Genomic DNA, 72,089 nt, shown 5'->3' on the forward strand with positions numbered 1-72,089 from the left:
TCCCAATAATAATATAAAAGTGTAAAATAAAGCCCATTAACATTCAAACAGATAATATAATAGCATGGAACAATCAAAAATTATAGATACGTTGGACATGTATCAAGACCCAGTCGTATGGATCGAGGATTTTCTTCTCCATGTTCATATGGCTCGAGGAGACGATCTCCATGCCATAAAATACCTACCACTTAAGCTCAAAGGACAAGCCAGGCATTCGCTCAACAGCCTCCCTGAAAACTCCATAGGGAGCTTTGAAGAGCTCGAGGAAGCTTTCTGAGCTTACTTTCAAGGCACTTATGTCTGGCCTCCAGATGCGATGCCCTGAGCCATGTGGTCCAACAGCCCGGTGAATCAGCCCGGCAGTCTTGGAATCGGTTTTTGACCAAAAAGAACCAAATCGTCGACTTCCCGGATGCCGAAGCTATAGCCGCATCCAAGCATAGTATCTGGGATGAATGGCTAGCACGCCATCTCGGCCAAGATAAGCCTATGACGAAGTTGGCACTTACCTCTCTCATGACCCACTTTTGTGCTGGAGAAGATAGGTGGCTAGCTCGTAGAAGCACCAACCTTGAAGACCCTGGCACCTCAGAACACCGAGGGCCAGAAACAATTCCCTCCTTAGGTAAATACGGTGAATATGATCTACGCCACCCATATACCCAAGAAGGAGAGAAAACATGCACTTCGGGATGTCTATGCCGTACAGCCTATAGCCCCGAAATTTAACCCATGGTCGGCATGCCCGATCACCTTCGACCACAGGGACCATCCGACCAGTATCTGTCATGGAGGGTCGGCGGCCCTGGTTCTTGACCCCATTATCGATGGGTACCACCTCACTAGAGTCCTCATGGACGGAGGCAGTGGCCTCGATGTAATTTACTCAGACACAGTAAGGAAAATGGGTATCTATCCATCAAGGATCAAACCCAGCAATACCACATTTAAAGGGGTAATCCCAAGCATGGAGGCCTGTTTCTCGGGCACCCTGACGTTGGAAGTGGTATTTGATACGTCTCCAACGTATCTATAATTTTTTATTGTTCCATGCTATTATATTATCTGTTTTGGATGTTTAATATGCATTAATATGCTATTTTATATGATTTTTGGGACAAACCTATTAACCTAGAGCCAAGTGCCAGTTCATGTTTTTTTCCTTATTTTAGAGTTTCGCAGAAAAGGAATACCAAACGGAGTGCAAACGGAATGAAACTTTCGCGATGATTTTTCTTGGACCAGAAGACATCCAGAGGGCTTGGAGTGCACGTCAGGAAAGCCACGAGGAGGCCACAAGGTCGGGAGGCACGCCCAGGGGGTAGGGCGCGCCCCCACCCTTGTGGGCCCCTCGTGACTCCACCGACCTATTTCTTCCACCTATATATTCTCAAATATCCAAAAACCTTCGAGGAGAGCCATGAAACCACTTTTCCACCGCCGCAACCTTCTGTACCCGTTAGATCCCATCTAGGGGCCTCTTCCAGCGTCCTGCCGGAGGGGGATTCGATCACGGAGTGCTTCTACATCAACACCATTGCCTCTCCATGAAGCGTGAGTAGTTTACCTTTGACCTACGGGTCCATAGCTAGTAGATAGATGGCTTTTTCTCTCTCTTTGATTCTCAATACCATGTTCTCCTCGATGTTCTTGGAGATCTGTTCGATGTAATACTCTTGCGGTGTGTTTGCTGAGATCCGATGAATTGTGGATTTATGATCAGCTTATCTATGAATATTATTTGAATCTCCTTTGAATTCTTATATGCATGATTTGATATCTTCGCAAGTCTCTTCGAACTATCAATTTGGTTAGGCCAACTAGATTGGTTTTTCTTGCAATGGGGGAAGTGCTTAGCGGTTCAATCTTGCGGTGCTCGATCCTAGTGACAGAAGGGGAACTAACATGTATTGTATTGTTGCCATCGAGGATAACCATATGGGGTTTTCATCATATTGCTTGAGTTTATCCCTCTACATCATATCATCTTACTTAATGCATTACTATGTTCTTCGTGAACTTAATACTCTAGATGCAGGCAGGAGTCAGTCGATGTGTGGAGTAGTAGTAGTAGTAGATGCAGGCATGAGTCGGTCTACTTGGTATGGACGTGATGCCTATATTCATGTTGCCTTAGATATCGTCATAACTTTGCGCTTTGCTATTAATTGCTCTGCAGTAATTTGTTCACCCACCGTAATATTTTCTATCTTGAGAGAAGTCTCAAGTGAAACCTATGGCCCCCAGGTCTACTTCCCATCATACAAGTTTCCAATCTACAATTTTAGTTTCCTATTTACTTTCTTTGCAATCTTTTACTTTCCGTTCCATAAACCGAAAATACCAAAAATATTACTTTACCATTTATCAATTTATATCAGATCTCACTTTGCAAATAATCGTAAAGGGATTGACAACCCCTTTATCGTGTTGGGTGCAAATTGGTGTTTGTTTGTGTAGGTATTCGGTGGCTTGTGCATTATCTCCTACTGGATTGATACCTTGGTTCTCAAAAGCTGAGGGAAATACGTACTCTACTTTGCTGCATCACCCTTTCCTGTTCAAGGGAAAAACCAATGCAAGCTCAAGAGGTAGCAGGATGAATTTCTGGCGCCATTGCCGGGGAGATCTATGCCAAGCCGAGACATACCAAGTACCCATCATAAACTCTCATCCCTCGCATTACATTATTTGCCATTCGCCTCTCGTTTTCCTCTCCCCCACTTCTAAAATGATTTTCAAAAAGATTTGCCTTTTCTTCGCCCCTCTTCCGTCCTTCTTCTCCGCTAGATTTTGTGTGCTTGTTTGTTGGATTGCTTGCTTTGCCAGGATGGCTCAAGATAATACCAAATTGTGTGAATTCTCCAATACCAACAACAATGATTTTATTAGTACTTCAATTGTTCCCGCTACTAATGTGGAATCTTGTGAAATCAATATCGCTTTGGTGAATCTTGTTATGAAAGATCAATTTTCCGTCCTTCCCAATGAAGATGCCGCATCCCATCTTAATAATTTCGTTGATTTTTGTGATATGTAGAAGAAAAAAGATGTGGATAATGATATTGTTAAATTGAAGCTATTTCCGTTCACACTTCGGGGTCGTGCTAAAACTTGATTTTCATCTTTGCCTAAAAATAGTATTGATTCATGGAATAAGTGCAAAGATGCTTTTCTTTCCAAGTATTTCCCTCCCGCTAAGATCATCTCCCTTAGGAACGATATTATGAATTTTAAGAAACTTGATCATGAACATGTTGCACAATCTTGGGAGTGGATGAAATTGATGATACGAAATTGCCCCACTCATGGTTTGAATTTATGGATGATCATACAATTTTTTTATGCTGGCTTGAATTTTGCTTCTAGAAATCTTCTAGATTTGGCTGGGGAAGTACTTTTATGGAAATTACTTTAGGAGAAGATACTAAACTCCTAGATAATATTATGGTTAATTATTCTCAATGGCATACCGAAAGATCTTCCACTAGTAAAAAAGTGCATGCAATTGAAGAGATTAATGTTTTGAGTGGAAAGATGGACGCGCTTATGAAATTATTTGCTAGCAAGAGTGCTCCTACTGATCCTAATGATATGTCTTTGTCTACTTTGATTGAGAATAATAATGATTCTATGGATGTAAATTTTGTTGGTAGGAACAATTTTGGTAATGATGCGTATAGAGGTAATTTTAATCCTAGGACCTTTCGTAGTAATTCCTCTAATAATTATGGTAATTCCTATAACAATTCTTATGGAAATTATAATAAGACGCCCTCTGAATTTGAGAATAGTGTTAAAGAATTATAAGTTCGCAAAAGAATTCCAATGCTTTGATTGAAGAAAATTTGCTTAAGATTGATGATTTGGCTAGGAACGTGGATAGAATTTCTCTTGATGTTGATTCTTTAAAACTGAGATCTATTCTACCTAAGCATGATATCAATGAGTCTCTCAAAGCCATGAGAATTTCCATTGATGAGTGCAAAGAAATAACCGCTAAGGTGCGTGCTAAAATGATTGGTTTATAAAAGCGTGTTCTTCTAGTTTTCGTGAAAATAATGATGAAGATTTCAAGTTATTGATGTGACTACTATTGAATCTTTGTTTTCCAATATAAATCTTGATAAATATGGGACTGGAAATGAGTCAACTTTAGTTAGAAGGCGTCCCAATGATTCAGAGTTTTTAGATCTTTATGCAAAAATTAATAAAAATGGGATTGGAGAGGTCAAAACTTTAAGTAGCAATGAACCCACTCTTTTGGATTTCAAGGAATTTAATTATGATAATTGTTCTTTAATAGATTGTATTTCCTTGTTGCAATCCATGTTGAATTCCCCTCATGCTTATAATCAAAACAAAGCTTTTACTAAACATATCGTTGATGCTATGATGCAATCTTTTCAAGAAAAGCTTGAATTGGAAGTTTCTATCCCTAGAAAACTCATGATGAGTGGGAACCTACTATTAAAATTAAGATTAAATATTATGAATGTCGTTGTCGGTGTCAAAACCGGCGGATCTCGGGTAGGGGGTCCCGAACTGTGCGTATAAGGCAGATGGTAACAGGAGGCAGGGGACACGATGTTTTACCCAGGTTCAGGCCCTCTTGATGGAGGTAAAACCCTACGTCCTGCTTGATTATTCTTGATAATATGAGTAGTACAAGAGTTGATCTACCATGAGATCAGGGAGGCTATACCCTAAAAGCTAGCCTATGGTAAGATTGTATGTTTTCCTATGGACTAGAACCCTCCGGTGTATATAGACACCAGAGGGGGCTAGGGTTACACAAGGTCGGTTACAAAGGAGGAGATATACATATCCATATTGCCTAGCTTGCCTTCCACGCCAAGTAGAGTCCCATCTGGACACGAGATGAAGTCTTCAATCATGTATCTTCATAGTCCAACAGTCCGGCCAAAGGATATAGTCCGGCTATCCGGAGACCCCCTAATCCAGGACTCCCTCAGTAGCCCCTGAACCAGGCTTCAATGACGATGAGTCTGGCGCGCATTGTTGTCTTCGGCATTGCAAGGCGGGTTCCTCCTCCGAATACACCACAGAAGAGTTTGAATACAAGGATAGTGTCCGACCCTGCAATTCCTCCTCCGAATACACCACAGAAGAGTTTGAATACAAGGATAGTGTCTGACCCTGCAAAATAAGTTCCACATACCACCGTAGAGAGAATAATATTTCCACAAATCCAATCTGCTGACACGTTTTGGCAACATGACATCATGCCATGGTCCGGTACTTATTCGAACCGTTTTTCCTTAACCAGCCCCGTACATAACGCGAGGCGGTTTCTTGACACGTCTTGTCAAAGCAGAAATCGTGTTCCCCTTATTACGGGATCCTCATTAATACGGACGTGGGTAACCCAATCGTGCCTAGGACTCCTAGATTTTAGGCAAGTCCCAAACGGCCACGAGGAGGACGCTTGATATTCACCCTCTTTATAAAGGGACAAGGCTTTTACTTCTTCCCTCCTGTGCTCAATCGAACCCTTCCCCCGCCTTGAGTTCTAACACCCAAAGCCCAGGTCAGGTGCTTCGGACCTTCAATCATGTCCTGATCCAGCCTTCAAGGCCGGTGGATGCCTTCCTCCATCATGGAGGAGGATATCAAGAAGTTAAGGGAGGCCAGATACCTGACCACCGAAATTTCGCATAGGCTGCCCGCTAGAGGGCAGGTCATCCCTACTCCCGAACCCAACGAGAGCGTTGTGTTCGTCTCCCACTTCCTCTGAGGACTAGGCCTCGCTCTGGATCCTTTTGTTAGGGGTCTTACGTTTTATTACGGGCTGGATTTTCACGACCTAGCCCCGGATTCCCTCCTTCACATCTCGTCATTTATTGTCGTGTGTGAGGCCTTCCTCCGCATTACCCCTCACTTCGGCCTGTAGCTCAAGACCTTTGATGTGAAGCCGAAGATGGTCAAGGGGTAGTACGCAGCGTGCGGAGGTGCTCTAATAAGCAAAATTGCTGGCGCTCCATGGCCGAAGGGCTCCTTTCTAGAGGTGTCTGGATTGTGGCAACGGGAGTGGTTTTACGTCATAGCTCCTCGAAGTGTCAAGTGGGTAGCCGCCCCTACCTTCCGCTCGGGCCCTCCACCCCAACTGATGTCATGGATCAGCAAGGGGCTGAGCTGGGGCCCGACCAAGGACGTGCCCATACTGCACAGTCGCATCCAAGATCTCTTCAAGGGAGATTTCAGTCTGGTTATGGTAATGCAAGTCATGCTGGTTCGTCAAGTCCAGCCTTGCAAACGCCGGCCCCTCCGCATGTGGGAATTCAACCCGGAAGGACCGCACACTATTCAGAATTTCCTCGGCCTGACGCACAAGGAGATGTATAAATCGTTCTTCGGCCCCCAAATAGAGTGTCCGGACACTACCGAGGATGTGGGCCTGAGTAGCAACCGTACCACGGCCCAAGTAAGTGATCCCATGGCCAAACACACTATCCTTTTTTTATCATGACATTATTCTGAAGAATCTCACTTTGACCAGGATTGGATAACAAAGGCGAAGATGATCCGGTGTTCGGCCCCCCTTCTTGAAGGCTTGGACAATCCGGTGCTAGAAAAGATGCTCGAGCCAACACCTTGCCTGGTGCCCTCAAAGAAAGATGAAGGGGGGAATAAAGAGGGCGAAAGCGGGCCTCCACCGCTACCTATTCCAACCGAGGGAATGAGCGTCTCCGTGAGGGAGGACAACCCAGGGGAAGAATCTGACATTCTCTCGCCCCGGGGAAGGAAGAGGACTGAGGGAGTCCTGGATTAGGGGGTCTCCGGACATCTGGACTATCTCCATTGGCCGGATCGTTAGACTATGAAGATACAAGATTGAAGACTTTGTCTCATGTCCGGGTGGGACTCTACTTGGCGTGGAAAGCAAGCTAGGCAATACGTATATGGATATCTCCTCCTTTGTAACCGACCTTGTGTAACCCTAACCCTCTTCGGTGTCTATATGAACCGAAGGGTTTTAGTCCGTAGGACAACAATCACAACATACAATCATACCACAGGCTAGCTTCTTGGGTTTAGCCTCTCTGATCTCGTGGTAGATCTACTCTTGTAACACCCATATCATCAATATTAATCAAGCAGGACGTAGGGTTTTACCTCCATCAAGAGGGCCCGAACCTGGGTAAAACTTCGTGTCCCTTGCCTCCTGTTACCATCCGGCCTAGACGCACAGTTCGGGACCCCCCACCCGAGATCCGCCGGTTTTGACACCGACAATGGTTCTTTCATTGAGAGTTCCGATGTGCCGTCGCCGCCAGGAAGGATGTCTCATCCCGTCTTTAAAGACGGCACTATCGCCGAGGGAGCTCTGGCTATCGGCCAAACTCTCCGGCTAGGTGGTTTTCTTATGACCGCCTATTCGGCCGCTGCGCCGACGATGACTTCTCGGGTCATCGAAAGCAATCTTCACGTCAACTCGGAACTCGCCGAGGAGTTAGATCCAATGGAGCTCTCTTCCCTGAACGAGCTCTTGGATCGCATCGCCGCCCTAGGAGTCGCTACAGACTATGATCAGATTGGGCCTAAACCCGATCTGAGAGAAATTAACTCTCCCCAGGTCACCCATCACGTTATAGTGGTGGAAGAACAATGCGGCAACCCTTCCTCTATCTTAAGGACTAGCTATGTCCGGATTCCCGATCCCTCCAAGCCAGATACCCGCGGAGGGGAGGATGTCACTCAAAGCCTGAACCTAGAATCAGGCAGCGGGCTAGATTTATCATAAAACATCCAAAAGTCCAAACTTTCGAGTTCAGAAACTCCTCGGCCCCTGAGCCTCAGATTGGGTGAGAATTCGGATTCAATTCCACCCACCCACCCAAACATACGCGATCTATCCCAAATCAGGCAAGAGCTCGAAGAAACAGTACACCATTACTGGGCCAGATTCCTCCTGGTCATGAATAGGATAAAGGACCGCCGCGAGGAAGACGCAATTTCATTGTTCTGCAATAATTCCACGGACAAGGGAATCCTCAACGCCATAAGACATCGCTAAGTTACATGCTTTTCCGACTTGGTGTCCATAGTACGAAAGTACTGTGCGAAGGAAAGCGCTTGGAAAACCAAAATAAAATTTTGGGATAATCCGGCCCTGAATAAAACCCAGTCCGAAATAAAAGGGTGCATTATCACAATACACCTAGGTTAACTACCAAAAAGAAAAAGCCCTCTACGGGGCAAGGAACCGTACTGGAGGGATGGCTCAACGGACCCTACAAAATTCATAGTCCAGCAGATACAATACCAACGCACAACCTTAGAGCATGCTGGATACTCCGGCAGGTGGCCAAAAGTGGTGAGGATCTGCTCCTCCCAAAAACCATAGAGCACCATCCCGTGGACAACAATACGGTGTTAACGGTCTTTGAGACCTTCGCGTCAAATAATAGACGCAAGCAAACACTCCGCAACATGGCCGAAATCTGCCACATAGCAGAAATAAACCCTTGGAGTGACATGGCTATTACTAGGGGTGGGCGTTCGGTATAAACCAAAAATTCGGTTTCTACCATTCAGTTAATTTTGAATTTCGGTTACCAAAACTAGAAACCGAAATTAGCTACTCCAAATAGCTAACCGAAGTTTCGGTTAACCGATAATTTCGGTACGGTCTTCGGTTTATACCGAATGATCCTTTCATTGACCGATTGCTGAAAGTACAGCAGCAGCACCATCTTATATAGCCAAAAATCTCTGCCTTTTCTCCTTAGCGATTCGAGGTGGGACTAAAGTTTCGCTGGCCGACTTCTCACGCACTCGCACACTAGAGCTAACTTCCATGTATGCAGGCCCATGGTCCACATAAGTGACGTCTTGCACATGGGCCAGTGGGCTGTCTACCTTGGTAGCCTGGAAAATTTAACATGGGAGGTAGTTCCACGTGGGAGCTCTGGGAAAAAGCGTGGGAGAGCTGAAAAACTGGAGAGCGCTATTCGTTTAACCTGCGAGCGAGTTCCAGGTCATTCTGCTATGTATAGTTCGGTAGTATTACGGTTAACCGAAGTAAAAACCGAACTGACCGAACTTAGTTCGGTTATTAGAAGTAAAAACCGAATTTCTTTGTATCAATGAAATAAACCGAAATTTCGGTTTCTTCGGTTTCGGCTTCGGTTCGGTGTTCGGTTCCTCGGTTTTTATGCCCACCCCTAGCTATTACCTTTAATGCCAGTGACAAACCTAAATTCCAAACAGCCCGAGTACCAGCCCACTGGTCCTCAGTCCAATCGTGGACGGCTTTTGACTCACCAAGGTACTCATGGACGGCGGCAGCGGATTAAACCTCATCTATGAGGAAACTCTTCAAATGATGGAAATAGACTGGAGCTGCATTGAGCAAAGCAGCACAACCTTTAGAGGAATCATCCCAAGCCGGGAAGCACGCTGCGCTGGAAAAATCACACTAGACGTGGTATTCGGCACGCCGGATAATTACAGGTCCGAAGAAATTACATTCCAAGTGGCCCCATTCAGCAGCGGCTACCACGCTCTATTAGGGCGGGAGGCGTTTACAATCTTCCAAGCCATACCCCATTAAGGGTACATGAAGCTCAAAATGCCCGGGCCCAACAGAATCATCACTCTTGTTAGTGATCCGGACATAGCACTCCGCGCAAAAAATAAGACAGCTGCACTGGCCCTTGAGGCACTATCCGAAGCCCTAGCGGCGAAGAACTAACTGCGCTGCGCTCCATGGTGAACAGGGACGATGTGATACTCAATAAAAGATCCAAGTCCACCTCCTTTAAGCCGGTGGACGAAATAGTCAAATTCCAAGTCCATCCAATGGACCCTACAAAAACAGCTTCCATCGGGGCACAATTAAACCCTGATGTCGACACCGCACTGCGAGAGTTCCTACGCGAGAACTGGGACATTTTTGCCTGGCACCCTTCAGACATGCAGGAATACCACGCAGGCTGGCCGAACATGGCCTAAATATCCTAAAAGGATTCAAGCTAGTCAAGCAGGCTCTTCGACGTTTCTCCGAGCCTAAAAGACAAGCCATGGGAGAGGAACTAGCCAAGTTATTGGAGGCCGGATTCATCAGAGACATAAAACATCCAGACTGGCTAGCAAACCTGGTGATGGTACCAAAGAAGGACAAATCCTGGCGCTTGTGCATCGATTTTAAGGACCTTAACAAGGCCTTCCCAAAGGATCCCTTCCCCCTCCCCCGCATCGATCAAATCATCGATGCTACCGCAGGACACGATTCACTGTGTTTCCTTGACGCATACTCCGGCTACCATCAAATCAAAATGGCAGAGCCAGACCAAGCCGCAACGACATTCATCACACCATACGGCCCATTCTGCTTCAACACAATGCCCTTCGGGCTCAAAAATGCCGGCGCAACATATCAGCGCATGATTCAGACATGTCTGACAAACCAGATCGGCAAAACAGTGGAGGCATACGTGGACGACGTGGTTGTTAAAACCAAGCATGTCGAAACTCTAGTAGACGACTTGAGGCTCACATTCGACAACCTCCGAACATATGACATCAAGCTCAATCCGGAAAAATGCATTTTCTGCGTACCAGCCGGAAAGCTCCTAGGATTCATTGTCTCCGGTAGAGGTATTGAAGCTAATCCGGCCAAAATACCCGAAACCGAACCCTCTAACACAATCGGAGGCTCCGCCGCCAAAATAACACAATCAGCCCACGAAATAATGGCCATTGTTGCCCCGTGGATAGAACCATTCCTGGCCTACTTAACTAGACAGGAACTTCCGGAGGACCAAAATGAGGCATGCTGCATAGTGCGGCGATCCAAGGCCTACAGGGTCCACGAGGGAGAATTGTACAAAAAAGCGCTACCGGAGTCCTTCAATGGTGCATCTCCGAAGAGGAAGGACGGAACCTTTTGGCAGAAATTCATGCCGGACTCGGCGGTCATCACACTGCAGCCCGGGCTCTTGTAAGCAAGGCCTTCCGTACACGATTCTATTGGACAACGGCCCGGGCAGATGCACAAGACTTGGTCCAACGTTGCGCCGGTTGCCAGCTCTTTGCAAATCAAAGCCACATGCCACCCACCGCCCTCCGAACAATCCCCATTACATGGCCCTTCGCGGTCTGGGGGCTTGACATGGTTGGACCCCTTAAAGGGGGAACCCATAAGAAAAAATACTTATTGGTCATGGTGGATAAATTCACCAAATGGATAGAGGCCAAACCGGTTAAAACAGCTGAATCCGGACCGGTGATAGATTTCATATCCGAGGTGGTACACCGCTACGGCGTCCCCCACAGCATCATCACTGATAATGGCACAAACTTCACGGCCGGCGAGGTAAAACTCTGGTGCAGCAAAATGGGCATCAAGCTCGACTATGCTTTAGTCTATCACCCACAAACCAACAGTCAAGTCGAACGAGCAAATGGTCTTATAATGAGCGGCATTAAACCCAGATTAGTGCACTCCTTAACGGAGTCTGACACACACTGGGTAGAGGAGCTCGACTCCATACTCTGGGGGCTGCGGACCACGCCGAATCGTAGTACCGGATACACGTCCTTTTTTATGGTGTACGGCGCAGAGGCAGTCCTGCCTTGTGACATAATTCATGACTCACCTCGCGTGCGCATGTACGAAGAAAGAGAAGCCGAGCTCGGTCGGAAGGACAGTTTGGACACCTTGGAGGAAGAGCGCGACGTAGCCAAAGCCCGTTCCGCATTTTACCAGCAACAGGCTCGCAGATACCAAAGCAGAGAAGTACGAGCCAAAACTTATAACGTTGGCGAACTAGTTCTCTTACTGCCGGATAAGAAAAGAACAAGCTAGAGCCCAAATGGGAAGGTCCCTTCATCATCGACCAAGTTCTGACCGGCGGAGCGTACCGACTGCGGGATGCATCGACTAGTCGACTCGAGCCGAACCCATGGAACGCAGCCAGGCTCCAAAGATTCTACGCCTAGCACCGGACTTTATGTTAGTCCCCTCCCTTTGTCCATTTTCTGCATATGCGTCACCTGTCTTGTTTCCCTTTCTTTCTTTTATTTCTCTAGGCCTTCAAGGGTCACTTTGTGCCTCACTTGTACATTACAGATGTGCTAGCCGCACTCTCTACACCTGGGGGCTTCCTTCATAGAAGCTTAAATTATTTACCTGGGCATCACGCCCAACACATGCGTTATACTTTCGCATGTACCTTTTTTCACCATTATATGCATCAATATGACTTAAGTTTTGGCCAAGCTGGGTTGCCTGGCTCTTGTATTTATGCCCTACGTTCGTGTTAATTCGGCTAGGGCATAAGGGGAGCACCTCTGCGATTGTTACCGCCGGGTCAGCCGGACGTGTACCTCAGACTGGGTGAAGCCGAAAGCTAGCGTTCTTAAGAGAATATTCGATCGGTGAACAAAAGATGACTTTTATTTATTATCCATATTTGCCCCCAGATGTTTTTTCTGCACTTCTTGTCATAGTCCGGACATGCACTTTAGGGCATGCCTACCCAGGGAAAGGAACCCTTAACGGAACTATTCTCTCTGGAAGATGTTTCTTACTACCCATGTAATATAACATAACTAGTTGGGCACTTGTCTGATAAAGCACTAATGACCCCTACGCCTGGTCTCCACGCATGCCCCGGTTCTTACATAACCGAGAGGGTATTCGGATACATCCGAACTGTCAGGTCCCGAGGTTGAAGCGAAAAGGTCCGCCACGACCAACGATCTACAATCCGGCTAGAAGGCATCATACATGTCACTTTAAAATTACATAGTCAATTTGACTGGTTGAATTCCTCTTCAATGCCATCCAATAGGATGTCTAGTCCACAGTCCTGTTGGGAATACTTTGTGGCCAATTCTACTTGGTCGTACACTAAACTCATAGGGATCTCCTTGCCATCAGGCCCCATAGGTCCGACTTCGGCCATGTGGTTCGGGTCAGCCTTCGTGTACCGTGTCTTCACCATTTCCCAGGCTTCCCAGGCACCCTGACGGTAGGCCGATATCTTCCATAATCGGAAGCACCGCCGTGCTCCCTTCAGCTTTTGTACAAGCTCTCCAAGGCCTTCGGGTATGGAGACGGATGGCCACAAGGCCTGGGCGACGCCTTGAATCACCTGCCGAACTCGTTCATGCAACTGTGCGATCTCGGGAAAAAGATCACCCATTGAACCAGGCATCTCCTCGACAGGACGACCTGTTAGCATACCTGCAGACATAACTCTGTCAGTCAGCTTCCTCGCCGAACTCTTTTTCAAAGTTTATTCAAGCACTTACTAAATATGCCGCGTCGAAGCCGCCGATTCTCCTTAACAGAATCCGACAGTTGGACGCGAACATCTTTTAGTTCCACGCCCAGCTTGGTGTTGGCATCTTAGAGATCATTCTTCTCCTGCCTCACCCTCGTAAGCACGCTCTCACCAGCCTTTAGCTGGCGTATGAGCTGTTTCTTATCCAGATTTACTCCAGCGTCATCTGCAATTTTATCGTCAGATCGGCATATACGGCGCATTCTAATATGATACTTATCATTCGAAGGATATGTTACCAGAGGGGGTCTCTTTGGGCTCCCCTGCTGCGGCCAGTGCGGCCTGAAGTTGGGCTTTGCACTCTTCCAGATCCTGGGACAGCTGAGTATTCTTTTCTGTAAGAACCTGCATAACAAATGATCCTTAAATCAGTTATCCTAACTGTTTCAAGTCTCAGGGGCTACTGACATATATAATCATCAAATTTTCTCACCCGTATGTCTTTTACATACTGCTCCGTGGCTCTGGCTAGACCATTTTGAGCGGCACGGAGGTGCGCGTCTCCCGAGTTGAAGGCATCGAATGCCTCTTGGGAGAAACAAGCGTCACGAAGAACAGTCCGGCGACGCCTGTGGTTCATGGCACTTTCCACCTTGGAATGGGTGGCAGACAATTTATCCGCATCATCTGTCGGAGGAGCACCCAACGCACGCCTTGTATTCGTTCCCGCCTCTGAATTCGGCCTTGGAGCCTGGCTTGTGGAGGCGTGATTGGTAGCCTCTCCGGGTATAGTCCGGCGAGCTCTCTTTTTCCTGAAAAAAGGGCATGGGCGTTAATATGCCTCTGCGAATAATGTCTTGCAATAAAGGCGGCGCGCCGTACCACTGCACCGGTGCCTCAATCCAGACTGCAGATCTTTTCAGCCTGCTTGGCCTTGCGGCCCCTTGTTGGCTAGTTGCCGCAGGCTCGACCTTCTGCCCCGAGGACCTCCCCTGCAAAACACGGCTGTTATACGACAATCAAAAAGCGCAAGGACGGATCCCTTTTTACGTGTTGGGACTTCGGTCTCAGTCACCTGTGAGGCTGGAACTAGCCCAGGGTAATCGGCCGTAATGGCCACCAAGGCGTTGTCATTACTCCATTGGTAAAATACCTCGTCGATCAGCTCCACAGATATGTCCGGATCCTCCTGGGAGGCCGGGTCAAGGGACCGCCCGGGGTCCTCGGGTTGCGGAGGAGGGTTGTTTATCTCCTTTACTGCCTGGCGCAGCTCCTGCGATAAAATCGCTAGAATAAATACTTAACTACGGGAATACGAAATGGATGGGCAATAAAAAGTCTCTGCTTACCCAGCCTGGAGGATTGTACATAGAAAATCCGCCCTGCAGGTTGACACGAAGGAATTCCTCATCTTCTCCCTTGTACAAAGTGGATAAGATCTTTATTAGATCGGTAGCTGATCCCGGCCCCTTGCGGCCGTGGCGGGTTGCATCGTCCTCCTCGTTGAAATCCCACATGGGGTGGCCTCTATACTGAAGCGGCTGCACCTCCCGCATGATGCATATGGCCATGACCTCGATCATGGTCAATCCGGATCGAGCTAAAAAACTTATCCGGATCATCAGGTAAAGAATGTCCCTGTCATCTTCCTCCAGGGAGCTCCGTGGACGCCATCTACGGCGCTTCTTCAAAGGGGCGTTGTCGAACTCTAGAAGGTCGATCCGAATAGGGTCCGGAAGGGGGACATCTTCTATATAAAACCATTCTGAAGGCCAGTCTTCGGACGTCTTCTTCGGGGTCCCGGGCAGGTATCTAGTCCCGACAATATGCCACACTTTGGCTCCGCCCACTTGATATGTTGATCCCTTCTTAGAACGGGGCACAAGGTAGAACAGCTTCTTCCACAGAGCAAAATGAGCCTCATAGCCCAAAAATAACTCGCAGAGGGCTACGAATCCCGCGATATGCAGCAGGGAGGCAGGCGTAAGGTTGTGCAACTAGAGGACATAGAACTCCAGAAGCCCCTGGAGAAGCAGATGAATTGGGAATCCGAGCCCTCTTACCAAATAAGGGACAAGGCATAGCCGTTCTCCCTTGGAGGGATTGGGACGGCTCTCCGCTTGCTCTCCGCCATTGTAGGTGGCAAGCCCGGCTCGAACCGGGACCAGGTACGTTGGGGGAAGAAATCCCTTGGACTGAAGCATCACCAATTTGCTGTGCGGGATGGAACATTTCTCCCAATCTCCCGGTTTGGAGCTAGGGGTGCGAGATGAGGAGCTGCGTCGACCGGCCATGATGGAATGGATCTCTGTCGGGTGCGCTCCGATGAAGGCTCGCCAAGGGAGGATGGTGTGGTGTGGATCTGAATCCTCGTCCTTTTAAATAGGCGACTCATTCACACAGCTAGGGGGTAAATATGAAAACACCCTGGCTCTTCACAGTCGCTCGACACGTGGAAAGTGGCCATTATTGGGCGTGGAAGCCGAGGAGTACAAACATTCACAAGGAACCAGACATTATTTCGATAGGTATACAGAATTTGGAGAGGAACCCGCCTTGTGCCGAAGACAATACTGCGCGCCGGACTCATCGTCATTGAAGCCTGGTTCGGGGGATACTGAGGGAGTCCTGGATTAGGGGGTCTCCGGACAGCCGGACTATCTCCATTGGCCGGACTATTAGACTATGAAGATACAAGATTGAAGACTTCGTCTCGTGTTCGGATGGGACTCTACTTGGCGTGGAAAGCAAGCTAGGCAATACGTATATGGATATCTCCTCCTTTGTAACCGACCTTGTGTAACCCTAACCCTCTCCGGTGTCTATATAAACCGAAGGGTTTTAGACCGTAGGACAACAATCACAACATACAATCATACCACAGGCTAGCTTCTAGGGTTTAGCCTCTCTGATCTCGTGGTAGATCTACTCTTGTAACACCCATATCATCAATATTAATCAAGCAGGACGTAGGGTTTTACCTCCATCAAGAGGGCCCGAACCTAGGTAAAACTTCATGTCCCTTGCCTCCTGTTACCATCCGGCCTAGACGCACAGTTCAGGACCCCCTACCCGAGATCCACCGGTTTTGACACCGACAAGGACTACCTCTGAAGATCCGGAAACCAAGGCTTCCAAACGGGAGAAGAAATCTCCACCGAAGGGTCCTGCCTCGGAGGGTGCTCTTGCCGCACAATGTCCGGGTGGGGATCAGCCCTCTAACGAGTTGTAAGTAATCGAAAAGTACTTAATAGTGAAGATATCCTACCTTACTTCTGAGGGAAATAACCGAAGCATTTATCTTGCAGTTCGGATCTTAGCCCTTCCCAGCAGAGCTCGTCTTCGAGGGATCTTCTTCCGGAGATGATGGAGAGCGAAACGCCTCCCCCGGCTCCTCAGCTCAAGAAGCGGGCGACCTTGAAGTGTTGTCGCGGAGGGTCTCTCCGGATATAGCGAGGCCAGAAGACAATCCTATGGCCACCCGAACTCCCCAGTATCCAGCTCTTGAAGAGACCCATCAAAAGAGTCTGGCACCGTCTGGTATGCGGTCGGACGTACTGAGTGATCTGCTAGAGCGAGCGACTATCTCAGAAGAGCACCGTACGTTGATGGGTACGGTGATTGAAAGGATTTCGTCCGCCAAAAGTGGGTTGCATGAAGCCTTTATGAGTTTACTGATGGGTTTTGAGGTACGTGAAATGATGTACATTTTTAACAGTACCACACATTTTAAGGTGTGCCCTGTGCAGATAGTATCCCCTGAGACTCTGGTTGTCGTCGACAACGGCGGCGAACAGAGGATCGTAGTCCTAGGTAATGACCAGACCGCCTTTATGTGCAGGTGGTTGAAGCTCCGGTGGCTAGCCGGACTAAAGCGGCAACTGGATGCGGCAGATGCCGACATTGTGCTTGTCAACAAGCGGCTTGACGAGGCACAGGGTGAGTGATTTTTCTGGTGATCGTCACATAATAAGAGCAGCATGATGCCAGTATCTTTAATATGTTGTGACTGCAGATGGAGCTGCCACCGTGGAGGCCCTTCGGCCGGAGCTTGCCCGAGCCAAGGAGCAAGCAAGGAGTAGTAATGCGGCTGCTTTAAAGGCGGCCGAAGAGTTAAGAGCCGAAAAGGCAGCGCATTGCGAGAGCAAAGAGAAAATGGCCAAGATGGCTGTAAAGTTAAAAGACACTGTCGACCGTTGCCAGCTTCTTGAAGAAGAAAACCGGACGAAGGCGACGAACCTGGAAAAGGCCACGGTAGCGACCAAAGACACCTGCTCTGCGATGAGAGCGAAGAAGGAGGAGTTGCGTCAAGCCGGGGATATCACGGCTGGGAAACCCTTCATGCTGCGGAGGAAGTTTGGAGATCCTCAGTATGACCCTCTGGACCGGCTATGGAGTTCGGCGGACGCATATCTGGACTTGGCGGCGAGTGCTGTCGATGCGGCCGAATACTTCCGAGATCAAACAGATCGTGAAGTGGACAAGCTATTCTGGTCATAGTTTAATGTTCCAGAGCGTCTGCTTCCATTGACTGATTGGCTTGCTGAATGGGCCGAGCTGAATAGATTGTCCGGACTCGCCATGAGGTCTGTTGTGGATCATCTGTGGCCGGAAAGGCCAAAGCCGAACAGCTATTTTAGTTTGGTGCAGCAGTTCCTTGGTGCGGTGCCGCGTATTAATGTGATGAAGAGGTCGGCGTGCATAGAAGGCTCACGGATGGCCCTTGCCCGTGTCAAAACATACTGGGCGGAGATGGATGCCACCACTGTCGCGGCGCAGGGCTCGGCGATAGGCCGAGTGGCTGTCGAGCACTATTTTGAAGAAGTTCTTGAAGGCGCTCGTTCAATAGAGGCCCAGTGCTCGAAGTATATTTTGTTTGAATGACATGTATTCCCATTGTAAAAACAATGTTTTATTAAGTTTATCAAAGCTGTATTTATACTTTTTCCCAAAAGTATTATGATGCCTCCTGTGCGGCCGTTTATGTATATATGTATATAACCTGAAAGATTGCAGTCGTCGACTTCAGCCCCCACGCATATAATGCGGGGGTGTTCGCAGAAGACACATGTTCACACTTGATCCAACGTCTTAGTCCCTTAAGGAGGTGATAGCGCAGCGAACTAGGCAACCAGACTATAATGCTTTAACACTTTCACTTAGCCAGAGGAGTTTGACAGTGGGGCTACTATATAGCCCCTGGTGGCTCCGCACTCATCCGAATTCGGGGTGCGTACATGCCTTGCCGGGAAACGGCCCTTCGTTAAGGCAGAGGAATCCCGAAGATTCCAATAGGTCATCAAGTGGTTGACCAATCTCATGCTATATCATGACAGTCAGTTTTCGGCTTTCTCTACTGAGGTGCTCGTCCGGATGAACCAGGGCACAATCGTAGTAGTTCTCCTGATGCCGCCTTAGCCGATAGAGCGGAACATAAGGCAGCAAAACACAGGAGCCGGGCAAACCCAACATTTGACCAAAGACATGATTCAGAGCTGATGCATATAAGGCCAAACTCGCGACGCCGAACACTCCCTAAGGTATTCGGTCTTTATGGTGTGAACCGGGCCTAGATAGTGCCCTTTGTAATAAGCCCCTGGTGTCCAGGGACGCGCAATATTCTGACGTGGCCACATGCCAATACGTCAGCATCCTTCTCAATTGTACTGAGAATCTGGGGGATGTGTATCAACAAGAGACAGTAAAAAAAGGTTTATGCAGGGTCTTAATCTAAAAATAATCCTTGGAACGGGTCCCTGCTGCACGTCTACGCCTGTGTCTCCGTTGTGCCGTATCCTGGACGGGTGTACCATGATGGTCATCTGTAAAAGAGAGGAACTTAGTTGAAAAGTTGCCGTGCAAAAAGGTAGGTTGTACTAAAGAAAATATGTACAGTTCAAGATGAGTAAAGTTGAGCCTAATAGCCACTTGTTTGCGTGTGTTGAGCCCCTTGTATTGTAATAGGGGTATAGCCATCAAACCTGTATCAATTACATATAACTGCGCCGGACTCGTCCAACCGTGTCCATGGTCTTAACGACCTGTCAGATGCTTTAGTTAGTGAGGCCGTTTAGTGTGCGGCTGCTGAGGCAACCGCATGGTCTTCTGCGTGCAAGGAGCGCTCAATATTTCCATTTACTATAATGATGCCGCGTGGACCGGGCATCTTAAGCATGAGGGATGCGTAATGAGGTATTGAGTTAAAGCGAGCGAAAGCTTCGTGTCCGAGTAGTGCTTGATAGCCGCTTTGGAACGGAGCGACGTGGAAGGTTAATTTTTCGTTGCGGAAGTTATCGGGGAAGCCGAATATAACCTCTAGTAGCAGGGAGCCCGTGCAATGGGCTTCTGGGCCTGGCATTACTCCTTTAAAGGTAGTATTGCTATGGCTAATTTTGGTGGGTCTATCGCCATGTTGCGTACTGTGTCTTGATATATTAGATTTAAACTGCTGCCGTCGTCCATCCAAACTCGTGTGAAGTGGTATCCGTCAATTATTGGGTCTAACACCAAGGCAGCCCATCCTGCACGCCGGACACTTGCTGAGTAATCCCGATGGTCAAAAGTGATCGGTTGGGACGACCAGTGGCAGAATTCTGCGGTGATAGGCCCTGGGGCATGTGTCTCTGGGAGTGCCGCTTTGTTTCTCCCTTTTATTACGTGTAACACGTTGACTGTTTTAACTTCAGGTGGGAATTTCTTCTGTTCCCCAGTGCTTTTCTTGCGAGGCTCGTCCTCATCTTCGCTTGGTGTATCCTGCCCCTTATGTTCGGCGTTGAGCTTGCCGGACTGCTTGAAGACCCAACATTCTCTATGGGTATGATTTGCAGGTTTGTTGGGGGTACTATGGATCTGACATATTTGGTCCAGAATCATGTTTAGACTGGACAGTTCGTCTCTGTTGCCTTTGGAGGGCGGCTTTTGCTGACCTGGCCGAGAGCTTCTGAATCCGGCGTTTACCGCTGTGCTCTTCGGGCTGTCTTCTTTATTCCGGCGCTTGTTCTTGCTGCGTCGTGATTTCCCGTTTCCGTCCCTGACTTCGGATGTACTTGGGTCGCTGGTGCTGCACCATGCTAACCAGCTGTCCTCGCCCGCGCAAAAGCGGGTCATGAGGCTTGTTAATGCTGCCATTGTTCTCGGCTTTTCTTGGCCGAGGTGTCTGGCGAGCCATTTGTCTCGAATGCTATGCTTGAAAGCTGCTAAGGCTTCGGCGCCCGGACAGTCTACTATTTGGTTCTTCTTACTGAGGAACCTGTTCCAAAGCTTTCGGGCTGACTCTCGGGGCTATTGAGTTATATGACTTAAATCGTCTGCATCCGGTGGTCGGACATAGGTCCCTTGAAAATTTGCCCGAAAGGCGTCTTTGAGCTCTTCCCAGCTTCCAATGGAGTTTTCGGGGAGGCTTTTAAGCCAGTGTCGAGCTGGCCCTTTGAGCTTGAGGGGTAAGTACTTGATGGCGCGCAAATCGTCTCCTCGAGCCATGTGGATATGGAGGATATAGTCCTCAATCCAGACCCCAGGGTCTGTTGTTCCGTCGTATGCCTCTATGTTTACGGGTTTGAATCCCTCTGGAAATTCATGGTCCAACACCTCATCGGTGAAACATAGGGGGTGTGCGGCACCCCTATATTTGGGTGTACTGTGGTGTTCGGATGTTTGTTGTGTCGTATTGCATACTGGAGCGCGCTTGCATGGCCCGTATATGGATCTGGTTGCGCCGTCCTTTTGATGCGAGCCCTCGCGTGGATTGCGTACTGGCTTATGTGCAGCGTTGTTTGCCGCTCTATATTGGCCACGAGGTCGTCTATCCGACCGGATGGCCGTTTTATTTTCTAATTGCGGGGGATCTAAGGCCTCCTCGTCGAATTCAGGTAGCAACTTTCGCTTCGGGTAGCTCTTGGTGTGGCGATTACCGCCGTACTTCGCTGCAGTGTTGAGTACTTCACTCCATCTGATTCTGAGTGTGTCTTGCGCAACCTTGAGCCTTTGCTTCTGCTTTTTTAGACTCCTTGCAGTGGTAACAAGCCTTTGATGGGCGTTCTGTTGCTCCGGGCGCCTGTCTGGTGTGATGTCGTCCGAACTGTTATCTTTGATGGAGTCGGGTTGTTCGGTTTGATTCTCCGTGTTGCCCTAGTCGGGCGATCGTTCACCCTGCTCTATCGCTGGGTCTATGTGACCGCTGTTTCTGCCGAGGCGGGATTAGGAGCAGCGCTTACGCCGCCGCTTTGACTGCTTCTCGAGGGAACAACCCTTTGTTGCATCCTTCCGTTCCTCGTCGTCGTTATCTTTGGGTATGTCCACCATGTATACATCATATGATGAGGTGGGCGTCCAGTGCCCTGTGGGCAGTGGTTCCTGTTCGTCTCCTGCATCGTCGTCCACACCGTCGATGTCTTCAGAGTCAAGGTCGAGCATGTCGGTCCAATCGTCGACAGTGGCTACTAAGTGGGTGGTGGGTGGGCGGCGAATTTCTTCGTCATCCGCACCCCAATCCTGTCGGACATAGTTCGGCCAGGACTCTCCTGACAAGGAGAGAGACCTTAATGATTTTAGTATGTCGCTGAAGGGCGAGTGCTGAAAGATATCCGCAGAGGTAAACTCCATGATCGGCGCCGAATTGGATTCGATAGGCACGGGCGCAAGCGGTTCGGAGTCCGTGGCCTGGGAAGGATCCGGCAGAGTGGCATCACGGCTGTCGTGAAGGGTAAGGTCGATTTTCGGCTCGATCGCCAATGAGAGTGCAGACTCCGTGGCGGGGTCTATCCACCCGCCCATGGAAGACGCAGCTGGCTCCGAATTGAGGGTCGGAGCGGTTGCCGGCGTGATGTCCTGGACATTGTCCGATGGCAGAGCTAAATCATGCTCACCGTGGCCGTGTGGCGCACTAGGCAGGGGCTCGAATCCGTCGAAGATCAAGTCTCCGCGGATATCAGCCGTGTAGTTTAAGCTTCCAGACCTGACCTAATGTCTGGGGGCGTAACTCTCGATCTGCTCTAGATGGCCAAGCGAGTTGGCCCGCAGTGCGAAGCCGCCGAATACAAAGATCTGTCCGGGGAGAAAAGTCTCACCCTGGACTGCATCGCTATCGATGATCGAAGGAGCCATCAAGCCTAATGTCGACGACACAGAGGAACTCTCAATGAAAGCACCAATGTCGGTGTCAAAACTGGCGGATCTCGGGTAGGGGGTCCCGAACTGTGCGTCTAAGGCGGATGGTAACAGGAGGCAGGGGACACGATGTTTTACCCAGGTTTGGGCCCTCTTGATGGAGGTAAAACCCTACGTCCTGCTTGATTATTCTTGATAATATGAGTAGTACAAGAGTTGATCTACCACGAGATCGGGGAGGCTAAACCCTAAAAGCTAGCTTATGGTATGATTGTATGTTGTCCTACGGACTAAAACCCTCCAGTTTATATAGACACCGGAGGGGGTTAGGGTTACACCAGGTCAGTTACAAAGGAGGAGATATACATATCCGTATTGCCTAGATTGCCTTCCACGCCAAGTAGAGTCCCATCCGGACATGGGACGAAGTCTTCAATCTTGTACCTTCATAGTCCAATAGTCTGGCCAAAGGATATAGTTCGGCTGTCCGGTGACCCCCTAATCCAGGACTCCCTCAGTCGTGATTTGTGTGATTTGGGTGCTAGTGTTTCCACGATTCTAAAAACTTTATGTGAAGTGTTAGGTTTCTGTGAATTTGATGAGTGTTCCTTAAATTTGCATCTTGCGGATTCCACTATTAAGAAACCTATGGTAAGGATTAATGATGTTCTTATTGTTGCAAATAGGAATTATGTGCTCGTAGATTTCATTGTTCTTGATATAGATTTCAATCCTACATGTCCTATTATTCTTGGTAGACCTTTCCTTAGAATGATTGGTGCAATTATTGATATGAAAGAAGGAAACATTATATTTGAATTTTCGTTAAGGAAAGGCATGGAACACTTCCCAAGAAAGAAAATTAAATTGCCTTATGAATCTATTATGAGATCCACTTATGGATTGCATGCCAAAGATGATAATACCTAGATCTATTCGTGTTTTATGCCTAGCTAAGGGCGTTAAACAATTGCGCTTGTTGGGAGGCAACCCAATTTTATTTTGTTTTTGATTTTTATGTTCTGTTTTGCATTAAATAATCCATCTAGCCTCTGGTTAGATGTGGCTCTATGTTTAATTAGTGTGTGTGCCAAGAAAGACCTTTGGGATAGCTTAAGGTGATAGTTGATTTCATCTTGCTGAAAAACAAAAAATTTTGTGCTCAGGAAATTAATTTTAATTTTTAGCAGAAGTGTGATAAAATACTATTCTTTTTTCATAAGAATAATAAACAAACTTATTAGGTTTTCCTTACTTTTTAGGATTTTTGGAGTTAGAGAAGTATTCGGAATCTCCAGATTTCGACAAACTGTTCTGTTTTTGACAGATTCTATTTCTCGCGTGTTGTTTGCTTATTTTTGATGCATCTATGGCTAGTATTAGGGGGTATGAACCATGGAGAAGTTTGAATACAATAGATATTACACCAATATAAATAAAGAATGAGTTTACAACAGTAACAAACGTCGTGATTTATTTTCTTATACTAACAGAGCTTATGGGATTTTCTGTTGAGTTTTGTGTTGTGAAGTTTTCAAGTTTTGGGTAAGGATTTGATGGACTATGGAATGAGGAGTGGAAAGAGCCTAAGCTTGGGGATGCCCAAGGCACCCCATGGTAATATTCAAGGACAACCAAGAGCGTAAGCTTGGGGATGCCCCGTATGGCATCCCCTGTTTCCTCTTCATCTATCGGTTAGTTTACTTGAGGCTATATTTTTATTCACCACATGATATGTGTTTTGCTTGGAGCGTCTTGTATGATTTGAGTCTTTGCTTTTTAGTTTGCCACAATCATCCTTGCTGTACACGCCTTTTGAGAGAGACACACATGAATCGTGATTTATTAGAATACTCTATGTGCTTCACTTATATCTTTTGACCTAGGCAAATTTGCTCTAGTGCTTCACTTATATCTTTTTAGAGCACAGTGGTGGTTTTATTTTATAGAAATTGATGAACTCTCGCACTTCACTTATATTATTTTGAGAGTCTTTAAAATAGCATGGTAATTTGCTTTGTTATAAAATTAGTCCTAATATGATAGGCATCCAAGAGGGATATTATAAAAACTTTCATATAAAATGCATTGAATACTATGATAAGTTTGATTCCTTATGATTGTTTTGAGATATGAAGATGGTGATATTAGAGTCATTCTAGTAAGTAGTTGTGAATTTGAGAAATACTTGTGTTAAGGTTTGTGAGTCCCGTAGCATGCACGTATGGTGAACCGTTTTGTAACAAAGTTGGAGCATGAGATATTTTTTGATTGTCTTCCATATGAGTGGCGGTCGGGGACGAGCGATGGTATTTTCCTACCAATCTATCCCCCTAGGAGCATGTGCGTAGTACTTTGTTTCGATGACTAATAGATTTTTACAATAAGTATGACTAATGTTGAGTCCATGGATTATACGCACTCTCACCTTTCCGCCATTGCTAGCCTCTCTTGTGCCGCACAAATTTCCCTGGTACCATACACCCACCTTATACCTTCCTCAAAACAGCCACCATATCTACCTATTATGGCATTTCCATAGCCATTCCGAGATATATTGCCATGCAACTTTCCACCGGTCCATTTATATGACACGCTCCATAATTGTCATATTGTTATGCATGATCATGTAGTTGCCATCGTATTTCTGGCAAAGTCACCGATCATCATTTTTTATACATGTCACTCTTGATTCGTTGCACATCGCGGTACACCGTCGGAGGCATTCATATAGAGTCATATTTTTTTCTAAGTATCGAGTTGTATTTTTTGAGTTGTAAGTAAATAAAAGTGTGACGGTCTTCATTATTAGATCATTGTCCCATGTGAGGAAATAAAAAAAAGGGAGAGAAAGGCCAAATAAAAAATAGAAGGCCCAAAAAAGAGAGAAAAGAGATAAGGGACAATGTTACTATCCTTTTTGCCACACTAGTGCTTCAAAGTAGCACCATGATCTTCATGATAGAGAGTCTCCTATATTGTCACTTTCATTTACTAGTGGGAATTTTTTGTTATAGAACTTGGCTTGTATATTCCAATGATGGGCTTCCTCAAAATGCCTTAGGTCTTCATGAGCAAGAAGTTGGATGCACACCCACTTTGTTTTCTTTTTGAGCTTTCATAAACTTATAGCTCTAGTGCATCTGTTGCATGGCAATCCCTACTCACTCACATTGATATCTATTCATGGGCATCTCCATAGCCCATTGATACGCCTAGTTGATGTGAGACTATCTCCTTCCTATTTGTCTTCTCCACAACCATGTTTTGTTCCACCTATAGTGCTATGTCCATGGCTCATGCTCATGTATTGCGTGAAAGTTGAAAAAGTTTGAAAACATCAAAACTATGAAACAATTACTTGGCTTGTCATCGGGGTTATGCATGATTTTAATATTTTGTGTGATGAAGATGGAGCATAGCCAGACTATATGATTTTGTAGGGATAAGCTTTCTTTGGCCATGTTATTTTGAGAAGACATAGTTATCTTGTTAGTATGCTTGAAGTATTATTGTTTTTATGTCAATATTAAACTTTTGTTTTGAATCATACGGACCTGAACATTCATGCCACAATAAAGAGAATTACATGGATAAATATGTTAGGTAGCATTCCACATCAAAAATTCTGTTTTTATCATTTACCTACTTGACGACGAGCAGGAATTAAGCTTGGGGATGCTTGATACGTCTACAAGGTATCTATAATTTTTAATTGTTCCATGCTATTATATTACCTGTTTTGGATGTTTTATATGCATTAATGTGCTATTTTATATGCCCAGCGCCAGTTCCTGTTTTCCCCTTGTTTTAGAGTTTCGTAGAAAAGGAATACCAAACGGAGTCCAAAAGGAATGAAACTTTCACGATGATTTTTCTTGGACCAGAAGACATCTAGAGGGTTTGGAGTGCATGTCAGGAAAGCCATGAGGCGGCCACAAGGTCGGGAGGCGCGCCCAGGGGGTAGGGTGCACCCCCACCCTTGTGGGCCCCTTGTGACTCCACCAACCTATTTCTTCCGCCTATATATATTCTCAAATATCCCAAAACCTTCGAGAGCCACAAAATCACTTTTCCACCGCCGCAACCTTCTGTACCCATGAGATCTCATCTAGGGGCATTTTCCGGCATCCTACCGGAGGGGGATTCGATCATGGAGGGCTTCTACATAAACACCATTGCCTCTCCGATGAAGCATGAGTAGTTTACCACAAACCTACATGTCCATAGCTAGTAGCTAGATGGTTTTCTCTCTCTCTGATTCTCAATACCATGTTCTCCTCGATGTTCATGGATATCTATTTGATGTAATACTCTTTTGCGGTGTGTTTGCCGAGATCCGATGAATTGTGGATTTATGATCAACTTATCTATGAATATTATTTGAATCTGCTCTGAATTCTTATACGCATGGTTTGATATCTTTGCAAGTCTCTTCGAACTATCAATTTGGTTTGGCCAACTAGATTGGTTTTTCTTGCAATGGGAGAAGTGCTTAGCTTTGGGTTCAATCTTGCGTTGCTCGATCCTAGTGACAGAAGGGGAACTGACATGTATTGTATTGTTGCCATCAAGGATAACAATATGGGGTTTTCATCATATTGCTTGAGTTTATCCTGCTACATCATATAATCTTACTTAATGTGTTACTTTGTTCTTCATGAACTTAATACTCTAGATGCAGGCAGGAGTCGGTCGATGTGTGGAGTAATAGTAGTAGATGCAGACATGAGTTGGTCTACTTGATACGGACGTGATGCATATATTCATGATCATTGCCTTAGATATCGTCATAACTTTGCACTTTTCTATCAGTTGCTCGGCAGTAATTTGTTCACCCACCATAATATTTTCTATCTTGTGAAAAGCATCTAGTGAAACCTATGGCCCCCGGGTCTACTTTCCATCATATAAGTTTCCGATCTACAATTTTAGTTTCCTATTTACTTTCTTTGCAATCTTTTACTTTTCGTTTCATAAACCAAAAATACCAAAAATATTACTTTACCGTTTATCCATCTATACTAGATCTCATTTTACAAATAACCGTGAAGGGATTGACAACCACTTTATCGTGTTGGGTGCAAGTTGGTGTCTGTTTGTGCAGGTATTTGGTGGCTTGTGTGTTATCTCCTATTGGATTGATATGTTGGTTCTCAAAAGCTGAGGGAAATACTTACTCTACTTTGCTGCATCACTCTTTCATCTTCAAGGGAAAAACCAACACAATCTCAAGAGGTAGCAGTGTTCGGCTCGCCGGACAACTTCCGCAGTGAAGACTTGATTATCGACATTGTCCCATTTCATAGCCCCTATCATGCACTCCTGGGTTGAACAACCTCGTTTCAACGCTGTCCCTCGCTATGCATACCTAAAGTTAAAGATGCTCGGACCCAAGGGCGTCATCACGGTCAATGGAAATACAGAGCGCTCCCTTCGGACAAAGGAACACGCAGCAGCTCTGGCAGCTGAAGACCAAACCGGTGTCGATGGGACAAAGAACCAGCCCGCCGTCAAGGCGCGAGAGGTCAGTAAATGGGCCCGATCCCTGTCCCCATTCAGGGAGCCTCCCTATGCTCGACGTAAATAGGGATTTGCCTCCCACAACATGCCCACCCCAATCGCACACTGCATGCCTAATCAGCACAACTTCGCACTCAAAATACCATGGGCAGTTGTGGGGTCTAATTCAACTAAACACCAAGTGCTCGGCTTGATCGAGCTATGGTCACATATGTCTTCGGACATCAAACATGTACCATCTGGGACCTATCCGGCATTAAGCTAGAACATCACATGGACTTCTCATGACTCTTCCTAAAGGTCCCACTAGTACAGCGAGGTGCTGTACAAACAATTTTAACCCCTTTCCACGAAGGCATTTGGAACCGTCGCCTAGTGAGTGTGGGCAATAGGGGGGTCCTTCCCATACGATCCACAAACCGTCGGGGATATGCCCTCGTGGCACACACGCTTGGCAAAATGAGGTCGTCTGCGACCGGCGAGCAACCAAATACGGTTATATGTATAGCGGTGCTAAAAAATACAATTATACAGGCAAAATCATTTCCGGTCGTAAGTACATCCCACCCAGTCAGTCACCGCTAAACGTTTCCGTTTGTATATACATCCCACACAGTCGCTCCAAGGAAAATGTTTCTGTTCTCAAGTACATCACACACAATTTTCCCCATTAAATAGTTTGTGATAGTGTTTCCATTGCACACGGTATTAACAATTTTATCGTTTGCGTTATTGAATGCATCATAGGCGGTGCGTAGAAGAAACTGTGTGTCAAGGGCTGTCCATCACACACAATTTTTATGTGGTAAACGTTTGCGCCAGGTGGCCTAACGCAAACAGTTTTCAAGAGGATGTCATGTGTGATTGTTCATTAATCTAACATGGATTATTCCTAAAAACTGTGTGCGTTATTGAATGCATCGCACATGGTGTTTTCTCAATAACCGTTTGCAATAAAAAAACCAATTAGTAGGCTAATTATCCAATTATTAATAATCCATTTATTAATCTAATTGACATTTCATATTAAGCACACAATATATTTCATTTTCATAATTGAAATACATCAGAGTACAACATCATATAGCTTCAGCACTCAACTACCCATTACACAACTACACCAGCACCAAGTTTCACATGCAACATCTATAACCTTTTGAAATTAGCATCATAGACAGTACATAGATAGATGTATCTCATCTGGAAAACCACAGAAGGCGAATATTGAGCCTTCATTGATGTTGAAGGTCTTTATAACTTTAGGCCAGTGCCTATGGATGATTGACTGTCCATCCTTCGTCCTCTTCAAGAACACTTCAATATTGAACCATGGGTGTTGTATGAATAGCTTCCTCGCCTCCTGACCATATAGGTGGTTTGAGAGGTAATCATCAATGAACTACTTTGGAAAGGCCTGAAAACAAGGATGTGCCTAAATATCTTCTCTATATTGGAAATGGGGCAAAGGAATAAAAAAGGCAAGGTATAATAGTTAGTACCATCCTGTAGTGAACTGATGTCTTCTTCATTGTGCAAACAAAGATCTTGTTGTTTTTTGTCGCTAATTTCTTCATCCTAACAATCTTTCTGAGTTTCTTGACTTGACTGATATTCATGGACAACTCATTGCCCCATATGCAAAAAGGGTCGAACAGTGGGTCAAAACCTCTGACAGCAGGACCTACATGTGCAAGACCAAATTGTTAAAAACCTAAATATTAGAATGGTTCCTGCAATTGCACAACAATGTGCTATTAGACAATAGACCATGCATGTGATAACCTCAATTGTAAACCTCATTGCTTCCCATTGTTTCCTTGCAACACATATAAGGTAGTTAGTCATCAGGTTAAGTAAGGGTTCTCATGCTATCAGTAAAATATGTTGATGAAAAATAAACACATTGCAGATTCATTAGATTAATTCAAGCCACATGGAAAACCCATTTATCCAAACCAAGCATGATTAAGAACTAGGAAATATAGCACTTGTATATGTTTCTCATGTATTAAGTGTAGCCAAATTTGATTTATTCCTCACATGCACAAAAATATTAAATTTTACCCACGACAATTGGACATCGCATTGCAGAATTGAACCAAGCAGTTAACTAAACACCACAACAAATGAACCAAACATTAACTGAGCACCACAGTGCACAATATAACATACTCCTAATAGAAGATCAGATAGTTAACCAAACCAAGCATGCTTAGCAATTGTATTTGTTTCTCATGTATTTACTACAACCAAATTCAATTTATTCCTCATATGGTATACAATAACAGAATACACCCACAACTATTGAACATCGCATGCAGAATTGAACCAGACAGTTAACGAAACACCACAACACAAATGAACCAAACGTTAACTGAGCACCACAATGCACAATGTATAACCAAGCAAAGCATGCTTGACAACTTGGAAATGTAGCAATTGTATTCATTTCTCATGTATTTTGTAAAGATAAATTCGATTTATTTCTCACATGGAAGACAATACAAAATTGTAGCCTGAAGAATCAAACATCACATTTGCAGAGTTGAACCAAACAGTTAACTGAAGACAACAACTAATTAACAAAATAGTTAATAAGTGAGCACCACACTGCACGACATATAGAACATATACACTAGAGCAACGGGTTGCATGGTAAAATTACATAGCACAATTCACTAGAATTTGTGAAGGAAAGGCAGGAGCAGCACACGCAATGGGTAAACCGAGCATGCTTAACTGGCGTAGCTAGAAAATGGCAAGGTGCTCCTCCAAGATCTGGGGTTCAGCACGAATGGTAGCCATCGCAACCTCATTCGCGCGTGCGGCCGCGATTTGCTTCTCCGCTGCCAAATGCTCCTTGAGATCCTGGCTATACTGCATGCACCATGTCTTAGGGCAGCGCTTATTTGGTGGAGGGGGCGGCCATTTGGGTGGAAGGTGTCGCGCTTGTGCCGGCGGTCGGGGCATGTGGGATGTGGAAGGGGGAGGAGGATGAGGGTCGGGTGTATATTACCTGCCTAGATAGGCGAGGCCGAGCAGCATGAAGGAGGGTCACCAGCGAGGAGGCGGTGTTGCAAGAAAGGAGTGATGGTTTCAACTTGGAAAGGAAGGCGGAAATAGGGGAAATGTGGATTTTGGTAAGGGGGAGGGGGCGGGGAGGTAGATATTTCCGCGGAAGCCGAAAATTTGGAATCGCTTCAGCGAAAAAAATGGCGCGCAAAGTGTCATCAGACATGGTCCCTTATTCAGAACTATGTACAATATGTGAACATCATAGACGATTTAGATAGCTTAACCCGTGTGTGATGAGTTTGAACGTCAAAAATTTTGGTTCAAATTTCCCTTGTTACAGTGGTCATCCACGTCATTGCATAATTTGGGTACACAAAGGAGACTACAACACACCCACACTTCTCACTCGAGCAAGTTCAGCTATTAAATAGAGCTAGCTGACCTAAACATTACTCTAACAAATTAAAGATAACCGGTCTTATTTAAAAAAACAAAGATTACTACTACGGCTGGTGCTCGTCGATCTTTGTCGCCGCCTCCATGTCCAGCTCGTGCCCAACGGTCTCCTGGGGAAGGGGCTCCATGGCATCAATTGCACCATACTCCGCAAGCATCTCGCCATCCGCGTCCCCCATATCTTTGGAATAGGCCGCCACGAGCTGGGTGTGGGCGGCCATGGTCCGGGCTTTGGCGGGCTCCGTCGTGGCAAGGTATGCCACGCAGGAAAGGACGGCTGCTCGAACTCCCTCGGCAATTGCCAACTCTTCGGCCGTGGGTTGCCAACCATTTGTCGGAGAAGCTTCGTTTGATTTGTGTGGTGACCTCCACGAGCTGGGCGTGGACGGCCTCGACATGGTCGTGGGCGGCCTCCATCAGGGCTAAGGCCGCCGCTGCGGAACGGACAGCTACTGTGCCGCTCTCGCCAGTTGCTATCCTCGAGGCAGATGTTGTTGCCGCCGCCTGAGAAGCAACAACGGCCGTTTTGGCTGCCTTGGCTGCCCGGACGCAGATTGCGGTCGCCCTCACAAAGCTTGTTAGCATGCGCCTGGCGGCTACGGCCGCGCTCTCGCCGGAGTGGGCCATCAAAGTTGCCCTCACGACGCGGGTCCACGTCCCCATCTTTCACCGGTGATGATTGAATAGTGAAATGATATTTTGCGGAGTGGGCTAGTGTGCTTGACACTCCGACGGTGCTCCAAGATATTTTGTGCTGCATCTCACATGGTTGGTGATAATAAACTGTGTGCGATCTACTTGATTTTCCGTATTGATTTGAATTATGTAATGGGGTCACAGCTGCAAAGGATGGTGTTTGAATTGCTAGAACTTTTATGTGCAGTGAACATGCAACTATAGATGTGTCGTCAAAAAAATTGGAATTATTCAGGGTTCATTTGGACGTTTTTATACATTAACCTGGTTTTGTAGGCATTTTGGGTGCATAATTGAAATTTGGACTACATGCACATGCTCCAGTGCATATAAACTGGTTGAAAAATCAAATATGTGTCCATGGTTGCATGCTTAGGCCCAATGCAAGAAATGGGAATGAATGTCAAACACCCTGCCACCGTCACCCAGCCGCAAACATTGAGATACTTGGTTTCTAAATTCTAGTAAATCCAAAACTCGTCTGAAATTCATGAAACTTTGCATGCTATCATGGAGCGGCATCAACATGCCGTGGTAAATTTTTTGTCCCATTTGGGGCAGGTTTGGGTATAAGCTTCTCCCAAACCAGATCTTCTCACAACAAGTGTGATGGTTTCGGTAGGGAACGTGCCACCTTTGGGGACAAAATGGTATCCGTTGCCTCTTATTGCTTCTAAAAAATTTCTAGTGTCAACATAGAACAACAGGAGTGTTGTGTTTAATTTTTGAATTTTTCTGGGTTCGTTTGGACATTTTTATACATTAACTTGGTTTTGTAGGCATTTCAGGTGCATAATTCAAATTTGAACTACATGCACATGATCCAGTGCATATAAACTAGTTGAAAAATCAAATATGTGTCCTGCGGTGCATGCTTAGGTCCCATGCAAGAGATGGGAATGAATTTCAAACACCATGCCACCGCCACTCAGCCGCAAACATTGAGATACCTGGTTTTTAAATTCTACTAAATCCAAAACTCGTCTGAAATTCATGAAACTTGGCATGCTATCATGAAGCGGCATAAACATGTCGTGGTAAATTTTTTGTCCCATTTGGGGCAGGTTGGGGTATAAGCGTCTCACAAAACCAGAGCTTCTCAGAACAAGCGTGATGGTTTCAGTAGGGAACGTGCCACCTTTGGGGATGAAACATATCTGTTGCCTCTTATTGCTTTCCAAAAATTTCTAGTGTCAACATAAAACAACAGGAGTGTTGTGTTTAATTTTTGAATTTTTCGGGGTTCATTGGGACATTTTTGTACATTAACTTGGTTTTGTAGGCATTTCAGGTGCATAATTGAAATTTGAACTACATGCACATGCTCTAGTGCATATAAATTGGTTAAAAAAACAAATATGTGTCCTTGCTTGCATGCTTTGGTCCCATGCAAGAAATGTGAATGAATTTCAAACACCCTGCCACCGTCACTAGGCCGCAAACATTGAGATACCTTGTTTTTAAATTCTAGTAAATCCAAAACTCGTCTGAAATTCATGAAACTTGGCATGCTATCATGGAGCGGCATCAACATGTCGTGGTAAAAAAAATTCCCATTTGAGGTAGGTTTGGGTATAAGCGTCTCACAAACCAGAGGTTCTTAGAACAAGCGTGATGGTTTCGATAGGGAACGTGCCACCTTTGGGGATGAAACGATATCTGTTGCCTCTTATTGCTTTCAAAAAATTTCTAGTGTCAACATAGAATAACAAGAGTGTTGTGTTTAATTTTGAAAATTTTCAGGGTTCGTTTGGATATTTTTATACATTAACTTGGTTCTGTAGGCATTTCAGGTGCATGATTCAAGTTTGAACTACTGCACATGGTCCAGTGCATATAAACTGGTTGAAAAATCAAATCCGTGTCCTTGGTTGCATGCTTCGGTCCCATGCAAGAAATGGGAATGAATTTCAAACACCCTACCACCGTCACTCGGCTGCAAACATTGAGATACTTGGTTTTTAAATTCTAGTAAACCAAAACTCGTCTAAAATTCATGAAACTTGGCATGCTATCATGGAGCGGCATCAACATGTCGTGGTAAATTTTTTGTCCCATTTGGGGCAGGTTTGGGTATAAGCGTCTCACAAACCAGAGCTTCTCACAACAAGCGTGATGGTTTCGGTAGGGAACGTGCCACCTTTGGGGACGAAATGATATCCGTTGCCTCTTATTGCTTTCAAAAATTTTCTAGTGTCAACATAGAACAACATGAGTGTTTTGTTTAATTTTGGAATTTTTTGGGGTTCGTTTGGACATTTTTATACATTAACTAGGTTTTCTAGGCATTTTATGTGCATAATTGAAATTTGAACTACATGCACATGCTCCAGTGCATATAAATTGTGTGCATTCTATTAACCATTCACGTGACGGCACGCCTCACTCTTTTAATGGCTAGGAGGTGCTGTGCGGACAGGTGCTTGAGTGCTTGACTAAACAGGAGGCGTGCAAACTGTACTCCAATGCGGAGGCTCGCCGGGAAGCATGTGAGCTGTACGCCATGCATGCTCACCAGAAAGCAAGCCATTTGACTTCCATGGACGCCCGCCTTGCTCGCATCCTCTCCATTAATGGCGCCACGCCGCACTTTAATTAGGTTTTTAAATATAACACACTCATCGAAAACATTTTAGTTAGAACGCCCATATGCAAAACCGATAACTTCCTCAGGAAGCCAAGGGTAAATGTGCCTAGCAAGATTTGTGTAGCTCTTGATCGCAAACGTTTTAGTTAGAACACCCGTATGCAAACCGACAGCTTCCCAGGAAGCCAAGAGAAAATATGCCGAGCAGGATTTTTGTAGCTCTTGATCACAAACGTTTTAGATAGAACACCTATATGCAAAGTGAGAGCTATGGTCTTCCCCCTTAAGTCGAGGAAAAATTCACAGCGCAGGATTTGTGCATCCCTTCAACACAAATAGTTGTTTTGGATGACCCATGTGCAACCACGTACATACCATTTGGTAAGATTTGCATCTCTCATATTGGGTATGTTGCCATTTGTCAAACTGGAAAGATTGACATTTGTTGATCTAGTAACATTGCCATTTGTCAATCCTTGTAACACTCGATTTGTCAAAATATGCAGCTAAAAATCACTAGCACTATCTAGTTTTTGCAACTAAAATTCAGTAATTAAGCATAGATTTCATTCATAGATTAAGTAGCCATTTTAATTTATACAAGCAGTTCAACTCGACAGCTGAACCAACCAAACTTTTCCCCAATTGTTGCCAATGACGTACTGAAATACCTAGTTCAACTATATATACTAGCTAATTTTCAGTACGTTGTATAGTTCCACCACACATCTATAGTCAGATGAACTGAAAAATAGCCCCTAAACACTACTACTACAGAGGGGATTTGTGCTACATCCGGCAGCCTCTCCTCTGCCGAGCGCACTCAGTAAGAGGAAGAGGAGGAGGAGGAGCCTACCGATGAGCTGGACAAATGCAATATGGTGCCTGCCGCTGCTGCACATTCAGCGACGCTCGCCAGCTCGAATGCCCACTGCCGCTCCAGATGATCCCTCTCGAAGTGGCTGGACTGCTCGTAGGTCTCCTGATTCCTCGCCTTTGCGTCGGCGTGTGTTGTGCCCACGGCTGCGGTAAGGCTCTTTGTGTGCTTGACGAGGCGCTCCTCCTCCTCCTCCCGCAGGAACTCGATGTAGAACGCAAGGTCGCTGACACACATGCAGGCCTCCACCTCTGCCTCCCTCCTTTGGGCGCGGAGTGGGTGATGATCCTGGCGGTCGACGGTGGGCTGGCGGCCACGGCGACCGACGATGGGGTGGCGGCCATGAACACCACCTCCCGCCTTCTGGCCGTGGTGGTGGAGCGGGTGATGGCCACGGTGGCCGGCAGTGGGGTGGCGGCCACGATGACCACCTCCCGCCTTCGGGCCGCGATGGCGGAACGGGAGATGGCCCTGGCTTTCGACGATGGTGTGGCGGCAACGGCGGCCGGCAATAGCTGCCGATGGTCAATGGTGGCGGAGCGTGTGGTGGGTGTTTCGCGCACACCCAACAGGGACACTACACGCACTACACTACGTCGGGGACTGCGCTGCCGCCGCGGTGTAGCCTCCCAGCTGGAGCTGTCCTCCGATAACGGTGGAGTGGCTGAGCAACAACGACAGACCGGTGCCATTGGCGATTGTGGGAGAAGAGAACGAGATAAGCTACAGGGAGGGAGGGGAAAATGCGACGCAGGACTCGCCGGCCATGAGGGTTTATATAGCAGGCCGATAAGCATTGGGATTTTGGGGGATTTCACCGAGTCGGGCGGGAATCTTGCGCGGGAACCTGCGAGGTTGCACGGGAATGAGCTCACCGACGATTCATTGGCACCACTTCGATCCACCATTTGGACAAAAGAACGCCCTCACGCGCTGCGCAAGCTTGCGTTGTAAGCCGTCTGCGGCACCGGGGTGACAAGACGTGCAAGAGGAGGACGAAAGGACACGTACACATATGGTTAATACAAAAAAATATTTGCGATTTAATTACCTAGTATACCCCCATCCTGGTTTATAAGTAGGATTTAACTTAAATACGAGTGCATGTCGCCAAAGATTATATCGTTGGAGTCGTATTTGAACATAGTTTCCGGCTATACAATTTTTGTAACATGCATCAACACTTTTTTGGTTAAATTTAAGGTTATATACCAGCAAGCATTTGCCCGCAACACACATGGCTTATTCCATCACAAACAGCTCGGATGGATCAACTGTATGCCACGTATCGCACACGCAACTCTAATCTGTTTCGTGCTTGATGCCTCCGACATCGCTCGCGCAGTTCGTCTTATTTGCCACCTATCACCGTGCCAGCCTCTGCTCGCGTCCCTCGGCAAGCTTGCTACCTCTTGAGCACTGCGTTGGATTTCCCCAAAGAGGAGAGGATAATGCAACAAAGTAGCGTAAGCATTTCCCTCAGTTTTTGAGAACCAAGATATCAATCCAGTAGGAGGCTACGCGCGAGTCCCTCGTACCTACACAAAAACAATAGCTCAACGCAACCAACGCGCCTAGGGGTTGTCAATCCCTTCACGGTCACTTACGAAAGTGGGATCTGATAGAGATGATAAATAATATTTTTGGTATTTTTGGTATAGAGATGCAAAGTGAAAAGTAAAAGGCAAAGTAAAAGCACAACAATAATAAAGTGATGGAGATTGATATGATGAGAAAGAGACCCGGGGGCCATAGGTTTCACTAGTGGCTTCTCTTAAGAGCATAAGTATTCTACAATGGGTGAACAAATTACTGTTGAGCAATTGGCAGAATTGAGCATAGTTATGAGAATATCTAGGTATGATCATGTATATAGGCATCACGTCCGAGACAAGTAGACCGACTCCTACCTGCATCTACTACTATTACTCCACTCATCGACCACTATCCAGCATGCATCTAGAGTATTAAGTTAAAAACAGAGTAACGCCTTAGGCAAGATGACATGATGTAGAGGGATAGTTTCATGCAATATGATAAAAACCCCATCTTGTTATCCTCGATGGCAACGATACAATACGTGCCCTGCTGCCCCTTCTGTCACTGGGAAAGGACACCGCAAGATCGAACCCAAACATAAGCACTTCTCCCATGGCAAGAACAACCAATCTAGTAGGCCAAACCAAACTGATAATTTGAAGAGACTTGCAAAGATAACCAATCATACATAAAAATTCAGAGAAGATTCAAATATTATTCATAGATAGACTTGATCATAAACCCACAATTCATCAGTCTCAACAAACACACCGCAAAAAGAAGATTACATCGAATAGATCTCCACGAGAGAGGGGGAGAACATTGTATTGAGATCCAAAAAGAGAGAAGAAGCCATCTAGCTACTAACTATGGACCAAAATAAACTACTCACACTTCATCGGAGGGGCTTGGATGATGATGTAGAAGCCCTCCGTGATCGATGTCACCTCCGGCAGAGCTCCGGAATAGGCCCCAAGATGGGTTCTCGCGGATACAGAAAGTTGCGGCGGTGGAATTAGGTTTTTGGCTCCGTATCTGATCATTTGGGGGTACGTGGATATATATAGGAGGAAGAAGTACGTCGGTGGAGCAACAGGGGGCCCACGAGGCAGGGGGCGCGCCCTAGGGGGGGCGCCCTCCACCCTCATGACCGCCTCGTGGCTTTCTTGACGGAGGGTCCAAGTCTCCTGGATCTTATCTGATGAGAAAATCACATTTCCAAAGGTTCCATTCCGTTTGGACTTCGTTTGATATTCCTTTTCTTCGAAACTCTAAAACAGCCAAAAAACAGCAATTCTGGGCTGGGCCTCCGGTTAATAGGTTAGTCCCAAAAATAATATAAAAGTGGATAATAAAGCCCAATAATGTCCAAAACAGTAGATAATATAGCATGGAGCAATAAAAAATTATAGATATGTTGGAGACGTATCAAGCATCCCCAAGCTTAATTCCTGCTCGTCCTCGAGTAGGTGAATGATAAAAACAGAATTTTTGATGCGGAGTGCTACTTGGCATAATTTCAATGTAAATCTTCTTAATTGTGGTATGAATATTCAGATTCAAAAGATTCAAGACAAAAGTTCATGATGACATAAAAATAATAATACTTCAAGCATACTAACAAAGCAATTATGTCTTCTCAAAATAACATGGCCAAAGAAAGCTATCCCTACAAAATCATATAGTCTGGCTATGCTCTATCTTCACCACACAAAGTATTTAAATCATGCACAACCCCGATGACAAGCTAAGCAATTGTTTCATACTTTTGACATTTTCAAAACTTTTTCGATCTTCACGCAATACATGAGCGTGAGCCATGGATATAACACTATATGTGGAATAGAATGGTGGTTGTGGATAAGACAAAAAGGGGGAAGATAGTCTCACATCAACTAGGCGTATCAACGAGCTATGGAGATGCCCATCAATAGATATCAATGTGAGTGAGTAGGGATTTCCATGCAACGGATGCACTAGAGCTATAAGTATATGAAAGCTCAACAAAAGAAACTAAGTGGGTGTGCATCCAACTCGCTTGCTCACGAAGACCTAGGGCATTTTGAGGAAGCCCATCATTGGAATATACAAGCCAAGTTTTATAATGAAATATTCCCACTAGTATATGAAAGTGACAGAATGAGAGACTCTCTGTCATGAAGATCATGGTGCTACTTTGAAGCACAAGTGTGGTAAAAGGATAGTAACATTGTCCCTTCTCTCTTTTTCTCTCATTTTTTGAGCCTTTTTATGGCCTCTTTTTTTTCGTACGAAGTCTCATCCCGACTTGTGGGGGAATCATAGTATCCATCATCCTTTCCTCACTTGGGACAATGCTCTAAAAATGATGATCATCACACTTTTTATTTTTCTTACAACTCAACAATTACAACTCAATACTTAGAACAAAATATGACTCTATATGAATGCATCCGGCGGTGTACCGGGATATGCAATGAATCAAGAGTGACATGTATGAAAGAATTATGAACGGTAGCTTTGCCACAAATACGATGTCAACTACATGATCATGCTAGAAATATGACAATGATGGAGAGTGTCATAATGAACGGAACAGTGGAAAGTTGCATGGCAATATATCTCGGAATGGCTATATAAATGCCATGATAGGTAGGTATGGTGGCTGTTTTGAGGAAGGTATTTGGTGGGTGTATGATACCGGCGAAAAGTGCGCGGTATTAGAGAGGCTAGAAATGGTGGAAGGAAGGATAGTGCATATAATCCATGGACTCAACATTAGTCATAAAGAACTCATATACTTATTGCAAAAATCTAGAAGTTATCAAAGCAAAGTATTACGTGCATGCTCCTAGGGGGATAGATTGGTAGGAAAAGACCATCGCTCGTCCCCGACACCACTCATAAGGAAGACAATCAATAAATAAATCATGCTCCGACTTCATCACATAACGGTTCACCATACGTGCATGCTACGGGAATCACAAACTTTAACACAAGCATTTATAAAATTCACAACTACTCAACTAGCATGACTCTAATATCACCATCATCATATCTCAAAACAATTATCAAGCATCAATTTTTTTCTTAGTATTCACCGCACTCAAAAGAAAGTCTTACAAATCTTGAATACCAAGCATATTATTACTAAGCAAATTACCATGCTATTAAGACTCTCAAAATAATCTAAGTGAAGCATGAGAGATCAATGGTTTCTATAAAACAAATCCACCACCGTGCTCTAAAAGATATAAGTGAAGCACTAGAGCAAAATTATATAACTCAAAAGATATAAGTGAAGCACATAGAGTATTCTATCAAATTCCAAATTATGTATGGCTCTCTCAAAAGGTGTGTACAGCAAGGATGATTATGGTAAACTAATAAGTAAAGACTCAAATCATAAAAGACGCTCCAAGCAAAACACATATCATGTGGTGAATAAAAATATAGCTCCAAGTAAAGTTACCGATAGAAGTAGACGAAAGAGGGGATGCCTTCCGGGGCATCCCCAAGCTTTGGCTTTTAGGTGTCCTTAGATTATATTTGGGGTGCCATGGGAATCCCCAAGCTTAGGCTCTTGCCACTCCTTGTTCCATAATCCATCAAATCTTTACCCAAAACTTGAAAACTTCACAACACAAAACTTAAAGTAGAAAATCTCCTGAGCTCCGTTAGCGAAAGAAAACAAAAGACCACTTCAAGGTACTGTAATTAACTCCTTCTTTATTTATATGGGTGTTATACCTACTATATTCCAACTTCTCTATGGTTCGTAAACTATTTTACTAGCCATAGATTCATCAAAATAAGCAAACAACACACGAAAAACAGAATCTGTCAGAAACAGAACAGTCTGTAGTAATCTGTAGCTAGCGCACGATCTGGAACCCCAAAAATTCGACAATAAATTTCTGGACGTGAGGAATTTATATATAAATAATCTGCAAAAATAATTAACTAAATATCACTCTCCAAATAAAAGTTACAGCCGTTCTCGTGAGCGCTAAAGTTTCTGTTTTTTACAGCAAGTTCAACAAGACTTTCCCCAGGTCTTCCCAACGGTTCTACTTGGCACAAACACTAATTAAACACAAAAAACACAACCAAAACAGAGGCTAAATAATTTATTTATTACTAAACAGGAGCAAAAATCAAGGAATAAAAATAAAATTGGGTTGCCTCCCAACAAGCGCTATCGTTTAACGCCCCTAGCTAGGCATAACAAACAAGAATAGATCTAGGTATTGCCATCTTTGGTAGGCAATCCATAAGTGGCTCTCATAATAGATTCATAAGGTAATTTAATTTTCTTTCTAGGAAAGTGTTCCATGCCCTGTTTTAATGGAAATTTGAATCTAATATTCCCTTCCTTCATATCAATAATTGCACCAACCGTTCTAAGGAAAGGTCTACCGAGAATAATAGGGCAAGAAGGATTGCAATCTATATCAAGAACGATAAAATCTAGGGGCACATAATTCCTATTTGCAACAATAAGAACATCATTAATTATTCCCATAGGTTTCTTAATAGTGGAATCCGCAAGATTCAAGTTTAGAGAGCACTCATCAAAATTACGGAAATCTAGCAAATCACATAAAGTTTTGGGAATAGTACAGACGCTAGCACCCAAATCACACAAAGCATAAAACTCATGATCTTTAATTTTAATTTTAATAGTTGGTTCCCACTCATCATAAAGTTTTCTAGGGATAGAAACTTCTAATTCAAGTTTTTCTTCATAAGATTGCATCAAGGCATCAACGATATGTTTAGTAAATGCTTTATTTTGACTATAAGCGTGAGGAGAATTTAGCACGGATTGCAACAAGGAAATACAATCACTCAAAGAGCAATTTTCATAGTTAAATTCCTTGAAATCCATAATAGTGGGTTTAGCAACATCTAGGGTTTTAATTTCTTCAATCCCACTTTTATCAAATTTAGCATCAAGATCAACAAATTCCGAATTCTTAGAACGCCTTCTAGGTAAAGGTGGATCATATTCAGTCCCATAATTATCAAGATTTCACATTGCAAAACAAAAATTTAATAGGGGACACATCAATAACTTTTAGATCTTCATCATTATTTTCATAGGAATCTGGTTTAGCGGCCATCTTATTGACTAAGGTAGCTTGCATATCTGAAATTTCAACAGTTAATTTTTCAAGACGAGCAATTTGGGATCTTATACCATCAAATTCTTTAGACATATCATCGAGCTCTTTATTCATATAACTCATAAAACCTTTTTGTTCCTTAAGCTCATTTCTAAAGAAATTATTATGCTCAAATTGCAAAACCATAAACTTCCTGACGTTGTTTTCGATCTCCTGTAACCTTTTAAGGTGAAGATCACTGAATCTAGGAAGAGCCATCGCGACAAACAAGCAAACTAACACACAAGCAAACAAAAAGGCAAACGGGCAAAAAGAGGCAAATAGAGAAAGAGAGAGAGGATAGAGAGAGAGAGGGCGAATAAAACAGCAAGGGTGAATTGGGGGGAGAGGAAAACAAGAGGCAAATGGCAAATAATGTAATGCGGGAGATAGGGATTGTCATGGGTACTTGGTATGTTGACTTTTGCGCAAACTCCCCGGCAACGGCGCCAGAAATGGCTCGTTGACGGGAGATAAAATTTTAACTTGACTTCGCGTGAGCCTCCCCGGCAACGGCGCCGGAAATTCTTCTTGCTACCTCTTGAGCACTGCGTTGGATTTCCCCAAAGAGGAGAGGATGATGCAGCAAAGTAGCATAAGTATTTCCCTCAGTTTTTGAGAACCAAGGTATCAATCCAGTAGGAGGCTACGCGTGAGTCCCTCGTACCTACACAAAAACAATAGCTCAATCCAACCAACGCGCTTAGGGGTTGTCAATCCCTTCACGGTCACTTACGAAAGTGAGATCTGATAGAGATGATAAATAATATTTTTGGTATTTTTGGTATAGAGATGCAAAGTGAAAAGTAAAAGGCAAAGTAAAAGCAAAGCAATAATAAAGTGATGGAGATTGATATGATGAGAAAGAGACCCAGGGGCCATAGGTTTCACTAGTGGCTTCTCTCAAGAGCATAAGTATTCTACAATGGGTGAACAAATTACTGTTGAGCAATTGACAAAATTGAGCATAGTTATGAGAATATCTAGGTATGATCATGTATATAGGCATCACGTCCGAGACAAGTAGACCGACTCCTGCCTGCATCTACTACTATTACTCCACTCATCGACCGCTATCCAGCATGCATCTAGAGTATTAAGTTAAAAACAGAGTAACGCCTTAGGCAAGATAACATGATGTAGAGGGATAGTTTCATGCAATATGATAAAAAACCCTTCTTGTTATCCTCGATGGCAACGATACAATACGTGCCTTGCTGCCCCTTCTGTCATTGGGAAAGGACACCGCAAGATAGAACCCAAAGCTAAGCACTTCTCCCATGGCAAGAACAACCAATCTAGTAGGCCAAACCAAACTGATAATTCGAAGAGACTTGCAAAGATAACCAATCATACATAAAAATTCAGAGAAGATTCAAATATTATTCATAGATAGACTTGATCATAAACCCACAATTCAACGATCTCAACAAACACACCGCAAAAAGAAGATTACATCGAATAGATCTCCACCATAGAGGGGGAGAACATTGTATTGAGATCCAAAAAGAGAGAAGAAGCCATCTAGCTACTAACTATGGACCCGTAGGTCTGAAATAAACTACTCACACTTCATCGGAGGGGCTCGGATGATGATAGAAGCCCTCCGTGATTGATGCTCCCTCCGGCGAAGCTCCGGAACAGGCCCCAAGATGGGATCTCGTGGATACAGAAAGTTGCGGCGGTGGAATTAGGTTTTTGGCTCCGTATCTGATCGTTTGTGGGTACGTGGATATATATAGGAGGAAGAAGTACGTCGGTGGAGCAACAGGGGGCCCACGAGGCAGGGGGCGCGCCCTGGGGGGCGCCCTCCACCCTCGTGACCGCGTCGTGGCTTTCTTGATGGAGGGTCCAAGTCTCCTGGATCTTATCTGATGAGAAAATCACGTTTCCGAAGGTTTCATTCCGTTTGGACTCCGTTTGATATTCCTTTTGTTCGAAACCCTAAAACAGGCAAAAAACAGCAATTTTGGGCTGAGCCTTCGGTTAATAGGTTAGTCCCAAAAATAATGTAAAAGTGGATAATAAAGCCCAATAATGTCCAAAACAGTAGATAATATAGCATGGAGCAATCAAAAATTATAGATACGTTGGAGACGTATCAAAGCTCTGCTCGCCATTAGGCGCCGCAGTGCGCTGTGCTCGCCGTTAGGCGCAGCAGCATGCTCTGCTCGCGTCCGTTGGCGCGCTCTGCTTGCGTTCGTCGGTGCGCTGGGCTTGTGGACACCGTTTGCTTGCGTGTTGAACTTCTATATGCATATATATGGTTGCTCGCCATTGAGGCGACCACGGAGCGCTCTGCTCGCGTCCCTCCGCGTGCGCTCTGCCAGTGGTTGGGCGTGCGCACGATCACGTCGGGGGCCCCATATGCATGCGGTTGCGCCACATGCGTTAACACGCGATGCAGTTACGTGTGGCATGACAGAGTTACGTGCTACAAATTAGAACTGCCATCAGGGCCTGCCGATATTCCTGGCCGTCCGACTTCCCCTTTAATTCTCGCGGCCATTATAACCTTAGTCCCTTCAACCTTTTTATTGCACCCCACAACACAACAAGCACACCCACGACGACACATAGAGAGGGGATGTCTAGCGGCGCTCCAATGGAGTTCGGCGAGCATGGAGTGTACACCCATGCAAGGAGACGGATATCTCGGTGGCGTACACCATTGACCCGGCCATGGTGGACGAGTACATCAACATCGTATAAGGTGGTCCACATCGACCTCCAGTACACCGCCGATCGTACCGGCATAGATCAGAAGGTTGCCATCGCCCAGTTGTGTGTGCGCCATCATGTCCTCATCTACCACTACTGCATGGCCACAGAGCCTTGCGACCGTTTCAACAACTTTGTCAACAGCACCGACTACAAGTTCGCCATGGTGGAAACCACCGACGATGTAAAAGCGCTAAGTGTTACGGGCTTGGCCTACAAGAACCTTATCGAAATCCGTGACCACTCAGAGAACAACTCCCTATCCTGGCACAGGGCCTGGATGTGGCAACTGAATGAACCTCACCTCAGGTTCGTGGCCAAGTGAAAGTGCAACTATCCCTGGGTGGTTTTGGTAATTCCTAACAACATATAGCTCATTGAGCTAACGCTATTTCAAGATAAATATTTTAGGAAATCTCAATGATTGGCATGGCATGGATTAGAAAAGTGGACCCCTCAAAATGCTAAGGACAAAAGGATTGGCTCAAGCTCAAAGCACAAGACTCTACATTTCATTTTTAGAGATCCAAGATCACATTGAGTCCATCGGAAAAGCCAATACTATTAAGAGGGGGTGAGGTGTTACTTAATTAGTTACTTGCTCAAAATGATTAGTGATATGCTCCAAAAACCCTCAACTACTTTCTCATATCCACATATGTCCCAAACCAAAAGTTAAAGTCGGCCCCACCAAAATTGTCTATCCGGCCCCACCAAGTTCTCTTGACATAGCCAGTGCCAGAAACCCTAGTCTTTTCGGTCTCACCGATAGGGATCTCGGTATCACCGAGATGGCATTGTAATCTCTCTGTTTCCCTTCGTAACGTTCCGGACAAACCGAGATGAGCGATCGGTCCCACCGAGGTTGCAATGCAAACTCTGTGTTTCCCTTTCGCAACGTTTCGGTCCAACCGAGATGAGCGAATCGGTCCCATCGAGTTTGCCTGACCAACTCTCTGGTTAGTCTATTACCAAAATCAGTCTCACCGAGTTTGTGTAATCGGTCTCACCGAGATTATGTTATGACCTAACCGTAACAAAAACAGTCCCACCGAGTTGACATGTCGGTCCCACCAAAAACCCTAACGGTCACATTATGAACGAAATCGGTCTGACCGAGTTGTATGATTCGGTCCCACCTAGTTTGGTGATTTGTGTGTAACGGTTAGATTTTGTGTGGAGGCTATATATACCCCTCCACCCACTCTTCATTCGGGGAGAGAGCCATCAGAACATGCCTACACTTCCAACATGCATTTTTTGAGAGAGAACCACCTACACTTGTGTTGAGGTCAAGATATTCCATTCCAACCACATAAATCTTGATCTCTAGCCTTCCCCAAGTGTCTTTCCACTCAAATCTTCTTTCTACCAAATCCAAGACCTATGAGAGAGAGTTGAGTGTTGGGGAGACTATCATTTGAAGCACAAGAGCAAGGAGTTCATCATCAACACACCATCTATTACCTCTTGGAGAGTGATGTCTCCTAGATTGGCTAGGTGTCACTTGGGAGCCTCCGTCAAGATTGTGGAGTTGAACCAAGGAGTTTGTAAGGGTAAGGAGACCACCTACTTCGATAAGATCTACCCGAGTGAGGCAAGTCCTTCGTGGGCGACGGCCATGGTGGGATAGACAAGGTTGCTTCTTCGTGGACCCTTCATGGGTGGAGCCCTTCGTGGACTCGCGCAACTGTTACCCTTCGTGGGTTGAAGTCTCCATCAACATGGATGTACGATAGCACCACCTATTGGAACCACGCCAAAAGTCTCTGTGTCTACATTGCGTTTGCTCCCTCCAAACTCCTCCCTTTACCCTCATATGCAATTGTTTTACATTCCGCTGCTATACTCTTAGAATTGCATGTGTAGGTAGATTTCTTGACGTGTGCAAAGTTACTAAAATCTGCCAAGAACTAAAATTGGGAAAAGGCTAGATTTTTATTTGGTCAAGTAGTCTAATCACCCCCCTCTAGACATACTTTCGATCCTACAAGTGGTACCAGAGATTTGGTCTCCATTTGCTTTGATTTCCATAGCTTTTGGTGAACATAGCCTTGGTTTCACAACCTAGGAGAGTATGGCGTCTAGCAAGGGAAATTACCGCCGTAGAGGTCCTTACTTTGATGGTACAAATTCTGCTAGTTGGAAGCATAAGATGAAAATGCATATTCTTTGACATAACCCTGCCGTTTGGGCTATTGTGTGTATTGGCTTGCAAGGTGAATTCTTTGATGGGAGAGAACCGAACCGTGAAGCTACCGCGGAAGAGTTGAAGATGCTGCAATACAATGCTCAAGCTTGTGATATTCTCTTCAACGGATTGTGCCCCATAGAATTCAACAAAATCAGCCATCTTGAGAATGCAAAGGAAATTTGGGATACTTTGATTGATATGCACGAAGGTACCGACTCCGTCAAGGAATCCAAATTGGATGTGCTTCAAAGTCAACTTGACAAGTTCAAAATGAAGGATGGTGAAGGTGTTGCTGAAATGTACTCTAGGCTTGCTCTCATCACAAATGAGATTGCCGGCTTAGGAAGTGAAGAGATGACCGATAGATTCATCATCAAGAAGATCCTAAGAGCCTTGGATGAAAAATATGATACCGTGTGCACATTGATCCAAATGATGCCCAACTACAAAGATCTCAAGCCAACGGAAGTCATTGGAAGAATTGTTACTCATGAGATGTCACTTAAGGATAAGGAAGAGCTTCAGAACAAGTCAAGTGGTGCTTACAAAGCCTCATGTGATGCCCCCACATCATCAAATGAGAAGCAAACCTTCAATGAAGAATTGAGCCTAATGGTGAAGAACTTCAACAAGTTCTTCAAGTGTAGAAGCAAGGAAAGAAGTTCCAAGTCAAGGTCCTACAATGACAAAAGATCTTCTAGTCGTGAACGTAACTACTACAATTGTGGAAGACCCGAACACTATTCCAATGAGTGTACGGCTCCCTACAAAAGAAGAGAAGATTCTCCCAAGAGAAGAAGTAGGAGAGAAGAATCACCATCAAGAGAGAGGAAGGGTAAAGATGACCATTATGAACGAAGAACATCATGGAGAAGCAAGGATTCGGGAAGGAAGGACAAGTCATCAAAGAGCTACACAAAACGAAGACATCAAGCTCATGTTGGTGAATGGATATCCGGCTCCGACTCCAACGATAACTCCGAGAGAAGTTATCACTCCGACTGCGAATATACTCAAGATGAAGGTGTTGCCGGTCTAGCACTTGTGTCAACCAACTCCTACGACATATTTGAGTCACCAAATGAAGGGATTGGAAGATGCTTCTTGGCTAAAGGCCCAAAGGTATCACACCCCGAGTATGTTGATTTCAATAGTGATGAAGATGATTTGCTAGGTGATGATGATTTACTTGTTGACAACTCTAGTTATGAAAACTATGATGAACTTGCTATTAATCATGTTAATCAAGATAAAACGAATGACAATGATAAGAAGGAGATTGAGCGTCTAACTAAAGAACTAAACACTCTTAAGTTAGCTCATGAAACTACCTTGGAAGATCATCGAGAACTTTTAAAGACTCATGAGAAGCTACGTTTTGAAAAGCTCAACCTTGAGCAAGAGCATGAGTTCTTAAAATCAATCAATGATGATCTTCGCAAGAAAAGTTCTTCTTACATTGCCAAGCATTTACTCTTGTCTACTTACATGCCACAAGTTAAATCTAGCAACAAGAACAAGAAAGATTTTTCATCTAGTAGTAACAACAATCATGCTAAATCCAATATTGTTGCTTCTAATAGTTCTCTTGATTCCACTAATGATTCTCTTAGCCAAGTTACATTTGAGCAAGAAAATAGCTTATTGAAGGGAATTATAGAGAAAGGTGTTTACAAGAGCCTTGCCGGAAGTAAGAAGTTTGAGGAAATTGTACGCAAGAAAGGAAGACACCGGAAGAATCAAGGTGTTGGTTTTGAACAAAAGTTCAATGCCAATGGAGTTGAGTGGGAAGAAGATCAATACCCCAAGACGAAGTTTGTTCCTCAACAAGAGAAGTATGATCCTACTTCTTTCCAAGGAACACAAGCTCAAGATGATCTTCCACCACAAGACCACAAGCTAAAAGGCAAGGACAAGCTTCAAGAGCAGATTGATGCATTTGAAGAAGCTCCTAAGGCCTTGGTCAAGTGGGTTCCCAAGACTACATCAAGCTCTACCTCATCAAGTACGACTACAACTCCAAGGATTCCCATCAACATGGTGTGGATCCCGAAGAAGAAGAACTAGAGAGTTCTTGAGGGTGACTCCGCCAACATACATCACTCTTATCATTTGGCAATAACAAGTGCAAAGAACTTCCATATCTTTCACTAGTTCAAGGAGTCACAAACCCTCACTACAAAAAAAGACACATCCATGACATTTTGGGCCGAACGAATTTTTTTTCTGTCATACATATGACACTTCTATGACGATAATTGTGACAAAACCCGGTATCATCATAGATGTGGTGGGCTCCTACTTCTATGACAAAAAATCATGACAGAAAATGGGCTTTTCGTCCTGGGCGGGCCGGAGACGCAGCTGCATGACATTCTTTGGGCCGTCCATGACGGAAAAAACCGTGGTAGAAGCAAGGGGGAGGAAAATTTCAGGGAGTTCCCGGTTATGGTGGGAGGTCGGGGGGCGAGCTATGCGCGCTTCTTTCGTACACGTATGCGCGTGTGTGCGAGGCGTTGGCTCTAACTGAACCCGAGCGAGGCATTGGGCTCTAACTAAACCCGAGCGATTGCACTGCAGGCTACGTGTTACTGAACCCGAGCGATCGACCGATGGCTGTTAACTGAACCCGATTGAGCGATTCCTTTGCTACTACTGCTAACTGAAGCCGACCGATGCTGCCTCTGGACGAACAGTGAGCGTTGCGTGGGGGGGGGGGTGGATGAACAGTTCCCGGTGGGGGTGGATGAACAGGACCCCGTGGTGTTGCCTCTGGATGAACAGGACCCCGATCGATCGAGCCGGTTGGGGCTGGATGAACAGGACCCCGTGGAGGGCTGGATGAACAGGACCACCCCGTGGAGGGCATGATGAACAGTAGATGGTGGAGGGCAGGATGAACAGTAGCCTGTGGAGGGGTGGTTGAACAAGAGCCCGTGGAGAGGGCTGGCTGAACAGTAGCTGGTGGAGTAGCGCGCGCTGGAGGCTGGATGAACAGGAGCCCGTGGATGAACAGTCGCAGGTGGAGGCTGGAGGAGGTCGATGGTGGATGAACAATAGCTTGTGGAGGCTGGAGGGGGTCGACGGTGGAGATGAACAGTATCCCGTGGAGTCCCGTTTTGTGGTACGCCACACCCCTCCCGATGAATAGGACCCTCGTTTCGACCGTAGCGCTCCAACACAAGTCCGTTTCGTCCGTTTTGCGGTACGCCACACCCCTCCCGATCAACATGACCCCCGTTTCGACCGTAGGAGGTCCGTTTCCTCCGTTTTGCGGTACGCTAGACCCCTCCCGATGAACATGATCCCGTTTCGAATGTGTCCGGTCGAACACAAGGCCGTTTCCTCCGTTTTGCGGTATGCCAGGCCTCGTTTCCATCGCCTATTCCGTCCAAGCCCTCCCGATGAACACGACCACGCATTCTGTTCTGACCCAGCCGGTTGGCTCCCACGTGTTCCGTTGCCTCCCCATGAACACGACGCATTCTGTTGCCTCCCCATGAACACGACGCATTTCGTTGCCTCCCCATGAGCATGACGATGATGTTGTTTCTCTGTTCCGACCCAGCCATGTACACGAACCCTGGCCATGTATGCGCGAGTAGGCGTTCGAGACCCCGCCCGTATGTACACATACATGGCCGTATTTTTTTTCTTGCACCCTGGCCGCTGTATGTACGTGTACATGCTACGTGCGCGCCTCTACATCCACCAGTATATATGTACGTACATGTTCGCGACCAGAATGATAACGCTACGTACGCTTCGACCAGGTGGGTCCCGACTGCCAGGCACTTCCTTGCGTGCGAAGATGTAGCTGGTGGGTCCCAGCAGTCAGAGGCAAACGTTTTTTTCACGAAATACAGTGGCCCGTCCGGTGGGTCCCTGCTGTCAGGTGGAGGAATAATTATTTTGCACATAATAATGAGGCACTTCCTTGCTGCGGCCATGGACCCAGTTGTCAGCCTCTCCACATACAGTCCACGTCCGATGGAAGTCGTTCCTTGACCACGTTGACCACGTCGCGCCGAGAGCACCAGGGCGGTGGACGACGGCGAGGCCTAGGAAGGGGACGACGCGGAGCCAGGGAAGACGCGGCAGTGGATGCCCACGCGTAGAGGAGTACGAGGGTTCACTGGTTCGGTGCGGTGTGAGGCTGCCGTCGCCGCAGAATAACAGGGGGTGTGGGTGAGTAGAGGGATGGCCTGGCCAGCGGTGGGAGTAGTAGGGGGCGATGAGGCCTCCGCCGCATCGCAGCCAGCCACGGGAGGCAGGAGCACGAGGCACGACCGATGCTGGTTTGGGCGGCTGGAGCAAGAAGACCAGAGGTTGAAGAAGCACTACGGGCGTTGGATGGACATCGTACGGTAACTGGAGCTAGAATCGTGCGTATTGACTAAGTTGACAAAGCCCTCTGTCCCCATCAACTTAGTAGGCCCACAAGTCAGCCTCCCACCAAGGTGGGTCCCAGCTAGCAGGGGTATTCATTTTTTGTGCGTAATAAGGAGGCACTTCCGGTGGGTCCGAGCTGACAGTAGGGGAACGTTTTTTTCACGAAATACGGTGGCTCGTCGGGTGGGTCCCAGCAGTCAGGGGCAAACGTTTTTTTCATGATATACTGGTGGGCGTCCGGTGGGTCCCTGCTGTCAGGTGGAGGAATAATTATTTTCCGCGTAATAAGGAGGCACTTCCTTGTGGCTGCTATGGACCCAGCTGTGAGCCTCTCCATGTACAGTATTCTTCCGATGGAATTCGGTCGTTGACCACATTGACCACGCCGCGCCGACAGCACCACGGCGGTGGACGGCGGCGAGGCATAGGAAGGGGACGACGCGGAGCCGGGGAAGAAGCGGCAGTGGATGCCCACACGGAGAGGAGTACGAGGGTTCACAGGTTCGGCTGCGCTGTCGTCGCCGCAGAATAACAGGGGGGTGTGGGTGAGTGGAGTGGAGGGATGGCCTGGCCAGCGATGGGAGTAGAATGGCGGCGGTGAGGCCTCCGCGGCAGCACAGCTGGCCATAGAAGGCAGGAGCAGGCGGCACGACCGATGCTGCTTTGGGCGGCTGGAGCAAGAAGACCAGAGGTTGAAAAAGCACTACGGCCGTTGGATGGACATCGTATGGTCAGTCGAGCTAGAATCGTGCATATTGACTAAGTTGACAAAGCCCTTCGTCCCCGTCAACTTAGTAGGCCCACTATACTAGGTCCCAACTAGCAGGGGGAGTATTCATTTTTTTGTGCGTAATAAGGAGGCACTTCCTTGCGTGCGAAGATATAGCTGGTGGGTCCGAGCTGTCAGCGGCGGTAATGCTTTTTTTTGCAAAATACAGAGGCCATTTCGGTGGGTCCCAGATGTCAGGTGGAGGAAATCATTATTTTGCGCGTAATAAGGAGGCATTTCCTCGCGTGCAGCCATGGACCCAGCTGTCAGCCTCTCCACGTACAGTCCACTTCAGATGCATGTCGGTCGTTGACCACGATGACCACGCCACACCGAGAGCACTAGGGCGGTGGACGACGGTGAGGCCTAGGAAGGGAACGACATGGAGGAAGGGAAGACTCGGCCGTTGTTTTTGTTTCCCACGCGGAGGGGAGTACGACTGTACGAGGGTTTACTGGTTCGTCTGCCATCGCGGGAGAATACCAGCAGGTGTGGGTGAGTAGAGGGATGGCTAGGCTAGCGATGGGAGTACGTTGGGGCGGTGAGGCCTGCGTGGCAGCACAACTGGCCGCAGGGAGGAGGGAGCAGGCAGTCCCGCCGGCGCTTGTTTGACCGGCTGGAGCAGGAAGAGGATTGATTGAAGAAGCACGACGGCCATTGGATGGACATCCAATAGTATACAGGCCATCTGTGGAAAGCCTCAAATCTGTGGAAAACATCATACAGCCAATCTGCCATTATTTCAAATAATTTACAACCCATTTGCTAATTCTTACGGGTTTTTTGGAGCCCATATTCTTTATGTTAGCATTACAGCCCATATTGTGGCCACAATTAAAAAATTATACGAAATTTTGCATATGTCGGTGCGGTCTGAACTGTTGTTAATCCCGAAATTTCGAGTCACATTCCGACTGATTTAAAAATAAATTTATATCAGTATAAAATCCAATAAATTGTCCACGCATAAAAATCAATGCAATTTAAAATCTCAGAATGAAAAAAAGATATTTGAAAATAATTGCCGGTTTGATGTGTTTTAAAAATGTACAGCCCATTTCTCATTACTGATAGGCCATTTTCTCGGCCAACCGAATGAAGCTGTCCTCGTCTTGAAAGATTTGTAGCCCAACAGGCCTGATAAAGCGACTTACTTGACAAATCACAAAAGAACTGGGCTAGCCATTTTCAGAAAGAAAAAAACTACTGGGCTGGTCTGTGGTAAACATAAAAGAAAAGGCTGTCTAGACAGGCCAGAGTGTCCCGCATAGCCCAGTTGACACCCTGATTCCGTCTCAAAAACAAATTAGATAAATGCCACTCCAATTATGGCGATTCATAAAAATGCCACTGCAATTTCCGAACTTTGAAAAATGCCACTGCAATTTTTGCAAACTTTGAAAAACGCCACTGCAGATTGCAAACTTTGAAAAATGCCACTCCAGACTTCGAAAAATGCCACTAGAAATGGCATGAAATGGCATTTTTCAAAGTTTGGAAATTGCAGCGGCATTTCTTGGATACACCAGATTTGGAGTGGCATTTATCAAATTAACCCAAAACAAAAATAACTGGGCGAGCTGCTGGGTCCCTGGTGTCAGCCGCTCGTTGTGCAATTCTCTCGTTTATTGGCTACGTTACAATGGCATGGGACCCAGATGTAAGAAATCCACTAGGAGGAGCCATTTTTTATTTGCTTGGAATAAGGAGGCACTTGCTTGCGTACTGCCATGACCTTGGCGGGTCCCTGGTGTCATCCTCTCCACGTACAATCATCTCCTGATTGTGTATGCGTCAACTTGCTAGGCCCACAAGTCAGCCTCTAAACTGTGGAGGACAAATACAACCCATTTAAAAAAATAACAGCCTACTCCATACGTTCAAACGGAAAGTTCAACATTCAGAGCAAAGTATCAGGTCTGATCCACATATAGAGTACTAAACTTCCACGTTGACAACCATCATAGCCAAGTTAACTATCTACTCCCACTAACACTCTAGTAGCGTACAAGTACTAACTTACTCTTAGCTAACTAGACGATGCTGGCCGCCATCTGCTGTCCATGCTAAACGCCGGCACCAGCGTCCTCCCCCTCGCCTCGGACTTGCCAGAGGTGCGATAGGGCGCGTTGCTTGCGCGCGTTGGCCCTTTCCATGCCGGCGTGGTCCACCAAAGCTTCGGCTTCCAAGCGGGAAACCCACTTGACGAGCTGGTAGTAAAAATCGGTGTCGCGAATGCGTGCGTGCCTGACAGCCTCCAGGGCTATTTGCTGGGCGCCAGCCTCCAGGGCTATTTGCCGGGCGCAAATCGGCGATACGCTGTTCCTCCGCTAGGCGGTCGCGCTCCAACAACTCCTGCTCCTCCGCCATGCGGTCGCGCTCCAACAACTCCTCGATCTCCGCATTGCCATCTAAAGACGGATAGAATGCCTCCTCCCTCCGTCTGCCTTCCGGTGAAAACCCGAACACTAGTTCTAGTGGTGACCGCCTCCGGCGTCGCCTACTGCGGATGGGCGGGGGCATGGCGGACGTGGCGAGTGACGTCGGGCCGGTGGGGGCTTATGAGGATATGGCGAGTTGGGTCACGGTGGCACCTAAGAAGGCCGGGAAACAGTACTTATAGGCGGAAGGTAGCGCGACGGTCATCGGAATTCAATGCATAATGGCTTAGCGCGCCAGCTTGCCGTGGAGAACTAGAGAAACTGGAATTATGACTGTGACGTCCTGTCCCGTCTGGGTCGCACGCCGGCATGGCGGTCAAACGAGTGCACTCGAATCATCTCCCTCCTTGTCAATAATGATTCCACGGATTTAAAGCGTATCTTTTTTTTGCATCAGTTAGCTGCCTTAATTACGGCCTACTGCATGCAGGCACTCATAATCGCTCACAGGCAGTACGCGAAGCAGCATGCAATGAGTCACAGCCGAGGGCATGCATGCAACCACTTAAATCGCTAGAATTAATTAGGCTTAAACTTCTGCATGCCGTTAATTATTGCCATGCCTTGGTCTTGCTGCTTTGCTCACGGGACTAATAAATCTCGGACGGAGGGAGTACCTTGGTTGGTGAGAGGTTTGAATTAAGCCCTGCAAACCGGAAAGGAGGTGCGTGATCCGCTATTTATTTGTGTAGGATCGAGTAGGTCGTTTCTTGAATTGAGCCCTGCAAACCGGAAAGGAGGTACTATCTGCGTGATCCGCTATTTATCCGTGTAGGATCGATAGTGTAGCTTGTCAGTTTCTTCAGAGGTAGGCATTTTTATCCGTGTAGGATCGATAGTGTAGCCTGTCAGTTTCTTCAGAGGTAGGCATTTTTATTCAAAAAACGGCCACTTCGCATCTTGCGTCACAAATAAAACTGCCAGGAGCGCATTTGTAGGCTAGCTAGTGATCGATCAGTAACTTGTAAACACCGAGCGAACAGAAATAAGTAACTGTTAATGCATCTCAATGATTCACAGATCATATACAAATATGTAGCTCCAAAAGCAAAGATCAGCCACTTCGGATCTTGCGTTGCAACTAAAACTAACTAGTACGATTCCCATACATAAGATCAACATGTTAATGCATCTCAATGATTCACAGATCATATACAAATATGTAGCTCCAAAAGCAAAGATCTAGAAAAAACATCTATTCTTCCTACTAACATGGATGCTTCTCTTGGCCAACATTTAGTATAGACTGAAAGACAAATTTGTTTGTGAAGTCTACAATTCCTCTTGCAAACGTAAGTGGTTTCAGCAACAACTGGAACCATGAGAATGAACCACACATGATGGAGGAACATCAACTGCAATATGATTTGGTCTTCTCTCGATCACACGGCGAGACTATTTTCAGAATACAAACTTTAACTTAGGCAAAATGATGCCCATTGTATAATCAGACCAAAGCAATGAAACACCTAGTGTTGGCCAATAAATAGTACAGTACTACTTTTCTGAAGTCCATGAAGTGACTATCCAAAATTTCTGTGTCTATTTTCAAATGGCACTGCATGCAGTGACTGTACTATTCTCTTGTGCGGTTCAACCAAAATTGCGGGCACTTTGTTTGTTTGCCAAATAGCAACGGGCCGACATCTCTGTCTGCACAAATATCAAGCAGCTAGTAAACATATACCACACCTTGTATTTTTGGTTTAAACATGTCTCTTCCGCTTAGCATTTGTCATGTTCTGCATTGGACAATCTGATACAGTTATGTTTTGCCCTGGACAATTTCATACTGAATTGATTTGCTGGTTCAGAGCAGAAATATAGCGCCTATTCTTCATCAGACCAAGGATATCCATGTTCCCAGTGATGGAAGAGGTGAAATCGATACAACCGAAATTGAGCATCCAATCATTGAATCTTGTCCTGCACCTCCAATGTAGGTCCACCCTGCCAACAAATTCACATGCAAACCACTAGTATTACTATCTAATGACAGTACAAAAAGAGTAGCAAGATAGTAGCAAACCATGTACCTTCGTAATGAACAGCTCATAGTGCCACCAATCGGATATAAAGGTTTGGAAAAAACATGCTCCTAATGTTGAACCAGTTGGACTTTTTGTGCAGTTCCACTAAAATCGAGCATCCCTATTTGCATAGATATTGAAAGTGTGATTACTCTAAAAGTGGCACTAGTTGAAGCATAGACTCACAAATATAAGCATTCCAATTTCTTAATGGGAAAAGGTAGCAAGACTGTTTCTAACCACCTGTTTGAAGGAATAAATAAAGCAACAGCGGCTGATGTCAGGAAGGCATACATAATTTTTTATGGAAAAGTGAGCCATTCCTGACCTTTCCTCTTCTTTTAAGCAAATTTTGTGCAGTGCTACTAAAATAAAATGCCATCACCGCCTTGACAATTCAGTGACACTGTAAAAAAGGAAATGACTTAACATTACATCTTGATGTCAGGTATGTAGTCGACATGCATTAGAGACAAACATACATACCTATTCAAGAGAACAGCCGGAGGAGGTGCCCACTCGTAACCTTTCCTCTTGTCTTCATAATTGTCTGTGCAGTTTAACCAAAATAAAATGACATCAGCGCCTTGGCATTTTGGTGACACTGTACAAAAAATTAACTTATCTCATGAAAGTGAGGTATGTAATCTATAAGCATTAACAGTGCAAAAATCTGAAGGTACTAACAAGTTTCATCGTTGGTATACTGGCTATGCAACAGCATTAGAATGCCTTAGCTGAAAAATCTTTAATACATCCACAATCAACAGCTAACACTGAAATAATCCAATGACATTAGCATTGCTTAAATTTATAGGTGGCATTAGACTGAGAGCGGCATTAGTTAAATGTGGCATCACTTTAGCAGTAGCATTGCTTGACTTGACTGCTGGCGTTATACTAACAGCAAAAAAAGTGGACATAAGAGCATGGGAAGCCCATTCGGACAGTGGGTGCACCAGTACGATGTACCTCCACGGACGCAGAGTGGTGAGGGAGGTATGGTTGCCCAGAGCAACAAATATCCAGGCAGCATATGTGGATTACATCCCATTTTTGTTCTCTTTAGCCACCTTTTTCCTATGCGAGGACAACAAACCGATCGACCTGGTCATTCTCTATTGCGTTGTCATGCCTTTCTACCCTTCTTCAACGAAGAGATACGAGACTCGTTCCTTAGCTACTGATTTTCCCCTTTTCAACCTAGATGCGGGTTCGATGCCTACTCTCTTGGACAGTATAGTCTCCCTTCCTTTCCTTATTCAACCCAGACATGGATTAGTCTGCATGAAGTAGGGTTTCCTTTAATAGTGCAAATTATGGTTTTCGTCTGCGTGACCAGCAGAGCAGAGGATAGCAAATTGGGAAGATGGTGGAGTGGAAAAAGATCCACATGCAACGACGTGGCAGATGGGGCAATAGAACAAGGTTATGGTTCGAAAAGAGGTAGCATACCTGAGGGTCGGCGGGAAGTGGCTTTGCTCGTGGTCGTCGTCCTCCGCACACACTACGACGACAAGCTTGGGGACGGAGGCCATCCCGCGCGGGCGCTAGGTCTGAGAGGACGGCCTTGTCGTCTGTGCATGACCTCGCTCGCCGACGACGAGTGCGTCAACGCTGCACGTCCTTTTCTTCCCCGGCGGATCTGTGACCACCGGTGAGGAGGGAGAGAGGGGCCGTCTTTTTTAGATCTGGAGAGAGGGTGGTAGTGTGAGAAGCAAGTGGGCAGCCCTTAGCAAGAAAGCGCTCAAGCTCCAGCCTATATATCTTTTTTATACTACTAGTATTGGAGGTGGAGTAGTGGTAGAGTAGTTTATTTTCTCTGCGTGCAGTACCAGTTAGTCGTGCTTCAAAACTGATCGGCACGCCATTAAAAAAATAAAGGTCAATAACTAATGCGGCACCTCGGGCCAACGCGGCCAGATCGCATTTTGCATGAGAAATTACACACCATGTTTCGTTGACATATGGTCCCGATCCAACATAACAGTGAGACGACGACGAGTAGTAGGAGTATTTCCGAACGGACGTGTAGGCTGGGGCACCTCTTCGTGAACCGTGGCAAACTCATAACCGTCCATCGACTCTTCGCCTTTCCCTCTCGATTTGGAACCGCTGTCGCAAGCTCTTCCTCTCCCTCCTCCATTTTCCTTCAGCCCTTCACCCTTTCTTCTGCCATTGTTCGATCATCTTCTCCATGGAGGGAACAGGCCGGAAACGACCCCGTTATTCTTGCCCCAATCTGAAAGATGACGTGGTGGAGGAACTCATTGATCGGTGCGACATCATCACCTTGGCTAGCATGGCAGGTTCGTTCAAACCCATTCTCGACTCAACTAATAACATCATTACAAAGAACCCAAGAGTCAAGGAGCGGTTTGATCTCCCCTATCTTCTTCGCCGTGACCCTGATGACTGGCGCCGGCACGATGGAGGCCTTGCCCTGTGCCAGTTGATGCTGCTTGATAATGATACGTATGATGTTAAGATGCCATCGCTTGAGGGCAAGGCTTGGGCGGGCGCAAATGGAGATTGGGTTGTTTACATTGGGTCCAACTGCGAGTGGGAACTTGTGAATGTGTACACTCGTGACCCGATTCCGCTTCCAAAAACCTCAGCAGACTGCCCAGAGGTTGAGCACACCGGTATTGTACGCACGTTCAAATACGATCATGGTGACTGTCTTCTACGAAAGATAGCAATTTGTCGAGTTCCCGACCGCTCTTGGAATTACAACAACTATCAAGTTGTTGCTATCTTCGACAAGCTTGTTGCCGTCCTTCGTGGTTCGACTCGATGGATATTGCTCAAAAATCAGTTTCTGTACACGGATGAGTACTGTGATGCAATTCAATATGAGGGCCTTGTGTTTGCTGCCACCACTCGTGGCACTGTTTTTGCATGGGATCCTCATAGTTTCGGTACGTTTGTCTTCCATCGTAATTATAACTGTTTCATCCACATGCATGCGGGTTAGCAAGTTTCCCTTTACTAATTAACCTTCTTCTTGTGTTTCCAAGGTCCTGTGAACATCCCACCACCTATACTTGAAAAAATTTATAACCAAGGGGGAGATGACGATGGTGATGATCACGATCATGAGGACGAGCAGAACCCATATACTCAGTGGCGCCTGGCAACTAATTCCGATGGATCACCTCTTCTTGTGTGTATACAGCCCACTGATGATGTTACTACTAAGGAAGCAGGTCTAGTCTCCTATGGTCGCACTCTCCGGACCTATTCCAACACCCGTTGCATGGTATTCGGGATGGATACTAGTGTGCTAGCGCCAACTCCTTCTCCCTGGTACAGAATTGATAGTCTTGGAGAAAACTTGCTCTTCCTTGGACAAAACTATCCTATGATGGTGAAAGGCGATCCAATTGCTGTTGACACAACGTTAACAGTACCATTTATGAGAAGCAACTGTGTCTATACCTCGGACATTTGGGTTGTTCCCTACCCTGGTACTGATATAGTAGGCCGCTTCAGCCTGGATGATCAGTCCTGCGTTGGTTTCCAGATTGACAATCGATGGCCCGTCCCAAAGAATCACTTGTTGTTCAAAGCAAGCGTTTCCAACGCCGAGGAATGGTTGAGTTGAAGTTCATTTCATTGCTTGTTATTTGTTGTGTGGTGAAAACTTTAGTATTTATAATGTATCCTCGTTGTCGATGTGGGTTGATGACCTGCTGTATGTAATAAAATGATATGCATCTGATAAACTTACTAAATTTATGAATGGCTTTCGAGTCGCTTCTCTAAATTTGTACTAGCTTCACATGCTTCGCGCGTCGGGCGGGTGTTTTTACTGTAGCCATATGTTAATGTGTTCGCTGTACGTAACCAGCACCTCTAATCCTCGATACTAGTACTATATAGTAGGAGTAAGTAGTAGGAGTAGTAGGGTGGCATGTGCCAGAACAAGCATTCACATCCAGGAGTACGGCACACGCCACCACCACGACATCCATCTGACACCATATTATTTCTTGGAGTCCGTGCTAGAGCAATCTCTTCAACCTCATCGTTTCTCTAACTTCAGCTATCGCGCGGCGGGCGAGGTGGGGGTTTGCCGATAGTCGATTTCCTTAACTGTGGTCCCACTTGTAAGGCCAACTCCAACACACGACCCCAAACGCACCTCCGTTTTGCACGAACTCCAACGATAATTTTGACTAGAAAAGCAAGACCAAAGAAAACAAGAACCACAAGAATACATTTTATTACTCCTGTAAGTTGGATTAGTGCCTTCTCGATGCATTCATTGTTGATCTGCGGAGGCTCGATCTTGCATCTGTGCTAGCTAAAAGTGATAGAACATCTACTGAATTGCGCTCTATCAATATATGGATGTACTCTTCTTCCCAATACAAAAACTTGCATCCATTCTACTCCCTCCGTTGCACAATACATGCCTTCTATTTGTCAAAATATATATGTATCTAGACATGTCTTAGTATATAGGTACATCCATTTTTGGACAAGTGGAAGTCAAGTATTTTGGAACGGAGGGAGTACACAATGAAAATTTTAAGTTAGCACAACTAGTCTAATCCGAGAGCAGAACCGAAGATTTAGTCGGGTTCTTCCTCCTTTTGCCGACACGTGGGACATCCAGCATCCAGGTCGTGTCATGAAAGAAAATAGAGTGGTAGTTGAAGCCACGAGATGTGCATCTTGGGTTAAACTGTAAATAGGATTTTACTACTCTTGAGTAACTCCAAAAGCGGCCACCGAAGATCTTTATTGGATTTGTTTTTCATCACCAGCATGTCAAGGTGAAAGATGTGCAGGTTCAGTGGGTCCTCTTGCGTTTTCACTGACATGTGGGGCTGCATGTGAGCAAACAGATGATGGGCTCCGCGCGTCCCCTGGCTGGCTGAGAAGAGAGATAGAGGAGGGCTGAGCACGGACTGCGGGAAATTTGTTCTACGTACCTCGATATAGGCTCGATATAGTGGGGTGGCATGGGCCATAACTAGCATTCACGTCTAGCAGTACGGCACATGCCACCCACACGAGTCCCATCCGACACCAATTTTCTTTGAGTCCATGCTACAGCCATCTCTTGTCCCTCCTGTTTTCTCAGCCATCGCGCGGTGGGCGGGGTGGGGGTTTGCCGATAGTCGGTTTGCTCAACTGCGGTCCCACTTGTAAGTGAAAATGCAACACCGCACGCATTCCCGCTTAAGCGGCGTGCCAGACCAACCGTGTGGGGGTGCGACGCGAACACGGCAGGCTTTTCCTTTTGAACTCATAACTTGTAAAATTTGGTTCTGCTCCATGGCGCGACCGATAGATAGAAAATAACGATTTTTCCTAGAGTAATGAGAAGTTTGGTTCTGGCGCCGTTCATGCATGGAGTATGTACGAAAATTATGAAGTTGATGCGAAAGGTAAGATAATTACTGTAGTATCATATACTACTACATGGATTTGACGGAAAGATAAAAATACATACGGATCCATCAACGTTCAACGACATCCTCGCGCCCTAGTGCGCCGGGTTACCAACCGACGTGTGAGGAGCAGCGGCGTTGGCGGCGAGCTCAACATGCTTCTTAACAGTGTCGTCCAAGGTTGCCCTACGCTCCAAGAAGGCCAGTGTCCTATCGTCCTCCTCTTGCATGTAGTAGTCCTTGTGGATGATTTGCGTGTAGACGTGGGTGATTATGTTGATGGTGTCTTTCTGCGCCAGGCGCTGCGCGGCGAGCGCGACCTCGAGGTGGACATTCTCCGGCATGACGGCGGGCAGTCGTAGGGCCACCAGTGCGTCGAAGAGGTTGTTACCATAGTGGCCGTTGAGGGTGGCGGGCATCGCAGAGCCTGGGCGCGTCGGCTGGAGGCTTACATCAAAGTCGTCCGCAAGCTTCTTGACGACGGTGAACTTGTCGAGGAAACCGACGAGGACCTCGTCGAACAAGGAGACGAAGTTGTCTTCTAAGCGGCCCCTCGCCCTGGCGGCCTCAAGCAATACTACTTGGAGACGTTCCTCGTTGTCGGGCCGCAGGCCGACGTCGTGGACCATCTGGCACAGCCGGCTGATGCTCGCGCTCATCGCCTCCATGGGTCTAGCGTAGCTTCTAGTCAATTGATCTTGTGATTCGAGTGATCACTCAGCCCTTGGTTAGCGTGCGTAGGTGCATAGTATTTCATACTACTCCTCGGCCCTCTACTGCACCTGCCTTTGGCTGTATGATAGGTGGGCCAGCCATCCCCTAGGGCCACGTGTCATTCACCCAAAGGCAGTTGCCGTAAGTCAATGAAGTTGCGCCCCCCTCCGTGCTGGTGCAGTATAGTCATCTCACCGGACCTCTAGTTGGGGCCAAACGAGAGAAGTTTGATCTTTACTGGTTTATTGGTCCCCTTTGCATTTTGCGCCAAGTTTTGACCTTTGATTTAACTAATAAAATGTTAATGCATGTAAACAAAAATGTTGTGTAAGTCACCTTACGAGAACCAAATAATCCCAAAATACTTAGGCACGATGCATTAACTCCCTCCTTGTTTCTTATTTCATGACATATCAACCAATGAGAGATGTGGGCCGTGCATGCTTTCAATGACTTGAGACTACCAAACATGACATGCAGTGTTTAGTTCATTGCATGTAATCCTATTAGTACTCTAGTTAGGAGTAGCAAAAAAACATTAAGTTCTCTCGCCGATAGGAATAAAACACCATGTATTTATTTACAGAGGGAGTAGTACATTTTTGGTGACATGCATTACTAGATATTGCTAGTCAAATACTAAAATCCAGATGGATGTGGTAGTACTCCTAAATCCGGACGGTGGTGCTACTAGTACTACTGGTAGTACTACCAATGTAGTAGTAGGAGTACTATCAATGTACTACCCGTTGGTCAAATTATTACGTGCTGCTCCTCACAGTGAAGTGACAAGACCCTGCCCCGGAGATGACACCTGAGTATAGGCACCGTGTTCGGCATACCATAGTCGGCTTCACCATCTGCAGACACTATCATCATGGCTGTAGAGCTAGCCTTCTTACAACTAGCCCTGTTCGACATAATTTCCCGTGCGTAGATGCCTGTGCATTGCACGGAACACCAAGATTGGGGGTGGACGGCTCCGGCAGCGGCCATCGCGCCAGATTTTTCCATGGCCTTCTACTCCTAGATGTGGTGGGGAGGAGATGAGGCTAATTGTGAGAGACAAGGAGTTGTTTGTAAATAGGGAACAAGTGCGGGCATCTTTTTGCAAAAATGGAGAAGCTTGGTTTGTATGCGTCAGATCTAGATCCGACGGCTATTGGTGAAGGATGGGAGGCACAACATCATCACCAACTCAGGACCTGTTTGATTCGCAGGATTTTGGAAATGCAGGAATAGGACATGGCAATATTACAAGTTTCAAACTGATATTACAAATGTTAGGAGTAATGCTGCACCTACAAAGAGGGAATTACTAGGAAGTTTACATAAGAACTTTCGTTACTCTAGGTGGATGCAGCATTATCGTACAAACTAAAATCCACCGCCCTGACAAGTCACTAATGGGAAAATAAGTTTTCGAGTCTCTGGCCACTTGATGTTTCAAAAACAAATTCAGCTTCTGCGGAGACTTTGTCATTTAGGCTTAGACGCTTGCGGTGATCAGCACGCCATTCATTGTTGTGCCAGAGAATGCCAAACCTCATTACCTTGAGCACACTTGCCTCCAGAACAAAGAACCTGGCCAATTTAATCTCAGATGTGCTGCCTCGGTAGTCGATCAAATCAATTCCTATAAGATGGAGATCAAGGCATTCGGTGAGATTGTTATAGTGCAGCACATTTTTCACTTTCGGGTCTTCTTTTATCTGCAAAAGAAGAGAACATATTAGAGAAGCTGGCTGCATAAGATTGTTGTGTCATCAAGAGGTACCAATATCATTCGCTCATACGATACGGTTGGCTGGCTAGTGATATTTTTTCACTCACTCACTCACTCTCTCTCTCTCTCTCTCTCTCTCTCTCTCTCTGTTTCTGTTTCCTCTCATTTAACTAGGAGCACGTGAAGAGCTTGGGCATTTGTTGCCTTACACTATGTGGCCGATGCCATATTTCACAAAAGTATGCCACATAACACGCATCGATGTCAAATCAAAAGATTTTGGCACCACTCTCGCGATGTGAGAGAGTTGGCACCGATGTGCACACAGACTCACATGTATAAACAAATCAATCAAACTAACTACACCAGCCTCTCACTCTCCCAAACAAGTGTTTTTTTATTGCCTTAGTCCTCTCTCTCTCCCACGCAGTGTTTTTTCATTGCGTGAGTTAATTTGGCACCGGAGCAAAGTAGGTGATCCAGATTGGGACACCAGGTGAACAATGGAGGGGCATCGATGCCAAATGCATCACAAGTGAATTTGGCACATGTTTTAGCCTACATAGCCAACTTTTGTAATACTACCTCGTATTTAGTACAAAATTTTGACCATAGATTTACCTAAGAAAATGCCAATGCATGTCACTAAAAATTACACCATTTGAAATTATGTTCAAATACGAATCCAACGATATAGTTCTTAGTGACATGCATTAACATTTTGTCAGTTAAATCTATGGTCAAATTTTGATACTACAAAATTGGAAGAGTAAACCAGGACGGAGGTAGTACTTGCTCTTAGGGTAACCATAGAGTTACTGGAGTAGTCTAAGTTACTTTCCACTATGACTAGCCTAGGCTACTATATAGTACAGTATAAAAACGATGCAGGTGATCACGTGAGAAAAAATACTAAAAACATTTCTTTCGGTGCAGTGCGTAGATGCAGTTTTGAACACTACACTTGTCATCGTAATTTGGTTTCAACTTACTAGTATGCGGGGTGCTACCCCGAGTGGTTTCAACTTTGTTTACTTCACCGCGTGTCAGATGGGCCTCTAGTTTACTTATTTTCACCCACTGCCACATGGGCCAGCACATGAAGATATAGAACACGAGCTGACAAGGCAGCATGTGGATTGGTTGACCGGTCAACTAAACAATATATGGAGCTATACGCTAACATAGTGAGCGTATAATCCATCGGTATAGAGAGTTTGAGTGAGAGGGGAGGCCCGTGAGAGATAGCACAGAGAGAGAGAGAGAGAGAGAGAGAGAGAGAGAGAGAGAGAGAGAGAAAGAGCTACTCCCTCCGTTAGATAATGTAGTTCCAACATTTTTTAAGTCAAACTTTTGAAACTTTTACCAAGTTTATAAACAAATTACTTATATCTACCATACCAAAGATAAATGATAGTATGAAGTAAGTACACATTGTGATGAATCTAATGATCGTTCCAGATGTAAATGTTTTTCTCCACATATACCTGGTCAAACATTTCTGAGGTTTGACTTTTCAAAACATCCATATGCTTATGGACGTGACAGAGTCCATAACAAGAGAGAGAGAGAGAGAGAGAGAGAGAGAGAGTGAGTGAGTGAGTGAAAAAAGTGTGTGTGTGCGTGTGTGAAAGAGACATGGACAACACACGATAAAAGTAGAGAAAAAGTGTGCGTGTCTTATGCAAACATATCACACATGCATCTTCGACAACAGAGGCAAGGTGAGGAGATAGTGTGTAGTTGTTTGGAACCGAGAGAGCAAGACCCCTAGCACATGGCCAAGAGGGGTCTGACAAACAAGGGAGAGAGGTGAGAGAGCCGTATGGAGAAAATGCAGACATGGAGAGGAGAGTGTGTATGTTTGTCATAGAGAGATCCCCTGGAGATCGTGATGGGACTACATGGGTGGGAGATCGAGTGACAAGGTGTGTGCGCGATAGAAGATGCCCTGAGAGATATCGAGATAGACGTATGGATGGAAGGAGACAATACGTGTGTTCCTGATGGCTAGTAAGAGATAATCATACTTAGGAGGGGGGAATGCTTGCGCCTATGATGGATTGGGGGATTATGGTACTTAGGGGGGTGCGTGTCACATGGAGAGAGAACAAGGGCAGAGAGTGTTGGATGGGTCTATATGTATAGCGCGAGCGAGACATGTGTATGTTTGAACCAGGGAGATATAAGGCTAGTTTGGTCCTGAGCATCTTTTGCCTGGCCTGGGGTTGTGGCTGGATTTCATGCATGCTTGTTTGGTTGCTACCCTGTGAAAAAGAAAGCCCGCCTGGCCTGGGTTCCCTTGCACTTTAATTAGCCTGGATGAACTCCAGACACTGCAAGTAGCCTGGCCCAGGCGACCGATTTTGAACGCCTGGTCGTGCCTGGTAGTGTGGCCACGAGGCTAACAACAACATGGATGCATATTAGCATTAAATAATTGATGCATGGATTGATTGATGGGACGTTGATGCTTTGCCTGGCCCAGGCATGAACCAAACGCTTCAGCACCACACAAGCCTATCCAGGCAGAAATATTTTACATCTCACGTCCACACCAGGCAGTACCGGCCATCAAGGCATGAGGGTCAGGTCACGAACCAAACTGACCAATAAAGTTTGAGAGAGATTGAGGAGCCCCGATAAGGCTGAGTGGTGCGTCAGATAGCTGAGAGGGGGAAAGAGATATTCCATCCGCTTGATAATGCAGTGCATGTAAATTTTTTAGAAGTCAAACTTTGGAAACTTTGATCAGGTTTACACAAATGTTATTTATATCTACAATACCAAAGATACATCATACAAAACTACATCTCATGGTGAATCTAATGGTATATGTTTGCCATACTAGATGTAATTCTTTTTCTCCAAGTACATGGTCAAAATTTGTGATGTTTGACTTTTCAATAAATCTATATGCTATGGACCAAGGAGAGTGTCTCAGTCGAGACAGATCAAGTACGTGTGAAGGAGAATGAGTAAGTGTGCAAAAAGAGTATGTGTGTGAAAGAGAAAGTGACAACAAATGATAAATTAGAGAGAGTGTGTTTTTTCGTTTCTTATGCGAACATATCGTGCATGCATCTCCGAGATGGAAAAGCGAGGCGAGGAGATACACGAATATAGCTAGTGTGTGATTGTTTGCAACGGAGAGAGACACCCCTGTAGCACATGTCCAATAGAGGTGTGGCCAACAAGGAACAAAGGTCGAGAGGGACACATGGATGGCATGGACGCATGGGGAGGGAGAGAGGGTGTGTGTTTGTGATAGAGAGATCCCGTCGAGATCGTGAGGGGACTATATGGGTGGGAGATCGAGGGAGTGTGTGCGCGATAGAAAGATGCCTCGAGAGAAATCGAGATAGACCGTGCACATGTTTGTGATGGAGACTAAGATTAGCTAGTCATATACATATAGGGGGACTACGTGTGCCTACAATTGAGTGAGAGACCATCATACTTGGCTAGCTGGGCATGAGATTGTGTGTGTGCGCGTGTGAGATGGAGAGAGAACGAGGGGGAGAGATAGAGTTTTAGATGGGCCTATCGAGTGCGAGTGAGATATGCATGTGTATGTGTGACCCAGGTGGATGGAGAGTTTGAGAGAGGGGGGAAGAGCTCCGAGACGATATAGTGGTGCGTGAGAGAGTTACAGGCAAAGAGCCAAGGAATCTGTGTGCGTACGATGAGTGCACCCAAGATATCTAGCTTGGACTAGCTAGAGTATCATACATAGTGTGCGAGAGAGACCTATAGATGGTGTATATATGCATGCGAACTAGAAAGACCCCCCCCACACACACACACACAAAGAGAGAGAGAGAGAGAGAGAGAGAGAGAGAGAGAGAAAGGGAGAGGGACGAACAAGGTTTTTGTGTCGGATGCGTGCGACAGAATTGAAGATTGTCGGCGAGAGAGAGAGAGAGAACAGGAATCCGGGAGAGGGGGAGGTCGCGTTTTATGCATCAAAGACTGATATAAACCATGTTTCGATATAAATTTGCATTCAAATATTTAAATTGGAGAACATGTTGTCTGCAATCCACACATGAACGGATATATGCGTATATCAAACAAGTTCATTAATTTGACTTTCAACATGTTCATGGAGTACTATAATACTGTACAACATGCTACTCGATTGAGGTGTTCAATTTTGGATTTAGTTCACTATTTTGACCTACTGAACGAGCTATTTCATTGAATCAAGATATTTCATTTTGGGTTTGATTCCCGTTTTTGAGTGGGTCAACTATTTGTCATATAGTAAATCGCTAGCAACGAGCATGTAAAAACACATTACTCCCGAGCATCATCTCTCCATCTAAAAAAGAAGTGGCAAGCTAATATTTCAAAATTTGATCCGGATCGACTTGGTAAGGTAGACATGGATGCTCATTCTCCCAAAATTCGAACGAACCATTAAACATCCTCTCTGCTCGGTGGAATTCGCCCGAGCAAATAAATGGGAGACGCGAAATTACCGTCCTATGTGGGACACACATCAATTGGCCCATTGTACATCGAGGGTAGGTTCGTAACTTCATCCAAGCGCGCCTTCTCCTCGGCCGAAGTGACATGTGCCGAATAATTCATAAACCATGGTCGGCAAAACACGCTCTCCTCGCCCTAAATAGCTCGCGCCCACTATTTCAAAACACGCTCTCCTCGCCCAAAATCGCTCGCACCCACTATAGTTCAAAACACACCCTCCTTGCCCGAAGTCGCTCCCAACCAGAGAAGCAAAGTTACTCTACTATCCCCGACCCTTAGTACAGAGACCCAAGCCGAGAAGCCTAGAGGCAAGGGTAGAACTGTAACTCCCCCTCACATTTTAGACAAATGCGTCCGTAAGACATGGTTCCACTCCCCTCCCAATTTCCCCCGCCCGCCCCCATTCATACCTCGTGGGCACCAAATCACCTTCTCCCCGGGAAGCTCCCTTCTCCCGAGCCACGAAACCTCAGCCCCACCTCCATGGCGCCCCCCACCGCACCAATTTCACAGCTGCCCTCCTCCCTAATGACGGAGACGCTGTCCATTTGCCATCATACACTGGGCCGTGTGCCTCTTACTCCGTGCTGCTGGTGCTGCCTCGACGACGGCCGCGTGAACCGTACCGGAGCCGATTCAGCCCCGCCGTTGTTCACGGCGCCGGAGCGGCTCCAACTTCGGATCCGTCTAGAGTCCTGACGCTGCTTCGGCGTAGCCGTCGACCATCGCGACATCGCTCTTTCACTGTCGCCGGTCGCCACCGCAACCGCGCCGGCCTCACCGACTCGGCAGCTAGACCTGCCTACTTCACCATGCCGCCAGATAGGTCGCACCCTCATCTCAAATCACTTTATTTAGGCGTCAGTTGTCTGAATTTTATTCTGGGCCAATCGATTTGCAATGGGAAGCAGCACCCCTTGAGGCGGCGGAGCTCCTAGGCTGTCGGTTGGCTGGTGTCTAACGTAAGGGTGTGGGGACGCAAGTTCACCGCGGAAGCAGTGCTTAGATGGCTATCTTTTAGAGTTGTGTGGGTTGAAGGTACTGCCGCCGCCGGATCTGGATGACGGGGAGTCTTTGTGGATTGGCTCGGGGGCGGCGCAACCACGGCAGTGCGGTGGGCGGGGAGCGGGGTTTTGGCTGGGGCCACGGACAGCGGAGGCAGGCTGCTCTGCCGTTGGTCGCTGGCTCTTCGGGGAAGATTCCGAACAGTGTCAGCCGGGAGGCACAAGACGGCCATCCATCCGGCGTAGATCGGACAGTACCAAAATAAAATAAAATCGTGTGACCCCAATTTAGTCTTCAGTCAACAGACGTGTGACCACTCTCGTACCTTGCTGTTGATCTCTTAGTGTATTTCTTCAGATCAAAGAGATATGTCGTTCTTAACATTATGCGTTATCTGCATCTTCAGACACACCGTCTTCTGACTCACCGCAGCTGCTCCAACAAGGGAAGCATACACCAGAAGGGAGCTATAGTCCCCACTCAACAGTTCCCTGCATCGAATGCGCGTGCCTGACATGCACAGCCACAACAACTGCAGGGCCATCGACAAGTCAGCACATGATGCTCACTCCTATGGATGGCAGCCAGATAGGTTGTACCCTCATCTTACCTGTGTGCAACATTTATGGCTTTGTTATTCATCTAAGCATGGAAAATAGATCATCACATTTCACTGTATATTCATGTTGATCTCTTACGGGTCTTGTTCAGGAGTTAACACTGTTCGATAGTTCAGCTAAGATACTTGTTCTTTAGGTAACACTGTTCCATAATTATCATCCATCGGCCAATGCTATCCCACAGGCTGGTGATTATAGTATTATACCACTTCTAGTATTTTCTATGTTGTTCTTTAATACTTTTGTGTGCCATCTCGTTAATCTCGAGTACAAACGATACATATTCTGTAGCTTTTATCTGTGTTCTCCCTTCAGTTTATGAGACCTGTTGCTGCTAGTTAACCCCAGTCCTACTATTTATGTCGTCTCCTACAGGCACTCATTACATAAATCTAACTACTAGTTGTCTTCCATGCATGTTAGATATAATTGCACACACTGATATATCCCCAAGAACCTCACGGAGCAATGTAAAGGCCAATAAACTTGATGTGAATGATACCCAATATGATGGAACATGTAAAGGCAATTCTTCAGAAGACTTGCAGAAAGATGATGAATCCTCTTCACCCCACAAGGTCCTTGCTCTAACTTGGCCTGTGATATGGGTACAACATGCATATAATATCCTGGAGTGTATCTACTCTGTTGCAATGCCATGTTCTTAGCATGTTGATCATGCATGTAAATATGTCATGCCTTCCTGTTTTTCAGTACCTATTCCATTCATGATAACATGTTTTCAAATTCAAGTACTGTCATTCTACTCTATCGCAATGCCATCTGCTTAATTTGGACATCATGCTTCTGAATATCTTATGCATTGTTATTCATCAGTATGTACTTCATCTGTCTACCATACCATGTTTTTTTACATTGAAGTGATGTTCTAGTGCTCTGTTGCAATGCCATCTTATTTTCCCAATCATACACGTGTATGTTGCCTTAGTTATTTCTGTACGTATTCTGCTAGCATACAGTTTTACATTCAACTAGTGTTTTTTTGTTGTGTTGTCCTGTCGTATCCCTAGCTCTTACACCATACTCCCTCCGTCCAGATTACATGTTGCCGAAATGGATAAAAAAGGATGTATCTAGAACTGAAATACGCCTAGACCCATCCATTTTTTTCCGGATGGAGGGAATACATGTCAATATGTCATGCATTTGTATTTTTCGGTACCTATTCCATCTCTCTGTTGCCGCATGTTTTATAATTAAAGCACCATTCTTCTATACAAGGCATGCAAGGGGAAGACGACTATGTTAGAATCTGAAGGGTTACAAACAAGGCCTTTGCAAAAGATCCAAATGCCAGGAGATAATAAACCAACTCCAGTTTTTATAGATACTGCTCCAGCACAGAGAAACCCA

Source organism: Triticum dicoccoides, chromosome 2A (genome assembly GCF_002162155.2).
Source record: "Triticum dicoccoides isolate Atlit2015 ecotype Zavitan chromosome 2A, WEW_v2.0, whole genome shotgun sequence".
In the NCBI taxonomy this organism is placed as follows: Eukaryota; Viridiplantae; Streptophyta; class Magnoliopsida; order Poales; family Poaceae; genus Triticum; species Triticum dicoccoides.